Below are 72,089 nucleotides of genomic sequence, written 5' to 3' on the forward strand. Positions count from 1 at the left end.
CAGACAAGTCACCCTGATTAGTAAATCCCACAAAACATTTTGTCGTCCACACACAACAGCATAAACCAACCTAGAAGATTCAGTAAAGTTTTTTTTGTGTCCAACTATTATACCAGTAAAGCTGGTTGTTCTACTAATACCGAGACAACTTCTTAAGCAGAGAAAACAATCTCCCTTCACACCCTATCAATTGTCAAGCCTCTTAGCATTGGGTGTGCTCATAGAAGATAGAGCAGTACATCATGTGGTATCGTAGAAATTGGCTACCTACACTTCCAGTTTCAATTCAATGACAATATACATACGACATAACCTATAAGCACATCAGAGACATGTGCACTTTTGAATATTCAATCCTTCTACAGTACATTTATCATATGGGCATGTACACCACAAATTCGCCAAACAAAAATTGATCAAAGGACCTACTTGTCCATGTTTGGCACATCAACAAAAGTTTTTATTTGAGCTATCGTAATGATTGTGAGGTTCGTTACTATCTCTTAGTAATCCTCACAAATAACCATGCATCAAGTCACAAATACCCCCGCCCCCATCGCTCTGTCGTCGTCCTCCCTCTCCCTCCCCCCGACTGTATAGATTATAGGGAGGAGATGCTAGCAGAGCTTCTTCATATTCGAAAAAACACACTAAAATCAGGAACATAGTGGTTAGCTACCTAACAAATGAACATGTAACAAGGATCTTGTTATCAACAAAAGTCCTGCATACGTGCAAATTATAAGCGAAGGTGCCAACCGACCCCCGAAAATGTTATTCTAAACATGTTGTGTTTCTGCAACGTATGTAACCAAATTAAATGTTAGATTTAGGTCATAGAGAATAAAGTTAAACATCATAAGGAGCTTAAGGTAATAATTCTCACTTACTCAAGTAGTTTACTCAGGTCTCGCTCTTCCTCCTATTAGGGACATTTAGTTTGGTTAGACAACTATAAATTTGCTTCATTTTTTCTGAACTGTATTATACTACAGTGTCCCTAGTTTTAATCTCCTCCCTATAATCTATACAGTCCATACCGAGCACAAATGTGTACCAGATGGGTGGTAAAGTTCAACCCCAGCAGGTTTCTAGAACTAATGATGCAATTAGCTCTGTCCATCTCCCTACAATATTTTTTTGCTATGGTCACAGTGGTTATGTTGTGTACAACTGTACCTTTTCTTGTTGGACTTTAGATGCCCTTTTTCAGAAAACGTTTGATAGCTAGATGTTTCTCCTACATCTATATAAAGCTTTGTATGAATCTTATGGTTTGTTTCCTTGCATAGTTAACTAAATAATGAGGCAGCAGACTGGTAAGTGTCCTCCCAACACAGAGAATACGAAAGAGAAGAAAGGAAGGACCAAAACAAGAGGTCGTTTCCCCGTGCTCAGGAATTTACCGTATACTCTGTCCAGACAGTTTGATTGGTAGTGTAATAGGAAAGCATGGCAATGTGATAAAATGCTATCAGGCATCAGACAAGTGCTAAAGTTCAGGTTGTTGACCTGTACCCCGGTGCAGACAAAAGGGTTATCTTGGTATATTGCTACGTCAAGCATAGTGTCACACCCGGTTTTAGAAGGCAAACCGAATGCGAACCATGTACGTGCCAGGATCAGTTATTCACGTACACAGCAGTTACATAATATGGACATCATCACACAGTGCTCAAAATAGTATTAATAAGGGAAATAGTCGATTACATCATACGTCTGAGACGTCCATATAGTTCTTACAATAAATCAAAGTGCGGAAAAGAAACGTAGATAACCGCGGCCTTCACAGGCAGCCGACTGGGGGTTGCCGCTAACCCACACCTAGAACTCGTCGTAGTCTTGGAACTCCTGGAAGTCTCCTTCCACAGCTTCATCTTCGCCTGAGCAGTGGTTGCAATGCTGACAACCTGGGGGGGGTTTGGTGTGTAGAGCAAGGGTGAGTACACATCAACATACTCAGCAAGTATCCTGTTTGGCTGTAGTGGACTAGCTGTATGTGGGGATAAGTCAAGCAGTTGTTTTTAGTTGGTCAGATTATTATTTACTAGTAGAAAGCCAAGTTTTAGCATTTACCCAAGTTATTAACCCAAACGTACTCCATCCCAACGGAAAGAGTACCACTTACCATTACCATAAGCATGATCATAACCATCAATCTCATAACCACCTGTACCAAAGTATCTCTGATCAAGTACCACTAATCACTGGAGCTCCCTTGGCCGCTCATAACCGCGAGCACGGCTGATATATCAGTTTTCAAACACTCTGCAGAGGTTGTGCACTTTACCCACAAGCCGTGATTCCCATTCTGCCTGGAGATCATGACTCTCCATTGATCACTACCAAGGTGACCCAGCAGGGCATCACTACGTAGCCTTTACAAAGATTCCCCGGGGCTGTAGCCACCCGTTAGGTTTCCTAAATGCACCGCACTCCTCCCCAAGGGGCGAACCCAAACTTGGCAGAGCGAGCCGCATACACCGAGCCCCATTGACGGCACGACGGCTAAGTGAACTACACCCCGGATCCTCTAATTATTCAGCTAAGGGCACCCCATTCCACCCTCATGGTTGCACTGTTTTCCCGGGCGGTCATCCATAGAACAGGTCCTTACGGAGAGGCACTCGAGAAATCGCTCGAGCCCCCTTGATGACCACAAGTACCACATCATAATAAGAGAAGGGAAAAACAGCGTATCATAGATACTCTCATCATGTTCATTGATTAGAGTTAAGCAATAGCATAAAGCTAAACAGTAATAATCCAACCCAAATAGGTAAACAAGGACATGGATAACAAAAGCTAGTCAATCCTTAGGCATAAATGTGTAAAGCGGGAGGTGAATTAAATAATGAGTAGGACATAGATAGGTCAAGGGACACTTGCCTCCACCAAACGACTGCTGCTCAGGGGCTTCTCCTGCGGGTTCCTCGGGCTCTTCAACCGGATCGTTCTCTATGCGAGCGCAAACATACATACATCCACATATTTAATACCAAAGAACAGTACACCATACAATAGAATGCAATAAGTAAACAGACGTTCTACGCAGGCTCGCGAGTACGGTTAAGAGAGAAAGAGGAAAAGACAGTCGAGAAACGATAACGTTACATGATTATAAATTAACCACTCGCTTAATGGAAGGAAATTTAATGTAGACACTATGTTTAGCGTAAAGTAAAGTCATGTTTTCATGTCTAATTATTATAAGCAGGTGGAGATAAATAAAAGGATGGTCGCGCGGCGAGACGCGCGACAAAGCTCTCTAAAACAAATTAAGAAGTTAACGACTCGTCGCGCGACCGAGCACGCAACGAGACACTTCGCCTTAGTTAAGAGGAGACGTTAAGCGTCGCGCGACGAAGCGCACAACGGCATACACCGACTAAACTGAGTCCAAAGTGGAACGTCGCGTGAATACACACGCGGCGTTACACCTTAAACAACCTGAAACAAAATGGATCGTCGTGCGACGAAGCGCACGACGCAACACAAGATAGAATCTGAATTTAGACAAATCCGTCGCACGGCGAAGCGCGCGACGCAACACGTATAATCACCGCGAGCGCGGACGAGCGAAGATACGGTCGGGCGAGGCCGGGACGGGGGAACGGGCGGGCGAGCTGGGGCCAGGGCGGTTGAACCGGCCAGGGGCGGGGGCGGGCGGGCGAGCGGGGCTCGCCGCGCCGCGGGAGGGCGCCGGGCCACCACGGCCGGCCGAGCCGAGGGGCGGGGCCGCGCGCAGGGGCCGGGGACGGGCAGGGGGCGAGGCCGAGCGCCGCCGGGGGCCGAGGTGGGGCCGCGCGAGGGGAGGCCGGGGACGGGCGCCGCCGCGCCGGGGAGGGCCGAGCGGGGGCCGAACGCCGCCGGGGAGGGAGGGGGAAGGGCCGAGCGAGGGGCCGAGCGGGGGCCGAGCGCCGCCGGGGAGGGGTCGAGCGCCGCCGGGGCGAGGGAGGCCGGGCGGGGGCCGCGCCGAGGGGCCGAGCGGGGGCCGCGCCGCCGCGCCGAGGAAGGCCGGGCGGGCGAGGCCGCCGGGGAGGGAGGGGGGAAGGGTCGAGCGCCGCCGGGGAGGGAGACCGGGCGGGCGCCGCCGGAGAGGGAGGCCGGGGACGGGGAGCCGAGCGCCGCCGCGGGAGGGAGGCCGGGCGGGCGAGCAGGGACGGGGTCGGGCGCGGGCAGGGGGAAGAGGGAGGGCGCGCGCGCGGGGAAGAAGAGGAGGGAGAGGGAGAGAGAGAGAAGAGAAGGGGAGGGGAGGGGGGCTCACCTCGGGGTCCAAAATCCGGTGATCGCCGTCTCCAAATCCTAGGGCACCACGGGGAGAGAGAGGTGGAAGAGGGAGAGGAGAGGTTGTTGCGCGGGAGATCCAAATGAGAGAGAGAGAGGGGAGGGGGGCGCATGGGGGGGTTTTGGGCGCCAGGGGCGCGCAGGCCGGGGCGGGCCGGGCCGGTTGGGCTAGGCTGGACTAGGTTGGGCTGGGCCGGGTCACTTCGCGGATCGAAAACCCACGACGAGCGCGACCACTAAACGGAATTAAATCGCGAACCGAAATCCAGAACGGAACGAGACGAACATTCAACATCAGACAAAGAAATGTGCTTCGGCATGATGCAACACCCATGAGACTTAGGTTTTGTTTTATACATGACACGGACACCTGCCGCTATACTGGTTTGAAATTGGGAAGAAAGAGCAAATGGGGAAAGAGAAAAGAGAGTAACGCCCGAATTTGGTGAGAGAAAAGAAGAAAAAATTCTACCCCCAAATTCAGGGCGTTACAAACCTATCCCCCTTAAAAGAATCTCGCCCTCGAGATTCAGGGTTGGCTAGCAAAGAGCTCAGGGTATTTAGCCATCAGATCATCTTCACGCTCCCAAGTTGCTTCCTCCTCAGAGTGATGATCCCATCTGACTTTGCACATTCTGATGGTCTTCCTTCGGGTGACTCGGTCTGCGACCTCAAGGATTTGCACTGGCTTCTCAACGTAGGTCAAGTCCTCCTGGACTTCAAGACCTTCCACTGGCAACTGCTCTTCTGGCACACGCAAGCACTTCTTCAACTGAGACACATGAAAGACATCATGCACAGCTGACAAATTCTCTGGCAGACTGAGCTGATAGGCCACTTCTCCACGTCTTGCAAGAATCTGATACGGACCAATGTAGCGGGGTGCTAGCTTGCCTTTGACTCCGAATCTTCTGACTCCTCTGATCGGTGACACTTTCAGATAGACGAAGTCTCCGACTTCGAAACTCAGCTCTCTTCTTCTTGTGTCTGCATAGCTTCGCTGCCTCGATTGCGCTATCTTCAGATTCTCTCGGACCATCTTGATGTTCTCTTCGGCTTCAAGCAGAATGTCTGGCCCAAACACTTGCTTCTCTCCAGGCTGATCCCATTGCAACGGAGTTCTACAACTCCTTCCATAGAGCGCTTGAAATGGTGACATCTTCAAACTGGCCTGGTAACTGTTGTTATAGGAAAACTCTGCATAAGGTAATCTCTTATCCCATCCGGACTGATCTTGCAACGCACAGGCTCTCAACATATCTTCAAGAATTTGATTGGTCCTTTCGGTCTGGCCATCTGTCTGCGGATGATAAGCTGAACTGAAATTCAGATGCGTGCCCAAAGCTTCATGCAACTGCTGCCAGAAATGAGAGGTGAACTGTGTTCCTCTGTCTGACACTATCTTCTTTGGCACACCATGAAGACAAATGATCCGAGACATATACAATTCTGCCAATACTGCACTGCTGTAGTTGGTCTTGACAGGTATGAAGTGGGCTGACTTGGTCAAGCGGTCCACCACCACCCAAATGGAATCGTAGCCGGCTCGAGTGCGAGGCAATCCGACTATGAAGTCCATACCAATTTCATCCCATTTCCACTGAGGGATCTGCAACGGTTGCAACAATCCAGCAGGTCTCTGGTGCTCTGCCTTAATTCTTCGGCAACTATCGCACATAGCCACATGCTCTGCGATTTCCCTCTTCATTCCGTACCACCAGAATTTCTTCTTCAGATCCTGATACATCTTCTCACTGCCAGGGTGAATCGAATAAGCCGTCTCATGAGCTTCCTTAAGAATCAACTCCCGAATGGACTGGACATTGGGAACACACAAGCGGTCTTTGAACCATATCACGCCTTCTGCGTCTTTTCGAAAATCTTTGCCTCTGCCATCTAGAATCAGTCGCCGAATCTCACTGATTTTCTCATCATTCTTCTGCGCTTCTTTGATTTCGCGCTCCAAGGTAGGTTCCAACTCAACTGTGACTCCTCGCGAATTGTTCAGAAATCGGAGACTCAACCTGTCGAACTCCTTGGCCAACTCATAAGGCATCGGACGAGCAACCATCAGATTGACTTGACTCTTTCTGCTCAAAGCATCTGCCACTACGTTTGCTTTGCCTGGATGGTAATGAATCTCCAACTCATAATCTTTGATCAACTCTAACCATCTTAGTTGCCTCATGTTCAACTCTGACTGAGTGAATATGTACTTCAGACTCTTGTGATCTGTGTAAACATCGCATTTCTGTCCATACAGATAGTGCCTCCATGACTTCAGTGCGTGAACCACTGCTGCCAACTCTAGATCATGGATTAGGTAATTCTTCTCATGAACCTTCAGCTGTCGGGACGAGTAAGCCACAACTCTTCCCTCTTGCATCAACACACATCCCAAACCTGTGTAACAAGCATCACAATACACCGAGAAGGGCTTGTGCACATCAGGCAAGACTAGGACAGGCGCTGTAGTCAGCTTCTCTTTCAGCGCTTCAAAGGCCTCTTGGCATTTCTGGGTCCACTTGAACTCAACTTTGTTGCCTAGCAACGCTGTCATTGGTTTCGCAATCTTCGAAAATCCTTCAATGAATCGCCGATAATATCCGGCCATTCCAATGAAGCTCTTGATTCCTCGGGCATCTGTTGGCGCTTTCCAGTTCAAAATGTCTGCCACTTTCTTCGGATCCACAGCCAATCCTTCTTTGTTGATTACGTGACCCAAGAACAGGACTTCACTGATCCAGAACTCACACTTGCTCAACTTTGCATACAACTGGTGCTCTCGCAATCTCTGCAACACCATCCTCAAATGATCTGCGTGCTCTTCTTCGCTTTGAGAATAAACCAGAATGTCATCAATGAATACCACCACAAACTTATCGAGGTAATCCATAAATACACTGTTCATCAAGTTCATGAAGAATGCGGGCGCATTGGTCAAACCAAAAGACATCACTGTGAACTCATACAACCCATACTTGGAAATGAATGCCGTCTTCGGAATGTCCGAAGGTCGGATCCTGAGCTGATGATAACCTGACCTCAGATCAATCTTGGAGAACACACTGGCTCCTCTCAACTGGTTGAACAGATCTTCAATCCTGGGCAAAGGATACTTGTTCTTGATCGTGACCTCATTCAAAGCTCGATAATCGATGCACATCCTCTTGGTGCCATCTTTCTTCTCCACAAATAGGACAGGGGCGGCCCAAGGCGAGGTGCTTGGCCGAATGTAACCTTTCTCTGACAGCTCATCAATTTGCTTCTTAAGTTCAACCAACTCTGGTCCGGATATTCTGTAAGCTCTCTTGAAGATAGGGGCGGTTCCAGGAAGAAGCTCTATGGCAAACTCAACTTTCCGCTCTGGTGGCATACCCGGTAAGTCCTTTGGAAACACATCTGGGAACTCGGACACAACCTTGATGCTCTCGATCGGGTCTGCTTCACTGCTATCAACAGCCATCTGATAACAACTTCCTTTCTTTGGCTCAGGCGGAACTAACTCGGTCACCACTTCCTCTCCTAGTGGGGACACCAACTTGATGGTCCTTTTATCACAACTGATAACTGCCTGATACTTATCTAGCCAATTCATCCCTAGGATGACATCTATTCCCTGAGTACCCATTACTATAAGGTTGGCGGGAAACGCTATCCCCCTTATTTCCACACTTATATTCAAACAAATGCTATCGACTCGAATTCTACCACCGGCTGAATCGATTTGAATGGGGGTTGACATGGTAGTAATTGGAAGATTATGTGCTTCTACCCATGATGCAGTAATGAAAGAATGTGTTGCTCCAGTATCAAATAACACTTCTGCAATATGGGAGTCGACTGGGAACATACCTACTATCATGCCGGGGGTCTCCTGAACTGCTTCAGCTTCCAAGTGGTTCAGCCTTCCATGATTATAGCGCGGCTGAGAGCGATTGCCTGCTCCAGGCTGAGGCACATTCTGCTTCGCTGGGGCATTGGGGCCTGACTGCTGCTGGGCTGCCTTCTTCGGACATTGCATCACCCAGTGGCCTTGCTCTCCACAGTGGAAACATGCTCTGTTTCCAACCTGAGCTGGTGCTGCTTGACTGTTCTGCTGGTTTGCTGGGGCAGGAAGGCGAGGTGCCTGCTGATTCTGCCTCTGAAACTGACTTCCTGACTGATTGCTCTGACGGTTCTGGTACTGGTGCGGAGGGTACTGCCTTTGGAACTGCTGATGCTGCTGAGGTGGACGCTGGTTCTGCCTGAACTGCTGAGATTGATTGCCTGAGAAACGAGGACGATTGCTGCTTCCAGGCTGGGGTCCACTGATCTTGCGCTTACGATCCTCCATCTCCTTCCTCTTTCTCTCTGTCATGATTGCTCTATCAATCAGGTGCTGGAATGTCGGGAAGGTGTGATTCATCAGTTGGTACTGCAGAGGGTCAACCAGGCCTCTCAGGAAACGGTACTGCCGCTTGGCGTCGGTGTTGACATCTTCAGGAGCATAGCAAGACAACTGCAGAAACTTGTCCCGGTACTCACTGACAGACAATGGCCCTTGCTTGAGGGCCAGGAACTCCTCCTTCTTCACAGTCATCAGACCTGCAGGGACATGGTACTGACGAAAGCTACCTCTAAACTCTTCCCAGGTGATGGCGTCAGGATGGGCATGGGTGGCGAGGTAAGACTCCCACCATGATTGGGCTGCTCCTCTCAACAGACGGGGACCATATAGAACTTTCTCCCTGTCATCGCACTGAGCGGTATGCAACTCCCGCTCCACAGTGCGCAGCCAATCTTCAGCATCCATAGGGTCAGAAGAATGAGCAAACGCTGGCGGATGACCTCTCATGAATTCAGCACGCTTGTCTCTGGGCATCTGAGGCATCTGAGGCTGAGGTGGGGCCTGCTGCTGCTGCTGCTGCTGCTGAATGGCGGCCAAAGTCTGACCAATGGCTTGAACTGCCTGAGTCTGCATCAGAAACATCTGCTCGATGGACATCGGGGGCGGGGGCGGCAGGTGCTGCTGCTGGGGCACCTCATCCTGTTGAGCGGCTCGCTCCTGCTGAGCACGCCTTCCTCCTCTGCACCTGTTCTCTGACATCTGCAGAATGCAACCACACATCAGAACTGATCTGGCAAATCTTGCAGCATAAGAAAAGAGGATAGAATTCTTCAACAGCACTGAACAGATGAGCATCTTCACTGATCTCCAACACAGACCACACAGCTTCTCAGATAAGGAGGAAAGTGGAATAAAAGGTTTCCCAACTATATAACTAACTCCATTAACATAATAGGTAAACCAAAATACAGGGGATACCCACACTCTGGTAACAGTCATTACAAAGATCCAAAGCAAACATAGTTCATCATGACAAACATAGATGCACAGGATATAGCAAAATACCCTGTCTAACTAAGACTAACTAAGACCGAGGCTAACGCTAAGACTGAAGTTTCTATGTATATATTTCGTATTAATTACAAGATCCAACTCTAACGATCTATGGTTCTAGAGTTATCTTGGTCTTGCAGTCGGGATTGCCATAAGACTGGTGTCCACGCTGAGGTGAGCGGTACGGGTGCTGAGTCCCGACGGGAGCGGGGGAACCACCATCCAGGTGACGACGTTCCGCGCGCTCAGCCCGCAGCAGGGCGATCTCAGCACGAGCCCTACTCAGCTCGTCTAATGCATGGTCCAGCTCCGTGTTTAGCACGGCGGCTAGGTTGACTGTGCTGCTCAACCTAGGATTGCCCTCACCGACAGGTGAGACAATCACGCCTCCTGTGCTGCCAGATGGACGGCGGGGGTAATACTTCAGGTCAAGACCGTCAGCTGCCCCACCGAAAACCGAGCAGTAGTGCGAAAGCGCACGCCGTGCAGCATCTTGCATGGCTGCCTCAGCTGAGTCCCGCTCAGAGATAGAATAGTGCTCTGAACAGGCCTCTGCACCCTGGAGACTGTTCTCCGGGCAGCGCACCAAGCAGGTTGCCTCCCAGCGGTCCGGGTAGACCCCGCGACTGTGCTGGTAGACCACACAGCGATACTCGACGGACCAAGTATGTCGGTCAAATGCCCGACGTAGCAGGGTGTCGAGCGCATCGTGGAAGTGACACCCGCGAGCAGCATCGCGAGTGATGGGTCGAGCAACCCATCCTTCCGGCTCAAGGTTAGCAGAGAAGTCGGTGTCGTGGCTCGAGCTGTCGTCGCCATCTCCGTCGTCTGGGTCTCCTCCAGCAGCTACTCCAGAAGCTGGGACGCCCAGTGGTGGTGCAGGGGGCGGCTCCAGAGGAAGCACAGGGGAGCAGCTCCTCACAGACTCTATCTCCTGGTGGAGCGAGAAGGAAGAGCCCTGCTGCTCCTGTCGTCGACGTTCCTGCTCCTCATGCAGGCGGTGGTGTAGTCTCTCCAAGTGGCTGGACTGTCCGGCCACGGGACGACGAAGCGGACGCTCAGCAAGGCGGGAGGGTAAGAAGGGGATGACTGACTTTCGTGCAGTGTGTCTAAGTCGAGCCATCTACAAAAGACATCGCAAGCAAAAGGGGTGAGAACAGAATTAATATGACCAGCAAATAATGAATCATAAGTAAATGAAGGATTAGAATAAAACATGATTTTCAGCAAGGTATACTATATAGTAGAACATAGGTTTGGTCGGTATGACCAACTTTTGAAGGGATATCAAAGTCAAGGCAGAGACAGAGGTCTATAGTCCTTAGAACGACCATTCTACTCTAGGTTAGCGGTCCTACAGTCAGCACGGCTTTGATACCACTTATGTCACACCCGGTTTTAGAAGGCAAACCGAATGCGAACCATGTACGTGCCAGGATCAGTTATTCACATACACAGCAGTTACATAATATGGACATCATCACACAGTGCTCAAAATAGTATTAATAAGGGAAATAGTCGATTACATCATACGTCTGAGACGTCCATATAGTTCTTACAATAAATCAAAGTGCGGAAAAGAAACGTAGATAACCGCGGCCTTCACAGGCAGCCGACTGGGGGTTGCCGCTAACCCACACCTAGAACTCGTCGTAGTCTTGGAACTCCTGGAAGTCTCCTTCCACAGCTTCATCTTCGCCTGAGCAGTGGTTGCAATGCTGACAACCTAGGGGGGGGTTTGGTGTGTAGAGCAAGGGTGAGTACACATCAACATACTCAGCAAGTATCCTGTTTGGCTGTAGTGGACTAGCTGTATGTGGGGATAAGTCAAGCAGTTGCTTTTAGTTGGTCAGATTATTATTTACTAGTAGAAAGCCAAGTTTTAGCATTTACCCAAGTTATTAACCCAAACGTACTCCATCCCAACGGAAAGAGTACCACTTACCATTACCATAAGCATGATCATAACCATCAATCTCATAACCACCTGTACCAAAGTATCTCTGATCAAGTACCACTAATCACTGGAGCTCCCTTGGCCGCTCATAACCGCGAGCACGGCTGATATATCAGTTTTCAAACACTCTGCAGAGGTTGTGCACTTTACCCACAAGCCGTGATTCCCATTCTGCCCGGAGATCATGACTCTCCATTGATCACTACCAAGGTGACCCAGCAGGGCATCACTACGTAGCCTTTACAAAGATTCCCCGGGGCTGTAGCCACCCGTTAGGTTTCCTAAATGCACCGCACTCCTCCCCAAGGGGCGAACCCAAACTTGGCAGAGCGAGCCGCATACACCGAGCCCCATTGACGGCACGACGGCTAAGTGAACTACACCCCGGATCCTCTAATTATTCAGCTAAGGGCACCCCATTCCACCCTCATGGTTGCACTGTTTTCCCGGGCGGTCATCCATAGAATAGGTCCTTACGGAGAGGCACTCGAGAAATCGCTCGAGCCCCCTTGATGACCACAAGTACCACATCATAATAAGAGAAGGGAAAAACAGCGTATCATAGATACTCTCATCATGTTCATTGATTAGAGTTAAGCAATAGCATAAAGCTAAACAGTAATAATCCAACCCAAATAGGTAAACAAGGACATGGATAACAAAAGCTAGTCAATCCTTAGGCATAAATGTGTAAAGCGGGAGGTGAATTAAATAATGAGTAGGACATAGATAGGTCAAGGGACACTTGCCTCCACCAAACGACTGCTGCTCAGGGGCTTCTCCTGCGGGTTCCTCGGGCTCTTCAACCGGATCGTTCTCTATGCGAGCGCAAACATACATACATCCACATATTTAATACCAAAGAACAGTACACTATACAATAGAATGCAATAAGTAAACAGACGTTCTACGCAGGCTCGCGAGTACGGTTAAGAGAGAAAGAGGAAAAGACAGTCGAGAAACGATAACGTTACATGATTATAAATTAACCACTCGCTTAATGGAAGGAAATTTAATGTAGACACTATGTTTAGCGTAAAGTAAAGTCATGTTTTCATGTCTAATTATTATAAGCAGGTGGAGATAAATAAAAGGATGGTCGCGCGGCGAGACGCGCGACAAAGCTCTCTAAAACAAATTAAGAAGTTAACGACTCGTCGCGCGACCGAGCACGCAACGAGACACTTCGCCTTAGTTAAGAGGAGACGTTAAGCGTCGCGCGACGAAGCGCACGACGGCATACGCCGACTAAACTGAGTCCAAAGTGGAACGTCGCGTGAATACACACGCGGCGTTACACCTTAAACAACCTGAAACAAAATGGATCGTCGTGCGATGAAGCGCACGATGCAACACAAGATAGAATCTGAATTTAGACAAATCAGTCGCGCGGCGAAGCGCGCGACGCAACACGCTAATTAACGAATAATCACCGCGAGCGCGGACGAGCGAAGATACGGTCGGGCGAGGCCGAGACGGGGGAACGGGCGGGCGAGCTAGGGCCAGGGCGGTTGAACCGGCCAGGGGCGGGGGCGCGCGGGCGAGCGGGGCTCGCCGCGCCGCGGGAGGGCGCCGGGCCACCACGGCCGGCCGAGCCGAGGGGCGGGGCCGCGCGCAGGGGCCGGGGACGGGCAGGGGGCAAGGCCGAGCGCCGCCGGGGGCCGAGGTGGTGCCGCGCGAGGGGAGGCCGGGGACGGGCGCCGCCGCGCCGGGGAGGGCCGAGCGGGGGCCGAACGCCGCCGGGGAGGGAGGGGGAAGGGCCGAGCGGGGGCCGAGCGCCGCCGGGGAGGGGTCGAGCGCCGCCGGGGCGAGGGAGGCCGGGCGGGGGCCGTGCCGAGGGGCCGAGCGGGGGCCGCGCCGCCGCGCCGAGGAAGGCCGGGCGGGCGAGGCCGCCGGGGAGGGAGGGGGGAAGGGCCGAGCGCCGCCGGGGAGGGAGACCGGGCGGGCGCCGCCGGGGAGGGAGGCCGGGGACGGGGAGCCGAGCGCCGCCGCGGGAGGGAGGCCGGGCGGGCGAGCAGGGACGGGGTCGGGCGCGGGCAGGGGGAAGAGGGAGGGCGCGCGCGCGGGGAAGAAGAGGAGGGAGAGGGAGAGAGAGAGAAGAGAAGGGGAGGGGAGGGGGGCTCACCTCGGGGTCCAAAATCCGGTGATCGCCGTCTCCAAATCTTAGGGCACCACGGGGAGAGAGAGGTGGAAGAGGGAGAGGAGAGGTTGTTGCGCGGGAGATCCAAATGAGAGAGAGAGAGGGGAGGGGGGCGCATGGGGGGGGTTTTGGGCGCCAGGGGCGCGCAGGCCGGGGCGGGCCGGGCCGGTTGGGCTAGGCTGGACTAGGTTGGGCTGGGCCGGGCCACTTCGCGGATCGAAAACCCACGACGAGCGCGACCACTAAACGGAATTAAATCGCGAACCGAAATCCGGAACGGAACGAGACGAACATTCAACATCAGACAAAGAAATGTGCTTCGGCATGATGCAACACCCATGAGACTTAGGTTTTGTTTTATACATGACACGGACACCTGCCGCTATACTGGTTTGAAATTGGGAAGAAAGAGCAAATGGGGAAAGAGAAAAGAGAGTAACGCCCGAATTTGGTGAGAGAAAAGAAGAAAAAATTCTACCCCCAAATTCAGGGCGTTACACATAGAGACATTGATGCTGAGGGTGATGACAATGAGCCTGTTTGTGTAGCTCAAGATGCATTACTTAGGGTGCATAATGCAATTGTTGATGCACTGCAGACATTACATAAGAATCATAAAGACTCTGATAAGAAGAGCACATAGGAAGCTAACATTCTTGTGCCAGCTAGTCAGGCATCAAAATAGGAAAATCTGGTGTTGTCATCAAGCATCTTCGGTCAACATCAAGAGCACTCATTAAAGTGAGCCCAAAAGATCCAAGTGACCCTACACATTCATGTGCTATTAGTTTTGATATTTTTGTTTTGGTAAATTCTCTGGCATCTCATTGTTTGGTAAATCAATTGATGATTCCCTACTAATGGATAATTATTATTAAAGAGTTGTAGGATATTACAAATCTACCAATCACTGCAAATATGTTGAAACCGCATCTCATTATTGCATCGAAGTACCCTCCATCACTGCAAATATGTTGAAACCGCATGGTCTTTCAGTCCGTGTGTACAAGTTACTGATTATAATTTAATTTATATATTACTAATTGTCTTAATATCTTTGTCCTAGGCTTTGAACTTTGCGTTTAAGGACTACTTCAAGAGGTTGTTCAACTTCAAGAAAGCTGGCAACCTGGCCTCTGGTGGTGCTGCTGGCTCCCTCGTAGTCCAGGTGGAACACAAATTCACCTGAACATTTGCACAGTTGATCACAGTGTTATAACTTATAACGATTGATTTCAGCAAAATAAGGGGGCATGTTGATTAAAAAAAATAAGAAGAAAAACATAGATAAAATTTGCATAAAGAGGTACACAAGGAAATGTCGTTATGAAAAAGTTAAACTATATGAAGAAAAGGTAAATATACTCCTAATATCAACAATTCAACATAGAAGGGTTGCCAGCTATGAAGCCTGAACAAAATAGAATAGAAATCAACCTACATAAGTAGTACTTGATAATTCTTTGGAGTCATCCGAATGGGAATTGCAAAAGTATTGGCAGATTCATCTCATTCAGTCTCGCCCCTAGCAGCAAATATGCAGTCTCGCCCCTAGCAGCAAATATGCCACTTCCTGTCATTTCCTTCCACTTGGGAGCTGAGCATGGTTTCATGAAGGGGAAAAGGGAACGGGGAACGACTTGGTGAGCCACAGGTCCCTTCATCTATAGAACTTGACAAAACATAGACAAATCATGAGCCTTGTGATTAACACAGATTCACCGATTGCGTACCAAAGCTGGATTAGTTGTTTAAATAGTGCGATTGACCATGGATGAAAAACTATCTATGCAAAAGTAGGGAGATGTTAGAAAAATCAAAGAGTCAGAGATGGAGGGAGATTGGAGAGTTGAACTTACGTGTAGCAAAGATTGTTGGTCAGTGACTGCAGTGCATCAGCAGTAAATTCGTTCTCATCATAGAGCACATGGTAATGGGTCGGGCGACTTGTTCCCTGACAAGAAATATTTTTGACACTCAATGTCTGATAAGTGTTGTTCTGGAAAAGAATGTGCAACGTACCTGAATGCCAGCATGACTACACAAGTAGAAATCAAACTCGGTAGGATGGAAAATCTTTTGGTCAACCACAGTTCCTGCAACACAAGTGAAGCGCAAAATAAGGCCCAGACAGCAAATGCTTATAGAAGCAGCAGCTTTATGAACCCAATAACAGTGTGACAGAAAAACACTAACCAGGAAGAATGTTTCCACTTTTATCAGTCATATCACGCCTTCCGTGAACCTCAGGGAAAAGCCTTGTGTGATGCCTTTTCTGAACAACCACAAACGTCACTGGGGGTAGATATCCCTCCTCCAAAGAAGCACAAGCCTTCAAATGGAAAGGGACAAAACCATTGACATGGGCATGACAATGCAAACCATATTTCACCGACAAATTCTGATGCTAGAAATCATACCTTTCTGATGGGATCCATTTCATGAAGGAGAACATGGCTGAATTGACCTTCACTTACACCGTCCCTGCATAGGAGTTATAAGTCAACATACTTCACTCAACAGCATACAATAAATGAACCAAAAACAGGAATCTGGAACACATGCCTATAGAATATTATCCTCTCAGGCTTTCTGTTTGTCTTCTTGCGGAAAGAAATCAGTAGTTCCCTGCAATGCCAGTTGAAAGGGAATTAGGCTTACACCTAGTTCCTAAATAATTTTGGTGGTTGAATTGCCCAACACAAATAATTGGACTAACTAGTTTGCTCTAGTGTACAAGTTATACAGGTGCCAAAGGTTCACACTTAGCCAATAAAAAGACCAAGTATTGGGTTCAACAAAAGAGCAAAGGGGCAACCGAAGGCACCTCTGGTCTGGCGCACCGGACTGTCCGGTGCACCACCGGACATGTCCGGTGCACCAGAGGACTCCAACGCAAACTCGTCACCTTCGGGAAATTCCAGAGGCGACTCCGCTATAATTCACCGGACTGTCCGGTGTACACCGGACAGTGTCCGGTGCTCCAAGGAAGAGCGGCCTCAGGAACGCGCCAGCTTCGGGAATGCATTTTCCGCTGCTCCGCTATAATTCATCGGACATGTCCGGTGTACACCGGACTGTCTGGTGTAACTGCGGGGCAACGGCTACTTCTGGCGCCAACAGCTACATGCGGCGCATTAAATGCGCGCCAACGCGCGCAGAGGTCAGGCACGCCCATGCTGGCGCACCGGACACTCTACAGTACATGTCCGGTGCGCCACCGGACATCCAGGCGGGCCCAGAAGACAGAGCTCCAACGGTCGGAACCCAACGGCTTTGGTGACGTGGCTGGGGCACCGGACTGTCCGGTGTGCACCGGACTGTCCGGTGCACCATACGACAGACAGCCTCCACCAAACGGCTAGTTTGGTGGTTGGGGCTATAAATACCCCCAACCACCCCACATTCAAGCCATCCAAGTTTTTACACTTCCAACCACTTACAAGAGCTAGACATTCAATTCTAGACACACTCAAAAGATCAAATCCTCTCCCAAATTCCACACAAAGCTTTAGTGACTAGTGAGAGAGATTTGCTTGTGTTCTTTCGAGCTCTTGCGCTTGGATTGCTTTCTTCTTTCTTGATTCCTTCTTGCGATCAAACTCACTTGTAATTGAGGCAAGAGACACCAATCTTGTGGTGGTCCTTGTAGGAACTTTGTGTTCCAAGTGATTGAGAAGAGAAAGCTCACTCGGTCCGAGGGACCGTTTGAGAGAGGGAAGGGGTTGAAACAGACCCGGCCTTTGTGGCCTCCTCAACGGGGAGTAGGTTTGCGAGAACCGAACCTCGGTAAAACAAATCCGCGTGTCTCACTTCACTATTCGCTTGCGATTTGTTTTGCACCCTCTCTCGCGGACTCTATTATATTTCTAACGCTAACCCGGCTTGTAGTTGTGTTTATATTTGTAAATTTCAGTTTCGCCCTATTCACCCCCCCCTCTAGGCGACTTTCAATTGGTATCAGAGCCCGGTGCTTCATTAGAGCCTAACCGCTCGAAGTAATGTCGGGAGATCACACCAAGAGGGAGATGGAGACCGGCGACAAGCCCACTACGAGTCACGGGAGCACTTCATCGGAAGAGTCCCGCACCAAGAGGAAGGAGAAGAAGAAGGACTCCTCCAAAGGAAAGAAATCTTCTTCACACTCCAAAGGGAAGGAGAAGAAATCCTCTTCTCACCACAAGGAGAAGAAGGAGAAATCTTCTTCCCACAAGCCGCATCGAAGTGGGGACAAGAAGAAGAGGATGAGGAAGGTGGTCTACTACGAGACCGATTCTTCATCAACATCCACCTCCGGCTCTGACGCGGCATCCGTCACTTCTAAGCGCCAAGAGCGCAAGAAGTATAGTAAGATTCCCCTACGCTACCCTCGCATTTCTAAACATACACCTTTACTTTCCGTCCCATTAGGCAAACCACCAACTTTTGATGGTGAAGATTACGCTAGGTGGAGTGATTTAATGCGATTTCATCTAACCTCGCTCCACAAAAGTATATGGGATGTTGTTGAGTTTGGTGCACAGGTACCATCCGTAGGGGATGAAAATTATGATGAGGATGAGGTGGCCCAAATCGAGCACTTCAACTCCCAAGCCACAACCATACCCCTCGCCTCTTTAAGTAAGGAGGAATACAACAAGGTGCAAGGGTTGAAGAATGCAAAGGAGATTTGGGACTTACTCAAGACCGCGCACGAAGGTGATGAACTCACCAAGATCACCAAGCGGGAAACGATCGAGGGGGAGCTCGGTCGCTTCCGTCTTCGCCAAGGGGAGGAGCCACAAGATATGTACAACTGGCTCAAAACCTTGGTGAACCAAGTGCGCAACCTCGGGAGCAAAAAGTGGGACAACAACGAGGTGGTTAAGGTTATTCTAAGATCTCTCATTTTCCTTAACCCCACTCAAGTTCAATTAATTCGTGGTAATCCTAGATACACACTAATGACTCCCGAGGAAGTAATCGGGAATTTTGTGAGCTTTGAATGTATGATTAAAGGCTCAAAGAAGATCAACGAGCTTGATGAACCCTCCACGTCCGAAGCACAACCGGTGGCATTCAAGGCGACGGAGGAGAAGGAGGAGTCTACACCGAGTAGACAACCAATTGACGCCTCCAAGCTCGACAATGAGGAGATGGCTTTAATCATCAAAAGCTTTCGCCAAATCCTCAAGCAACGGAAGGGGAAGGATTACAAATCCCGTTCCAAAAAGGTTTGCTACAAGTATGGTAAGCCCGGTCACTTTATTGCTAAATGTCCGTTGTCAAGTGACAGTGACAGGGATAACGACAAGAAGGGCAAGAGGAGAGAAAAGAAGAGGTACCACAAGAAGAGAGGAGGCGATGCCCACGTGTGCCGCGAGTGGGACTCCGACGAGAGCTCCACCGAGTCCTCCTCCGACGAGGACGCCGCCAACATCGTCGTCACCAAGGGACTCCTCTTCCCCAACGTCGGCCACAAGTGCCTCATGGCAAAGGACGGCAAAAAGAAGAAGGTTAAATCTAAATCCTCCACTAGATATGAGTCTTCTAGTGATGAAAATGCTAGTGATGAGGAGGATAATTTGCGTACCCTTTTTGCCAACCTTAACATGGAACAAAAGGAAAAATTAAATGAATTGATTAGTGCTATTCATGAAAAGGATGATCTCTTGGACTCTCAAGAGGACTTCCTTATTAAGGAAAACAAAAAGCATGTTAAGGTTAAAAATGCTTATGCTCTACAAGTTGAAAAATGTGAAAAATTGTCTAGTGAGCTAAGCACTTGCCATGAGACCATTGACAACCTTAGAAATGAAAATGCTAAATTAGTTGCTAAGGTTGATTCCCATGTTTGTATTGATTCAATTTCCAATCCTAGAGATGATAATGTTGATTTGCTTGCTAGGATTGATGAATTGAATATTTCTCTTGATAGCCTTAGGATTGAAAATGAAAAGTTAATTGCTAAGGCTAAAGATTTTGATGTTTGCAATACTACTATTTCCGACCTTAGAACTAAGAATGATATGTTGCATGCTAAGGTTGTAGAATTAAAATCTTGCAAACCCTCTACATCTACCGTTGAGCACACTTCTATTTGTACTAGATGTAGAGATGTTGATATCAATGCTATTCATGATCACATGGCTTTAATTAAACAACAAAATGATCATATAGCAATATTAGATGCAAAAATTGCCGAGCATAACTTAGAGAATGAAAAGTTTAAATTTGCTAGAAGTATGCTCTACAATGGGAGACGCCCTGGCATCAAGGATGGCATTGGCTTCCAAAGGGGAGACAATGTCAAACTTAGTGCCCCTCCTAAAAATTTGTCTAACTTTGTTAAGGGCAAGGCTCCCATGCCTCAGGATAACGAGGGTTACATTTTGTACCCTACCGGTTATCCCGAGAGCAAAATTAGGAGAACTCATTCTAGGAAGTCTCACTCTGGCCCTAATTATGCTTTTATGTATAAGGGTGAGACATCTAGTTCTAGGCAACCAACCCGTGCTAAGTTGCCTAGAAAGAAAACTCCTAGTGCATCAAATGATCATGACATTTCATTTAAGACTTTTGATGCATCTTATGTGCTTACTAACAAATCTGGCAAGGTAGTTGCCAAGTTTGTTGGGGGCAAACACAAGGGCTCCAAAACTTGTGTTTGGGTACCCAAAGTTCTTGTTTCTAATGCCAAAGGACCCAAAACTGTTTGGGTACCTAAAGTCAAGAACTAAAATTGTTTTGTAGGTTTATGCATCCGGGGGCTCAAGTTGGATACTCGACAGCGGGTGCACAAACCACATGACAGGGGAGAAGAAGATGTTCTCCTCATATGAGAAAAACCAAGATCCCCAACGAGCTATCACATTCGGGGATGGAAATCAAGGTTTGGTCAAAGGATTGGGTAAAATTGCTATATCACCTGACCACACTATTTCCAATGTTTTTCTTATAGATTCTTTAGATTACAATTTGCTTTCTGTATCTCAATTATGTCAAATGGGCTACAACTGTCTCTTTACTGATGTAGGTGTCACTGTCTTTAGAAGAAGTAATGATTCAATAGCATTTAAGGGTGTGTTAGAGGGTTGTCGGGGACCATAATTAGGGGTACCCTCAAGACGCCTAATTCTCAGCTGGTAACCCCCATCAGCATAAAGCTGCAAAGGCCTGATGGGTACGATTAAGTCAGGGATCAGTCCACACGAGTGACTCGATCACGCTTCACCCGAGCCTAGCCTCGGCCAAGGGCAGCCGACCTCGAGAGACTTCCGTCTCGCCCGAGGCCCCCCTTTTTACGGCGGACGCATCACCGGCTCGCCCGAGGCCTTGGCTTCGCTCAGAAGCAACCCTGACTAAATCGCCGCACCGACTGACCAAATTGCAGGAGCATTTAACGCAAAGGTGGCCTGACACCTTTATCCTGACACGCGCCCCCCGGCAGAGCCGAAGTGACCACCGTCACTCCACCGCTCCACTGACCAGTCTGACAGAAGGACAGCGCCGCCTGCGCCACTCCGACTGCGGTGCCACTCGACAGAGTGAATCTGACAGGCAGTCAGGCCTTGCCAAAGGCGCCACGGCGAACTCCGCTCCGCCCGACCCCAGGGCTCGGACTCGGGCTAAGACCCGGAAGACGGCGAACTCCGCTCCGCCCGACCCCAGGGCTCGGACTCGGGCTAAGACCCGGAAGACGGCGAACTCCGCTCCGCCCGACCCCAGGGCTCGGACTCGGGCTAAGACCCGGAAGACGGCGAACTTCGCTCCGCCCGACCCCAGGGCTCGGACTCGGGCTAAGACCCGGAAGACGACGAAACTCCGCCTCGCCCGACCCCAGGGCTCGGACTCCGCCCTGGCCTCGGCCGAACGACCTCCGCCTCGCCCGACCCCATGGCTCGGACTCGGCCTCGGCAACAGAAGACAGACTCAACCTCGGCTTCGGAGGAGCCCCCACGTCACCCTGCCTAGGGCACAGACCCGCCACGTCAACAGGGAGTGCCATCATCGTCCTACCCCGAATCGACTCGGGTCACAGAGAACGAGACCGGCGTCCCATCCGGCCAGCTCCGCCGGATGGGCAATGATGGCGCTCCACAAGCTCTGTGACGACGGCGGCCCCCAGCTCTCTTACGGAAGCAGGGCGACGTCAGCAAGGACTCGACCGCTCCAACAGCTGTCCCTCCGCCAGGCTCCGTCGCACCTCCGACAGCCACGACATCACGCCAGCAAGGTGCCAAGACCTCTCCGGCTGCCACATTGGCATGTACCTAGGGCGCTAGCTCACGCTCCGCTAGACACGTAGCACTCTGCTACACCCCCCATTGTACACCTGGATCCTCTCCTTACGACTATAAAAGGGAGGACCAGGGCCTTCTTAGAGAAGGTTGGCCGCGCGGGACCGAGGACGGGACAGACGCTCCCTTGGGGCCGCTCGCTTCCCTCACCCGCGTGGACGCTTGTAACCCCCCTACTGCAAGCGCACCCGACCTGGGCGCGGGACGAACACGAAGGCCGCGGGACTTCCACCTCTCTCACGCTCGGCTCCGGCCACCTCGCCTCTCCCCCCTTCGCGCTCGCCCACGCGCTCGACCCATCTGGGCTGGGGCACGCAGCACACTCACTCGTCGGCTTAGGGACCCCCCTGTCTCGAAACGCTGACAGTTGGCGCGCCAGGTAGGGGCCTGCTGCGTGCTGACGAACAGCTCCCCGTCAAGCTCCAGATGGGCAGTCTCCAGCAACCTCTCCGGCCCGGGGCGGTGCTTCGTTTCGGGACTCTTGAGTTCATGTCCTTCGACGGCAGCTACGACATGATACTTCTTCCACCGCCGCGCGACAACGACAATGGCGGCCGACAACCCGCCCGCCGGCGGCGGAATCGACGACATCTTCCCCGCGTGGTGGAAGAGCAACATTCGAGCTCGCTCCGTTCTCTCCCCTGCCAACGGAGGAGGAGGCGGGGCCATCAAGGCCAAGCGGGAGGCCGCGCTTCGTTGGCCGTCGAGCGAATCGACGCCCCCGACGCCCCGACGGAAGGCACGCCGGACGTCGACCTCGCGTTCAAGACGAAGGCAAGCGCCGTCCCCCCGCGACACGCTGACCCCGAGCAAGAAGACGACGCCGGCGCGCTCGCGGAAAGCCTGCAGGACGTCGCCCTCGTACCTGAGATGACGGTGCAACCAGTCCCCGATGTGACTACGTCGCTCCTCGTCGACCAAAAGGTATCGACTAACTCCCATCTTACGTCATTTCGACTCGGCCTCAACCCGCCAAACGACCTCGCTTTGGCGGGCGCTCTCATTGAGGTGAGTGCAACCCCACTGGGGTTTCGTATGCGGTCGCCTTGGGACCGACTGACGGACGTCTTGACCTACGGGCCCTCTGGGTCCGAGGAAGATGACGATCCCAGCATCTGTTGGGATTTCTCCGGACTTGGCAACCCCAGTGCCATGCGGGACTTCATGACCGCATGTGACTACTGCCTATCCGACTGTTCCGACGGAAGCCGCAGCCTTGGCGACGAGAGCTGCGGCCCAAGCCGCGAATGTTTCCACATCGAGCTAGGGGATCCCTCCGAAGGCAACCATCTCGGCATGCCGGAGGACGGTGATATTCCTAGGCCGGTGCCTCGCGCCGACATCCCACGAGAGCTAGCTGTGGTCCCCGCTCCGGCGGGGGGTTACGACCCACAACTCGAGCAAGTCCGCGAGGCGCAGGCCAGGCTCAACGAGGGAACAGGAGCGCTTGAGCCGATCCGTCGGGACGTCGGGCAGGCATGGGCGGGCAAACCCCTGGCCGGAGAAATACGTCACCTGCCCCAAGGTCTCCAGCACCGCGTCGCCAACGATGCCAGGGTCAGGCCGCCGCCCGCATCCAGCGGGGTTGGTCAGAACCTGGCAGCCGCAGCGATGCTCCTCCGCGCGATGCCGGAGCCATCAACCACCGAGGGTCGGCGAATCCAGGGAGAGCTCAAGAATCTCCTGGAAGGCGCTACGGCCCGACGGGCCGAGAGCACTGCCTCCCGAAGGCAGGGATATCCCTCGGAACTTCATGTCGCGACTTCCCGATTCATGCGGGAAGCCTCGGTCTACACCGGGCGCACGCGCAACACCGCGCCTGCGGCCCCGGGCCACCTCGGCAACGAGCACCATCGACGCGACCGACGGGCCCACCTCGACGAAAGGGTGCGCCGAGGCTACCACCCCAGGCGTGGGGGGCGCTACGACAGCGGGGAGGATCGGAGTCCCTCGCCCGAACCACCCGGTCCGCAGGCCTTCAGTCGGGCCATCCGACGGGCGCCATTCCCGACCAGGTTCCGACCCCCGACTACTATCACGAAGTACTCGGGGGAAACGAGACCGAAACTGTGGCTCGCGGACTACCGCCTTGCCTGCCAACTGGGTGGGACGGACGACGACAACCTCATCATCCGTAACCTCCCCCTGTTCCTCTCCGACACTGCTCGCGCCTGGTTGGAGCACCTGCCTCCGGGGCAGATCTCCAACTGGGACGACTTGGTCCAAGCCTTCGCTGGCAATTTCCAGGGCACATACGTGCGCCCCGGGAATTCCTGGGACCTTCGAAGCTGCCGGCAACAGACGGGGGAGTCGCTCCGGGACTACATCCGGCGATTCTCGAAGCAGCGCACTAAGCTGCCCAACATCACCGACTCGGATGTCATCGGCGCGTTCCTCGCCGGCACCACTTGTCGCGACCTGGTGAGCAAGCTGGGTCGCAAGACCCCCACCAGGGCGAGCGAGCTGATCGACATCGCCACCAAGTTCGCCTCTGGCCAGGAGGCGGTCGAGGCTATCTTCCGAAAGGACAAGCAGCCCCAGGGCCGCCCATCGGAAGAGGCTCCCGAGGCGTCTGCTCCGCGCGGCGCCAAGAAGAAAGGCAAGAAGAAGTCGCAATCGAAACGCGACGCCGCTGACGCGGACCTTGTCGCCGCCGCCGAGTACAAGAACCCTCGGAAGCCCCCCGGAGGTGCAAACCTCTTCGACAAGATGCTCAAGGAGCCGTGCCCCTACCATCAGGGGCCCGTCAAGCACACCCTCGAGGAGTGCGTTATGCTTCAGCGTCACTTCCACAGGGCCGGGCCACCCGCCGAGGGTGGCAGGGCCCGCGACGACGACAAGAACGAAGATCACCAAGCAGGAGAGTTCCCCGAGGTCCGCGACTGCTTCATGATCTATGGAGGGCATGCGGCGAATGCCTCGGCTCGGCATCGCAAGCAAGAGCACCGGGAGGTCTGCTCGGTGAAGGTGGCGGCGCCAGTCTACCTAGACTGGTCCGACAAGCCCATCACCTTCGACCAGGCCGACCACCCTGACCATGTGCCGAGCCCGGGGAAATACCCGCTCGTCGTCGACCCCGTCGTCGGCAATGTCAGGCTCACCAAGGTCCTGATGGATGGGGGCAGCTGCCTCAACATTATCTACGCCGAGACCCTCAAGCTCTTGCGCGTCGATCTGTCCTCCGTCCGGGCAGGCACTGCGCCCTTCCACGGGATCATCCCTAGGAAGCGCGTCCAGCCCCTCGGGCGACTCGACCTCCCCGTCTGCTTCGGGACGCCCTCTAACTTCCGAAGGGAGACCCTGACGTTCGAGGTGGTCGGGTTCTGAAGAACCTACCACACCGTACTAGGGAGGCCGTGCTACGCGAAGTTCATGGCGGTCCCCAACTACACCTACCTGAAGCTCAAGATGCCGGGCCCCAACGGGGTCATCACCGTCGGCCCCACGTACAAACACGCGTTCGAATGCGACGTGGAGTGCGTGGAGTACGCCGAGGCCCTCGCCGAGTCCGAGGCCCTCATCGCCGACCTGGAGAACCTCTCCAAGGAGGTGCCAGACGTGAAGCGCCATGCCGGCAACTTCGAGCCAGCAGAGACGGTTAAGGCCGTCCCTCTGGACCCCAGTGGCGACACCACCAAGCAGATCCGGATCGGTTCCGGGCTCGACCCCAAATAGGAAGTAGTGCTCGTCGACTTTCTCCGCGCAAACGCCGACGTCTTTGCGTGGAGTCCCTCGGACATGCCCGGCATACTGAGGGATGTCGCCGAGCACTCGCTGGATATTCGGGCCAGAGCCCGACCCGTCAGGCAGCCTCTGCGCCGATTCGACGAGGAGAAGCGCAGAGTGATTGGCGAAGAGATCCACAAGCTAATGGCAGCAGGGTTCATCAAAGAGGTATTCCATCCCGAATGGCTTGCCAACCCTGTGCTTGTGAGGAAGAAAGGGGGGAAATGGCGGATGTGTGTGGACTACACTGGTCTCAACAAAGCATGTCCGAAGGTTCCCTACCCTCTGCCTCGCATCGATCAAATCGTGGATTCCACCGCTGGGTGCGAAACCCTGTCCTTCCTCGATGCCTACTCAGGGTATCACCAGATCCGGATGAAAGAGTCCGACCAGCTCGCGACTTCTTTCATCACGCCGTTCGGCATGTACTGCTACGTCACCATGCCGTTCGGTTTGAGGAATGCGGGCGCAACGTACCAGCGGTGCATGAACCATGTGTTCGGCGAACACATCGGTCGCACAGTCGAGGCCTACGTCGATGACATCGTAGTCAAGACAAGGAAGGCTTCCGACCTCCTCTCCGACCTTGAAGTGACATTCCGATGTCTCAAGGCGAAAGGAGTCAAGCTCAATCCCGAGAAGTGTGTCTTCGGGGTGCCCCGAGGCATGCTCCTGGGGTTCATCGTCTCCGAGCGAGGCATTGAAGCCAACCCGGAGAAGATCGCGGCCATCACCAGCATGGGACCCATCAAGGACTTAAAAGGTGTACAGAGGGTCGTGGGATGCCTCGCGGCCCTGAGCCGCTTCATCTCACGCCTCGGCGAAAGAGGTCTGCCTCTGTACCGCCTCTTAAGGAAGGCCGAGTGTTTCGCTTGGACCCCTGAGGCCGAGGAAGCCCTCGGGAACCTGAAGGCGCTCCTTACAAAGGCGCCTGTCTTGGTGCCCCCGGCGGATGGAGAAGCCCTCTTGGTCTACGTCGCCGCGACCACTCAGGTGGTTAGCGCCGCGATTGTGGTCGAGAGGCAAGAGGAAGGGCATGCATTGCCCGTTCAGAGGCCGGTCTACTTCGTCAGCGAAGTGCTGTCCGAGACCAAGATCCGCTACCCACAAGTTCAAAAGCTGCTGTATGCTGTGATCCTGACAAGGCGGAAGCTGCGACACTACTTCGAGTCTCATCCGGTAACTGTGGTGTCATCCTTCCCCCTGGGGGAGATCATCCAGTGCCGAGAGGCCTCGGGCAGGATCGCAAAGTGGGCGGTGGAAATCATGGGAGAAACGATCTCGTTCGCCCCTCGGAAGGCCATCAAGTCCCAGGTGTTGGCGGACTTCGTGGCCGAATGGGTTGACACCCAGTTGCCGACGGTTCCGATCCAACCGGAGCTCTGGACCATGTTTTTCAACGGGTCGCTGATGAAGACAGGAGCCGGCGCGGGCCTGCTCTTCATCTCGCCCCTCGGAAAGCACTTGCGCTACGTGCTGCGCCTCCATTTCCCGGCGTCCAACAATGTGGCTGAGTACGAAGCTCTGGTCAACGGGTTGCGGATCGCCATCGAGCTAGGGGTCAGACGCCTCGACGCCCGCGGTGATTCGCAGCTCGTCATCGACCAAGTTATGAAGAACTCCCACTGCCGCGACCCGAAGATGGAGGCCTACTGCGACGAGGTTCGGCGCCTGGAAGACAAGTTCTTCGGGCTCGAGCTCAACCACATCGCTCGGCGCTACAACGAAACCGCAGACGAGCTGGCTAAAATAGCCTCGGGGCGAACGACGGTCCCCCCGGACGTCTTCTCCCGGGATCTGCATCAACCCTCTGTCAAGATCGACGACGCGCCCGAGCCCGAGGCACCCTCGGCACAGCCCGAGGTACCCTCGGCCCCCGAGGGCGAGGCACTGAACATCGAGGAAGAGCAGAGCGGGGCCACGCCAGATCGTGATTGGCAGGCCCCGTACCTGCAATATCTCCGTCGAGGCGAGCTACCCCCCGACCAAGTCGAGGCTCGGCGGGTAGCGCGACGCGCCAAGTCGTTCGTCTTGCTGGGCGATGAAGAAGAGCTCTACCATCGCAGCCCCTCGGGCATCCTCCAGCGATGCATCTCCATCGCCGAAGGTCGGGAACTGCTGCAAGAAATACACTCGGGGGCTTGCGGCCATCACGCAGCGCCCCGAGCCATTGTCGGGAATGCTTTCCGGCAAGGCTTCTACTGGCCAACGGCGGTGGGTGACGCCACTAGAATTGTCCGCACCTGCGAAGGGTGCCAATTCTATGCAAAGCAGATCCACCTGCCCGCTCAGGCTCTGCAGACAATACCCATCACCTGGCCCTTCGCTGTATGGGGTCTGGACCTCGTCGGTCCCTTGCAGAAGGCGCCTGGGGGCTACACGCACCTGCTGGTCGCCATCGACAAATTCTCCAAGTGGATCGAGGTCCGACCTCTGAACAGCATCAGGTCCGAGCAGGCGGTGGCGTTCTTCACCAACGTCATCCATCGCTTCGGAGTCCCGAACTCCATCATCACCGACAACGGCACCCAGTTCACCGGCAAAAAATTCTTGGATTTTTGCGAGGATCACCATATCCGGGTGGACTGGGCCGCCGTGGCTCATCCCATGTCGAATGGGCAAGTGGAGCGTGCCAACGGCATGATTCTACAAGGGCTCAAGCCTCGGATCTACAACGACCTCAACAAGTTCGGCAAGCGGTGGATGAAGGAACTCCCCTCGGTGGTCTGGAGCCTAAGGACGACGCCGAGTCGTGCCACGGGTTTCACGCCGTTTTTCCTGGTCTACGGGGCTGAAGCTATCTTGCCCACTGACCTGGAATACGGCTCCCCGAGGACGAGGGCCTACGCCGATCAAAGCAACCAAGCTAGCCGAGAAGAATCGCTGGACCAGCTGGAGGAGGCTCGGGACAGGGCCTTACTACACTCGGCGCGGTACCAGCAGTCCCTGCGACGCTACCACGCCCGAGGGGTCCGGTCCCGAGACCTCCAGGTGGGCGATCTGGTGCTTCGGCTGCGGCAAGACGCCCGAGGGAGGCACAAGCTCACGCCCCCCTGGGAAGGGCCATTCGTCATCGCCAAAGTTCTGAAGCCCGGAACATACAAGCTGGCCAACAATCAAGGCGAGATCTACGGCAACGCTTGGAACATCAAACAGCTACGTCGCTTCTACCCTTAAGATGTTTCCAAGTTGTTCATATACCTCGCACCTATGCAAAGTTTAGTCGTCAAGGAAGGGTCGGCCTAGCCTCGGCAAAGCCCGACCCTCCCTCGGGGGCTAAAAGGGGGGAGACCCCCTCTGCGTCGAATTTTTCCTCGAAAAAGGATCTCTTTTCAGCAGGATTACTTTCGTGCTTCTTGACTACTTCGGAAAGCGGATCCTGGAAACGACGGAGTACACGTAAGCAGCCAAGGCTGACCGAGCCGAGGGACTCCTACGCCTCCGGGATACGGATACCTCACTCATCACCTTCTGCGAGAAGTAACTCGCGCTCGGATAAAGCGACTCCGTGGACCGAACAAGTCTTCACGTTCGGAAGCTCTCCTGCCGAAGCAGTCCTTCAAGCTTTCTCGACTAAGTCGGGGACAGGGCCTCATGGACGGGTGAAAGTACGCGTAAGCGGCAAGGCCGACCGAGCTAAGGGATTCCCACGCCTCTGGGATACGGATACCTCACTCGTCCCTTCCGCGAGAAGCAACTCTCGCTCACACAAACATCCCTGTTACCGACAGAGTCCAGATGCTCGAAACAAGAGGAAAAAAGACGCAGCTTCGCAAGCACGGCGAGGGTGTGTTTTCTGGCCTCGGCGGCCGCAGAAGGCACACGCAACAAGACGATCTGATCCTGCAGGCTCGGGTCTTCACGCTGAAGGGAGCCGTAGCACCCTCGGCATCGACGACGTCTTCAGCAGAGTCCGACCTAGCCTCAGACGGCGACGCGGTCCAGGGATTCCTCCGGGAATCCGGCCCGAGCAGGCGGCTCGGCCGGTTACCCGCATTAACTCCGCGGCGGGACACGCGGCGCCTCTGGCGGGAGAAGCGCGCGACGCTTCGCCTTCGCCGTAATGACCGCGTCAAAAAGAGGTACGCCACGTCGTTCGATTTCGTATCCTTTTCCTTTTTCCTCTTTCTCTATCTCTTGCAACAGGGACCGGGAAAGGGGGATACCCCGAAAAGGATCCTTCTCCGCGAAGGAACCGGGCTCCGAGCCCCCCCTACTGATCAGGGGTTCGAAGACTGGCCCTCCGAAGGGTTCAACAGTCGCCTCAGATCGCGTGGGCCCGACACCCACTACTGGTCAGGGGTTCAAAGGCCAGCCCCCCGAAGGGTTCCATGGCCGCCTCAGGCTACTCGGGCTCCGTGCCCATTACTGATCAGGGGTTCGAAGGCTGGCCCCCGAAGGGTTCACAGTCGCCTCAGACACCGAGCGAGGGATGACCAGGGGTACGTTCGATACATAACCAAGGCTCGGGCTGCGCTCCCGAGGTACCCTAGGACATTTCCGAGACCAGCGGGAACGATCTTGTAACGGAATCCCATCGGAGGGAGGCATCGAGCCCTCGGACCCCGTCGCCAGGGGACCGGGTCCGGCAAGTCACCCGCAGGTACTTTTGGGCGTGCCTCTGGGCCCCTAGCCGACCCCCAACGAACGGGGCACGGACGTCCACTCGGATTACCCACTTGCAGCTCACCGGAGACACCATGTTCGGTGCCCATCGAGGGTAACATGGCGCACTCCCCCCCTCCTCCTTGCGGAAAGGCGACGTAGGGGCGTATGTAAAAAGTCGAGTCTGTCCCTGATCGTCCTCTCGCCCTGTGCAGAGGCTCGGGGGCTGCTCTCGCAAAAACCGGCTCTGGCCAAACCGTTGACAGCGTCAACATACCAGCCCGAGAGCTTGGGCCCCGACCGTGCACCCGGGCTACGGCCAGTTCGCATGAGGGAACGACCAGACCAGCCGAAGCATTACACAAGGTATTAAGACCTCGAAGGAGTGTAACCACTCCTCTGAGGCCTCGGGGGCTACACCCACCGGAACAAAATGCAACCGAGAAAGGCTGGTCCCCTTGCAAAAAAGTGCGACGAAAGCCTCCAAGCGAGTGCTAACACTCCCTTCGAGGCTCGGGGGCTACTGTCGGGGACCATAATTAGGGGTACCCTCAAGACGCCTAATTCTCAGCTGGTAACCCCCATCAGCATAAAGCTGCAAAGGCCTGATGGGTACGATTAAGTCAGGGATCAGTCCACACGAGTGACTCGATCACGCTTCACCCGAGCCTAGCCTCGGCCAAGGGCAGCCGACCTCGAGAGACTTCCGTCTCGCCCGAGGCCCCCCTTTTTACGGCGGACGCATCACCGGCTCGCCCGAGGCCTTGGCTTCGCTCAGAAGCAACCCTGACTAAATCGCCGCACCGACTGACCAAATTGCAGGAGCATTTAACGCAAAGGTGGCCTGACACCTTTATCCTGACACGCGCCCCCCCCGGCAGAGCCGAAGTGACCACCGTCACTCCACCGCTCCACTGACCAGTCTGACAGAAGGACAGCGCCGCCTGCGCCACTCCGACTGCGGTGCCACTCGACAGAGTGAATCTGACAGGCAGTCAGGCCTTGCCAAAGGCGCCACGACGAACTCCGCTCCGCCCGACCCCAGGGCTCGGACTCGGGCTAAGACCCGGAAGACGGCGAACTCCGCTCCGCCCGACCCCAGGGCTCGGACTCGGGCTAAGACCTGGAAGACGGCGAACTCCGCTCCGCCCGACCCCAGGGCTCGGACTCGGGCTAAGACCCGGAAGACGGCGAACTTCGCTCCGCCCGACCCAGGGCTCGGACTCGGGCTAAGACCCGGAAGACGGCGAACTCCGCTCCGCCCGACCCCAGGGCTCGGACTCGGGCTAAGACCCGGAAGACGGCGAACTCCGCTCCGCCCGACCCCAGGGCTCGGACTCGGGCTAAGACCCGGAAGACGACGAAACTCCGCCTCGCCCGACCCAAGGGCTCGGACTCCGCCCTGGCCTCGGCCGAACGACCTCCGCCTCGCCCGACCCCATGGCTCGGACTCGGCCTCGGCAACAGAAGACAGACTCAACCTCGACTTCAGAGGAGCCCCCACGTCACCCTGCCTAGGGCATAGACCCGCCATGTCAACAGGGAGCGCCATCATCGTCCTACCCCGAATCGACTCGGGTCACAGAGAACGAGACCGGCGTCCCATCCGGCCAGCTCCGCCGGATGGGAAATGATGGCGCTCCACAAGCTCTGTGACGACGGCGGCCCCCAGCTCTCTTACGGAAGCAGGGCGACGTCAGCAAGGACTCGACCGCTCCAACAGCTGTCCCTCCGCCAGGCTCCGTCGCACCTCCGACAGCCACGACATCACGCCAGCAAGGTGCCAAGACCTCTCCGGCTGCCACATTGGCATGTACCTAGGGCGCTAGCTCACGCTCCGCTAGACTCGTAGCACTCTGCTACACCCCCCATTGTACACCTGGATCCTCTCCTTACGACTATAAAAGGGAGGACCAGGGCCTTCTTAGAGAAGGTTGGCCGCGCGGGACCGAGGACGGGACAGGCGCTCCCTTGGGGCCGCTCGCTTCCCTCACCCGCGTGGACGCTTGTAACCCCCCTACTGCAAGCGCACCCGACCTGGGCGCGGGACGAACACGAAGGCCGCGGGACTTCCACCTCTCTCACGCTCGGCTCCGGCCACCTCGCCTCTCCCCCCTTCGCGCTCGCCCACGCGCTCGACCCATTTGGGCTGGGGCACGCAGCACACTCACTCGTCGGCTTAGGGACCCCCTGTCTCGAAACACCGACAAGGGTCAGCTATACTTGGTAGATTTTGATAGAGCTGAACTCGACACATGCTTAATTGCTAAGACTAACATGGGTTGGCTCTGGCATCGCCGACTAGCCCACGTTGGGATGAAGAATCTTCATAAGCTTCTAAAGGGAGAGCACATTTTAGGATTAACCAATGTTCATTTTGAGAAAGACAGGGTTTGTAGCGCATGTCAAGCAGGAAAGCAAGTTGGCACTCATCATCCACACAAGAACATCATGACAAGTGACAGGCCACTGGAGCTCCTACACATGGATTTATTCGGCCCGATCGCTTACATAAGCATCGGCGGGAGTAAGTACTGTCTAGTTATTGTGGATGATTATTCTCGCTTCACTTGGGTATTCTTTTTGCAGGAAAAATCTCATACCCAAGAGACCTTAAAGGGATTCTTGAGACGGGCTCAAAACGAGTTCGGTTTAAGGATCAAGAAAATTAGAAGCGACAACGGGACGGAGTTCAAGAACTCACAAATAGAAGGCTTCCTTGAGGAGGAGGGCATCAAGCATGAGTTCTCTTCTCCCTACACCCCACAACAAAATGGTGTAGTGGAGAGGAAGAATCGAACTCTATTGGACATGGCAAGAACCATGCTTGATGAGTACAAGACACCGGATCGGTTTTGGGCCGAGGCGGTTAACACCGCTTGCTACGCCATCAACCGGTTATATCTGCACCGAATCCTCAAGAAGACATCATACGAACTCCTCACCGGTAAAAAACCCAACATTTCATATTTTAGAGTCTTTGGTAGCAAATGCTTTATTCTTATTAAAAGAGGTAGAAAATCTAAATTTGCTCCTAAGACTGTAGAAGGCTTTTTACTAGGATATGACTCAAACACAAGGGCATATAGAGTCTTTAACAAGTCCTCAGGACTCGTTGAAGTTTCTTGTGACGTTGTGTTTGATGAAACTAATGGCTCTCAAGTAGAGCAAGTTGATCTTGATGAGATAGGTGAAGAACAGGCTCCGTGCATCGCGCTAAGAAACATGTCCATTGGGGATGTGTGTCCTAAGGAAGCCGAAGAGCCTCCACATGCATAAGATCAACCATCCTCCTCCAAGCAAGCATCTCCACCAACCCAAAATGAGGACGAGGCTCAAGTTGATGAAGAAGAAGATGAGCCTCCTCAAGATGACGGCAATGATCAAGGGGGAGATGCAAACAATCAAGATAAGGAGGATGAAGAACCAAGGCCGCCACACCCAAGAGTCCATCAAGCAATCCAACGAGATCACCCTATCGACACCATCCTTGGCGACATTCATAAGGGGGTAACCACTCGATCTCGTGTGGCACATTTTTGTGAGCATTACTCTTTTGTTTCCTCTATTGAGCCACACAGGGTAGAGGAAGCACTCCAAGATTCGGATTGGGTGATGGCAATGCAAGAGGAGCTCAACAACTTCACTAGGAATGAGGTATGGCATTTAGTTCCACGTCCTAATCAAAATGTTGTAGGAACCAAGTGGGTCTTCCGCAACAAGCAAGACGAGCATGGTGTGGTGACAAGGAACAAAGCTCGACTCGTGGCCAAGGGGTATTCACAAGTCGAAGGTTTGGATTTTGGTGAAACCTATGCACCCGTAGCTAGGCTTGAGTCCATTCGCATATTATTAGCCTATGCTACTTACCATGGCTTCAAGCTTTATCAAATGGACGTGAAGAGTGCCTTCCTCAATGGACCAATCAAGGAGGAGGTCTATGTTGAGCAACCTCCCGGCTTTGAAGATAGTGAGTATCCTAATCATGTCTATAGGCTCTCTAAGGCGCTTTATGGGCTCAAGCAAGCCCCAAGAGCATGGTATGAATGCCTTAGAGATTTCCTTATTGCAAATGGCTTCAAAGTCGGCAAGGCCGATCCTACTTTATTCACTAAAACTCTTGACAATGATTTGTTTGTATGCCAAATTTATGTTGATGATATTATATTTGGGTCTACTAACGAATCTACATGTGAAGAATTTAGTAGGATCATGACACAAAAATTCGAGATGTCTATGATGGGGGAGTTGAAGTATTTTCTAGGATTCCAAGTCAAGCAACTCCAAGAGGCCACCTTCATTAGCCAAACGAAGTACACTCAAGTCATTCTAACCAAGTTTGGAATGAAGGATGCCAAGCCCATCAAGACACCCATGGGAACTAATGGGCATCTCGACCTCGACATGGGAGGTAAATCCGTCGATCAAAAGGTATATCGGTCGATGATTGGTTCATTGCTTTATTTATGTGCATCTCGACCGGACATTATGCTTTCTGTTTGCATGTGTGCAAGATTCCAATCCGACCCTAAGGAATCCCACCTTACGGCCGTAAAAAGAATCTTGAGATATTTGGCTTATACTCCTAAGTTTGGGCTTTGGTACCCTCGGGGATCCACTTTTGATTTGATTGGTTATTCGGATGCCGATTGGGCGGGGTGTAAGATTAATAGAAAGAGCACATCGGGGACTTGCCAGTTCTTAGGAAGATCCTTGGTGTCTTGGGCTTCAAAGAAGCAAAATTCGGTCGCTCTTTCTACCGCCGAAGCCGAGTATATTGCCGCAGGTCATTGTTGCGCACAATTGCTTTGGATGAGGCAAACCCTGCGGGGCTATGGTTACAAATTAACCAAAGTTCCTCTTTTATGTGATAATGAGAGTGCAATCCGCATGGCGGATAATCCCGTTAAACATAGCCGCACTAAGCATATAGCCATTCGGTATCATTTTCTTAGGGATCACCAACAAAAGGGGGATATCGAGATTGCATACATTAATACCAAAGATCAATTAGCCGATATCTTTACCAAGCCACTAGATGAACAAACTTTTACCAAACTTAGGCATGAGCTCAATATTCTTGATTCTAGGAATTTCTTTTGCTAAACTTGCACACATAGCTCATAAATATACCTTTGATCATGTCTCTTTTATATATGCTATGACTAATGTGTTTTCAAGTGTATTTCAAACCAAGTCATGGGTATATTGAAAGGGAATTGGAATCTTCGGCGAAGACAAAGGCTTCCACTCCACTCCACAAACTCATCCTTCGCCGTCACTCTGAGCATCTCTCCAACTTTGGTATAATCTTCACTCATTTATTTTATGACCAAAGGAGGAGAAAGTACTTCTAAGGGCCCATATTTCGTTCTAAGTATCCGTTTTTGGCGATTCATGCATGCCAAAGGGGGAGAAAGTATTGGCCCAAAGCAAAAGGACCGCACCACCACCCTAATTTTAAAATGATTTTCAAATTGATAAATTTCAAATTAGTATCTCTTTGTGTTCTAAAGGGGGAGAAAGTAGTACTTTCAAAATTAATATCTCAAAACCCTCTTGAACACTAAGAGGAGGATCTCATTTAGGGGGAGTTTTGTTTTAGTCAAAGAAAAAGCATTTGAAACAGGGGGAGAAAATTTCAAATCTTGAAAATGCTTCACAAAATCTTATTCATTTACCTTTGACTATTTGCAAAAGAACTTTGAAAAGGATTTACAAAAGAATTTGCAAAAACAAAACATGTGGTGCAAGCGTGGTCCAAAATGTTAAAAATGAAGAAACAATCCACGCCTATCTTGTAAGTATTTATATTGGCTCAACTCCAAGCAATCTTTGCACTTACATTATGCAAACTAGTTCAATTATGCACTTCTATATTTGCTTTGGTTTGTGTTGGCATCAATCACCAAAAAGGGGGAGATTGAAAGGGAATTAGGCTTACACCTAGTTCCTAAATAATTTTGGTGGTTGAATTGCCCAACACAAATAATTGGACTAACTAGTTTGCTCTAGTGTACAAGTTATACAGGTGCCAAAGGTTCACACTTAGCCAATAAAAAGACCAAGTATTGGGTTCAACAAAAGAGCAAAGGGGCAACCGAAGGCACCTCTAGTCTGGCGCACCGGACTGTCCGGTGCACCACCGGACATGTCCGGTGCACCACCGGACATGTCCGTTGCACCAGAGGACTCCAACTCAAACTCGTCACCTTCGGGAAATTCCAGAGGCGACTCTGCTATAATTCACCGGACTGTCCGGTGTACACCGAACAGTGTCCGGTGCTCCAAGGAAGAGTTGCCTCAGGAACGCGCCAGCTTCGGGAATGCATTTTCCGCTGCTCCGCTATAATTCACCGGACATGTCCGGTGTACACCGGACTGTCCGGTGTAACTGCGGGGCAACGGCTACTTCTGACGCCAACGGCTACCTGCGGCGCATTAAATGCGCACCAGCGCGCGTAGAGGTCAGGCACGCCCATGCTGGCGCACCGGACACTCTACATTACATGTCCGGTGCGCCACCGGACATCCAGGCGGGCCCAGAAGACAGAGCTCCAACGGTCGGAACCCAACGGCTTTGGTGACGTGGCTGGGGCACCGGACTGTCCGGTGTGCACCGGAATGTCCGGTGCACCATGCGACAGACAGCCTCCACCAAACGGCTAGTTTGGTGGTTGGGGCTATAAATACCCCCAACCACCCCACATTCAAGCCATCCAAGTTTTTACACTTCCAACCACTTACAAGAGCTAGGCATTCAATTCTAGACACACTCAAAAGATCAAATCCTCTCCCAAATTCCACACAAAGCTTTAGTGACTAGTGAGAGAGATTTGCTTGTGTTCTTTCGAGCTCTTGCGCTTGGATTGCTTTCTTCTTTCTTGATTCCTTCTTGCGATCAAACTCACTTGTAATTGAGGCAAGAGACACCAATCTTGTGGTGGTCCTTGTAGGAACTTTGTGTTCCAAGTGATTGAGAAGAGAAAGCTCACTCGGTCCGAGGGACCGTTTGAGAGAGGGAAGAGGTTGAAAAAGACTCGGCCTTTGTGGCCTCCTCAACGGGGAGTAGGTTTGCGAGAACCGAACCTCGGTAAAACAAATCCGCGTGTCTCACTTCACTATTCGCTTGCGATTTGTTTTGCACCCTCTCTCGCGGACTCTATTATATTTCTAACGCTAACCCGGCTTGTAGTTGTGTTTATATTTGTAAATTTCAGTTTCACCCTATTCACCCCCCCCTCTAGGCGACTTTCACCAGTTACCCAGATGAACCATTCGACAACTTTCAATAGGTCAACTCAAATCAATAAAAAAACCTTACCTGATCATGCCACCATTAACGTTGTACCCCATCTGTGGATCTTTACTAATAGTAAATAAATCTTCTATTATCTCTTGGTGTGGTTGAGCAGAAACCAGACCTCTGTACTTGGTGATTTCAGGCCAGTCCATTGATGCCACCACCTGCACAATTTGAATGTTTGAAGTTAGCAACATGATAACTTATTTTTGCATAGTTTAGATTGCACCAAATTACGAGCATGAATATCACATTATAAGAAGATCATACAACTGAATTATGATTGATTAAGATGAAACTAACAGTAGCAATGGATGATGCAGAGTCCTCTCCTGGTGGGGGGTGTGTGACATATACGCCAAAGATGATTGTTGGGACTTTAGAGACAAAGGGTATACCATTATGTGCAAAGGCTCGCTCAAGAACCGTGTTACGCCCACCAACCTGCTCGACGAAAGGAATCGTTACATTCCTGCAGGAAAGAACCAAAATAAAAAAACATAATGTAAAAAATATAGGTATTGAGAGACCTTGACATTGATTTTGAGTGCAACATTTTCCAAGTATTGCTTGTTTGGCCTGCTAGCATGCTTTGGCAAGCAACACTGAGATACAATTCCAATGTCAGTCTCATAGACTCTTTTAATTTTACCTGCAAAAGTAGGAGTAATTTATATACCAAAAATTCTAATAAATTGTAAGGTGTGTATGACCCAGAACAAGAAGAAAGTATGCATACCATAAGAACCACTAACTTCAGGAAGAATTACAATTCAAAGCTGGAGCTGATTTCCCACTGCTTGTTGGGCAAGCATTTGGGTGGCTCTCTTGTGTACATCTCTCAAAGCATTCTCTATATGGTTAGGAGCAGCAGACCGGACTTCAATAAATGGGCGTGGATTGACAACCTACAGAGATGATTAGAAGTAAAAACTACAGTATATATAGTGAACTATCTGGAATAACTTGATAACACATACAAATAGTAAAAAACTTACCATTCCAGTGGCGATGTCGCGGATGTTGTCTGGATCCTTGGAGACCAGCACCAGGCCGGCCGGCGGTGCCCCGTGCGCCCGTGAGCCTAGCCTGCCACCGGCGCCCGGCGTCGTCCCCGAGGTGGCATTCTGCGGTGGGGCAGCGATGGGAAGATTTGGGAGGCACGAAGCCGCGGTGGCGGGGCGGTACTGCGAGGAGAGCAAGTCGAGCAGGTATAGGAGCGGCCACAGAGTACTGGGTTTCTGAATATGGTCTGATTTCTGAATATACTGACATTGATCTCTAAAAGGCTTAATATTCATTAGTTTTGTTCTCTGCTAGCATCAAACATGAACAGAGAGACTGTAGAGGCACCACGCTAGCACATATAGGTCGAGGTGGAGCAGGAGAGGACAAGAAAGGAGCATAACATACCTTTGAGCTGTAGGTCGAGGTGGTCGACGCTCCACAACAACCTTGCTACAACATGGAGGGTGCAACACAAACAAAAGGACATGAGTCAAAACTATAGTACAGAAACAACCATGCCATCAAATTGCAACTTTTAACCACCCCCATGTCAAGCAAACATCATTTACATTTTACAACTTTCTAACAAAACATAATATAATATTACTATTTGTGCAACTGTTGCCCATATATCTGGAATTAGAAGAAGGGGAAAAGGTGCAAACAACATCCAAGCTAAAACTAAAATTTGAGCTAGAAAAGAGTTCATGTTATTGCATAAGTAAATTCTGAAAAAAGAAAATCAGATTTCTGGAAGCATGAGCTCGATATCAATTTGATGAAGAAAAGGCATGCCTCGCACTGGGAGCAGGCGGGGCATTTCGGCTCGAAATCAACAGGGAAGCCCAAGGAACCTAGAATCTAATCTTCCTAGCCTAATTGGGATTTGAGGCCCACCACACAACGCAACTACCTTAGCACCAGCCACGACAATCAGATAATATATCTGATGTTTCCCCGCTGATTCCATTAGTCATTATTATTGTTCTAGGCGCAAGGCAAAAGGTCAAAAGCCATCACACTACGAACATAGAAGAAAATAGCAAAGATATACCTGATGACGTCAGAATGCCACCCTATTCAAACTGAACATCGGTTCATCAACCAGCATAAAATAACACATACCATGTGGCTACTCTACGACAAAATGCACTAAAAATCAGGGACTCTCTAGCTCCAACCCACTCCACCCGGCCACCCCAAAGAAGACATGAAACAAAAGGTATAGTTGCAAACTTAGATATTTAGTTAGACTGAAACCTAAGAAGCCGCATGATTCAAATGAAACCAAGTTGCTGACTCATATATTACTCTGGCAAATAGAACAAAATATGAACTTGAAAAAACTGTCTTCTAAAGAAACGTATTTTAGATAAACCTTTCCTCTCTAGATAATATTCTATATCAACAAGTTACCTTAGTGAAGAACATCCATGTCAGAGATAAAGCTCTAATACTTCAGTTAGCATACTAAACATTAGATCTATATAGTTCCATGCTCACTTGTTGCTTCTCCCCCATCTAAGAACCTTAATAAAAGGACCCTCAAGAAATATGTGAAACCATTGCTTCCCTGTCTATAATTGGCTTTGCCTGCAGTAGTTAAGAATGAGAACAATCTTTAGTTCTTGTATAACATGATTGAAGATGGTTGCATGTGATCTAAAAATGATATCAATGACAAGTAAAAAACCATACATAATTGAGATGTTAAAAGAATTCTGTTTTTTATAAAGAAACCTAAATATTTTTTATCACAAGTAATGTTGCAAGTGACCTCGAGTCAGCTTGGATTGCTGAATATTCCTCAGATTCATCAACCAAAATTAGGATCTGCATTTTGCTTTCAAGCGTCAATAAAAAAGGATGCACGAATTTGCATTACAGATCATACATCGATGAGTTGAACTAACCAAGCTATTTTAAGTCTGAGATCGGTAAATTGAAAAGCATGCATGAATCAGCATTGCAAGAGAAGACAAAAGAATTGTTTAGGTTCAAACAGCAGAAAGTAAGTCTGGTAATAACCAAATATATTTTTACGAAGGTTCTGGGATTCATTTTGGGGAAAAAATTGGACCCAACCGAATTGAATGAATTTCAGGAAATTTCAGTTGAATTTCAGACTCAACCGGTGATTCTTTGGAATTTCAAGCACAAAATTCATACGTGTATGGATCACATTCTCACATGGTAGCATATGCAGCATTGGTTATGTTCCTGCATTCTAGATTTCAATAATTAAATCAAGAATTTATGTCCATTTCATAGGAATTTGGTTCTGCTATTTTAAATGAACAATATATGCTTCTGCAAAAAATCTTCATGTTCTCCATGAATCAAAGGGTTGCATGCAGTCTCTTATTATAAGGATGAGCTTATAGTGTTTTGCCACATATTTATATTCTTTTGTTGTCATGAGGAATTTATGTTGTCATGGATTCCTCATTCCTAACCACACTTTCTTCTAAAAATACGCAGGACATATCACTTCTCCATGGTCTGGGGATTAAATTTGTTCTTGTTCCATGAACACATATTCAAATTGATAAGCTGTTGTCAGAAAGATGTCAGTTCTGTGCAACACCCTCATGGGGCAGCTTCACAATTCATCCTTAAGCAAGCACTCTATTTGCACTTGCTTGTGCTCATAAAAATCTACCAGATTTTAAAACAAACCAGTATATAGGATGGCTACTAATCATATAAAACCTATTATAAGAAAGTTAGAGAATCATTTAGCTGCTGTGGCATACTGGCATATAGTTGTCTTAGACATTTGGCCCTCAGAGCTCCAGGAAGTATATTTAATATGCTTGCAGACTATCATGGCTATAGTTTGAATTTTTGGTGAAGTACATTAGCCAAAATCTGAAGCTTTGTTAGGCCTCCAGTTGCTTTTGGTTACACACAGAGTTATTTTTTACACTGTCCTGTTTTTTTGCTTTGCTAACATCTGTTGGTTTGATGATTCTTAATGCATCTCTATATCTCTTACTTCCCTGTAAAGCATGTGTTTAGCTTATTAAATTTTGTGTAGGGAATAAGGCCAAGTATGTTGGTCAGTACAGAATTACTGATGAAGATGCAAGAAAGGCTGCAATGGATGTAGGTGGTAGAATACGATTGACAATAGAAGCTAAACTTTCTCCTGGTCCTCCAATGTTAAATCTTCGTAGGCATGGTGTTATTGGACGCTGGCATGGTCTTGTGGATAGCATTGCAAGTGGCAATTTCCTTGGTGCATTATCTAACTACTGATGTGATCCAGTTAGAACCAAGAGTTGACAATTGACCAGACCGATTTTGGGCTGTATAAGGCTCAGAGCGAGTTAGGTAAAAAATATGGCAACTAATCCTACTAAAACCGATTCAAGCATCACAAAACAAAGATCCAAAATGGAACCGTGGCGACAGAGCATACATGTTTTCTCAGCCATAAATGATTTGCCAACTTACAGGAATTAAATGTATGACTTTCATACAATACGTATGAATTATGTTCCTTCATTACATTAATTCAATATTCATAATGTATTGCTAATAGGAGTTTTACAGCTTCCACAGGGGTACTTGGATGCTTTTCTCTTATGTCACAGTTCAAGATTTCCACGAATCATTTACTGTTCATTTACTCTATTTTCTTACTGATAATCTCACAGCGTTGGTAGATCAAACATGCAGAGTATATATGAAAAGTAAATGAACATTCACAGATAGTTGGCATTTGAATGAGGTTTAGCAGAGATCAGAAACAGGGAAAAGAAAAAGGAAGCAGACCTTACGGAGGGTACTCGAGCTATCCTCTTTGAAGATATGCAAATTTATCCAGGAGAATGTCCACCCCGACCACTATATTGCACTCCGCGCACGGGAACACAGCGAGGCGGGCAGAGATTTTCCAGATTGGTCGCGGCTTGGTGGGCGGGGTGTCGGGCGTCGGGCGTGGACTTTGTGGGGCGGGTGCGAGGCACGCACAGAGAGCCGGCAAAGAGGAGGCGTAGCGGGCGCGGGGTATGCGGCTGCCGGTGCGGAAGCCATTGCCGGCTTGAGGACGGGCGTGGGGTTTGCGGCAGTCGGGCGCGGGGTTTGCGGGGCGTGGGGATTAGGATTTGAGCGCGTACCAAACATCTCTACCGGCTTTCGCGCTTGCGACGGCGGATTGAGCTCGGGGCCGGGCATGGGGTATTGAGCTTGGGGCTTCGCGCGAGCGGGAGTATGCGGCGGAGGATGCGGCGGAGTCGGAGCGCGCGGGGCGGCGGTTGCGCTCCGCTCGCCCGTTAGCCTGCTCGTTAGTACAAATGTATTTCGCCATGAATCGACATCTTTTATCATTTATGAATACACTTAGTGTGTGATACAATATTTTATTTGGGTTGAGACCAAAATATTTATCTTGGGAAATTGTAGCGCCACACTACATAGTATTTGACCATGACTTGCATATACGATGCTATTTAATTTAATTTAAGGACTTAATTAGACATGACTTTTTATGGATGAATGCTAACTAAGTTCAAGCTTTAAGTTTTCAGGGATGAAGGACGGACATCAGGCATAGTTGAATTGTTTGTCCAAATTAATCGGAAGAAATGATGATTGATGAATGTGACCAAGCATATTTTAATTAGCTAAGTCTGCTCCAAACTTTATAACATTTTGGTTGCTTTGGCCATGGCGTCGTAGCAGCTGGCATTAGCAACCACATAAAGAGCATTAATCTTTTTCTTTACTTTGTTTTGTTTTGTTTTACTTTATATTATTATTTAGATTGGTTTAATTTAACACGACCTGGTCCATGGGAACTAACGGACTAGAGCGGGCCGGCTAATCGATTCATGGTCACGCTAATCGGAGATATTTAGCTCATGACTATTTTAAACATTTATTTATTTACTCATGACTATTTTAAACATTCATGGTCGCGCTAACGGACTAGAGTAGAGCTGGCTAATCAATTTTACTCATGACTATTTCAAACATTTATTTATTTTTTATTTACTTATTTCATATCCTCCAGGTCACGCTAATCATAGATATTTAGCCCGCATAGCATAGATTTTAAGGATGTCAAAATCCGTGTCAACTGTCAACACCGACACACAAGCAAGCTTGCATTGGTATATAGAAAATAATGTTTGTCTATATTTTTTCATTTTTCCTGCAGTCCATAATGCTACATGATTTAGGGTCGTCCCTCAAAGTAGTTGGGTTTAGGGTTATTTTAACAAGGACAACTATTATTCTTTAGCTCAACATTAAACTATATTTTTTTGTTTCATATTTTTTATAGAAATCGTGCTAAGATGAATCATTGTGAAATGGAGGAGAAGTTGAACCATAAACTAGCCCTTAGGAAGGAAATAAAAAGAAATAAGAAAATACATCCAACTAGTCCTTAGAGGCTATAAGTTATGTGTTATGAGCGATGTTTCAGTAAACTAGCCCTTATAGTCATGAGCGATGTTCGAGTTGAATATATTTTTTATTTCCTGCTCTAAGGACTAGTTTGTGGCTAAGGGATATCGCCACACCAACTTGCCCTCTCGTCACTATCACCAGTGACGTGGTCAAGCCCATGACAATTTGCCTTCTTGTCACTATAGTCATCTATCGCTTGCGCTGAGGTAAATGTGAATCATGAACTAGCTAGCTCTTAGGAAGGCAATGAATAGGTACATTCAACTAGTTCTTATGCCTACGAGTGACGTTCCTGTAAACTTGCCCTTATGGCTATGAGTGATGTTTAAGTAAACTTGACCTTAGGGCTATAAGTGATGTTTTAGTTGGATGTAACTTTTTATTGCCTACTTTATATACAAGGTATGTTGGCACAACGTCAAGGTGAAGCAACACTTCAAGAAAAAAGGAAGCAACTACTCCCTTTGAATATGATTTAATAAAGTCTCTCAGCTTTGAATTTAATATAATGATACTTATAATTAACGTTTTTTTGCAAATCACAGTTTATGAAGACGATGGAAGGAACTACTCCATTTGGAAAAGGTCAAAGCAATTCAAACACTACTATTTTTGTTCTTTTGTATATATACACATATTACTATTTGTGTTTGTGTCTTTAAAAAGAACTACATGCTTATGCATTTGTACGTACACATATTAGATAATCTACATATATATTGAATATCCAACAATATCAATTTATAAATATATAGAATAAAAGTTACTTTTGCACTAGTTCTTGACTTGAACCGGTAAAAGTCCCTCTTAGTACAGGTTCGAGCCACAAACTGGTACTAAAGATGAACATTTTAGTGCTGGTTCGAGGCAAGAACTGATACTAAATGTCCCTCTTTAAGTGTTGCATCGGTTTGTGCAACGAGGACTAAATATCGACGTCTTTAGTTCCGGTTGAGAATCTGGTACTACCAACCTATACTGATGGCACTTTCGCTTATAGTGAGCGTGAGCTGCGTATGTGCAACATGTTTGTTGTCTTGTGTTGTGCAGGGTGTTGAGCATTGAGACGACGGTCAAACTGCAATATGGAATATGGTCAAGTGAGTTTATGTTGATTGACTGACAACGATGAAGAACATGTATGGACCAAGGGACCCCTAAGAAACATCTGTATCTGTAGCCACTGAGGAACGTCTTGTGACCTGAGTTCATCTACTTGCTCGGGGTTGGTTCAAGTGTTATGACCCCTAAGGAATGTATCTAGCCATTGGATTAATTTGGCAGATGCATCATGTACTGTTTGGTTCACATATTTGTAACATGAACCATATCGATAACGTTAAACCATGTTCTTTTAAGTTCAACCGTAATCAGATACCACACTAAAAACCGATATCGTCCTATTCAAACTTATTACCTCTCGTAACTAAATGTGAATCATTACTGTTATCATTTACATTACATTTTGCGAACCAAACGGCACCCAAGTTCTAAAATTTTGGAGAATTGGCAAAACTACAATTTGGTCGCATGATAAATTTAAATTGGCTCTCATTCACTTCATGTTATTGCATCATCGTTTATAGTTCATACATAGGCTTCACAGGTGACAAATTAAAACGTGTTACAGCTTGCTAGTTGCATTCATTAAACCATCTGTAGTTGAAGAAAAAAAGATTACATGACAGCCGCAATTGTTGTTGCTGTTCGGACTACTGCAACTGCAATCCATAGAGAAAATACTATAGAAGCCGCAATAGTAGCCAGATTAAAACCACATGAAGCCACAGAAAAAAGGATTATTTCCATAGTGCTTGCATATGCACTGAACCATCTGTAGTTGAAGCCATGGTAGGTGACACAACCTGCCAAGTTCAGTCAGGGTCATGGCTACTTGGAAGTAGTAGACCCATGCAGACGAGGCTATGGCCATCTAACTTCGGGCATCCTCCAATGAGCGGTGGCGAACCCCAGAGGCAAGGTGGCGGTTCCACGAGTGACGGCCCTGTTTTTATACGACTTTGTATACATATTTCATGACAACGTCAATAGGTGTTTATGGCATATATTTCAATTCATGGCTTCCCTTCCATATATTGTCTATTTTTCTATTCACATTTTACGCATATGTTTATTGATTTTATGCATTATTTCAGCACCTAACCTAGTGCGTATATTAGGTTCCTACCATTTACGCCATATGTATAGATATCTACAACACACTCGTTTACACAAGGTGGAACAACAAAATATCAATGAAGAAGATCATGACCCTACACTTGAAGAAAATGTTGACATCAACATAAATGGTAATGATGTGACTAGCCATGAGCCAATATTTGATTCATCTCATATAGAAAATGATAGCTTTGATGAACAGTCATATCCTACTGAGGATATCTATGACCCAAGGAATTGGGGTAATCTTGATAACAAGTCGAGGGATATATTGGTAGAGAAGGGGTCTATAAGAGAACAAAATATTGCATTTCCTTTGGATGTTAATGGTAGACATTTTTCATATACTCATTACTCTAGAAAGATGAGAAATGGAGAAGTTCATGATAGAAAGTGATTGGTTTATTCAAAACATGTTGATAGAGTGTTTTGTTTTTGTTGTAAGCTTTTTAATTCATAACAATGCAAGAGTTCATTGGGGCATGATGGATTTGGATATTGGAGGCATACTAGTGAGAGGTTGAAAGAACATGAAGCTAGTATGGAGCATATTACAAGTATGAACTCATGGAATGAATTGAGAGTGAGGCTTCGCAAGAATGAAACAATTGACAAAGAATTTCAACACCAAATTGCAAAGGAAAAAGAGCGTATCAGGCAAGTTTTATTAAGAATAATTGTTGTTGTGAAATTTCTTGGTAAGCGTACTTTAGCTTTCAGAGGATCAAGTGGGCAACTCTACAATGATCAAAATGGTAATTTCCAAGGTAAATTTATGTTATGTACTTATTTGGTTTTTTAGATATATATGTGGAGTGTTTAATAGTCATTATTAGAAAGGGCCTCCATTATAAGTCTAGCCCTGGGTCTCTAAAATGTCAGGACCGGCACTAGCTACGCTGACCCCTGGCCTTCATAGCCTGTGTAATACTCAAAAGTGCAATAATGAGAATAGAGATAATCTCAGTAATTTGTGTCCTCTACTTATCATCACATGTGATCAACCCTAGTTATAAGTGGATAATTAACACAAAGAACACAAAGATAACCTGTGCATCATGCTGGAGTTTATTTGATTGTGCATTTGTGGATGATAAAAATAAAAGCATCAATAGCAATGTAATAATGTGCCCATGACATCCAAACCCTAAATTGAAAACAAAACCATGAAAATGGAGAAGGAAAGGAATAAATATTGTACAATGCAAAATAAATATATAAATAAATAAATTCCTCTCATTTTTGGGTATGATAAAATTGCACTTATAATTTGTGGATAAATTTGACGCAAGGGTGGAATTTAAATTTGAAATGGAAGTATGAATTTGGAAAGGAAGAAAAGAGATTAGGAAATAAAAAGGAAAAGGATTAAAACCTGCCTGGGCCTCGGATTTCCCCTTTTCGGCCCACTATTCATTCACACCCGCGCGGCCCACTACCTTGCGTGCGCTTCAGCTGTGAACGGCGCCGACATGCGGGCCCACCCTGTCAGTCACCTTCACACGCGCTCCTGATTTCCCTCTCGCCGCCCGGTGGGGCCCTGTGGTGTAACACCCACTTTGTAATTTGCTAGAAATAATACCAATAGGGAAACAATTTCTCTTCATGTGAGTTTGATCTTTATGCATCATCTTATGTGAACATCATGCCCAAAAACAATTAATAAAAAATATATATACTACCAAATTATGCATCATGCTCGATTTTATTGTGTGTGCATTACTTGTGACAATGTAAAAATATTATAAAAATGAATATGTTAAATCCAAAGTGGAATTTAAAACCCTGAAGAAATGTGGGGGGGAGGAAAAGGAGTACAAAAAAATAAAATAAAATATATGCAAGACAAATAATATAAATAAAAGTAAGACCATTATGTTCAAATTATACTTTCAATCTAAGAAGAATTCACCAAAAGATTTAAGTGTGAAATTTGAATTCAAATGAGATGGGAAAAATATAAATCAGAAAAAGGAAAAGTAAAAGATTAATGGAAGCCTGCGCTTGGGCCATTTTTCCTGGCCGGCCCACTTTCTCCACGCGCCAGCCCACCACCCACAGATCCTTTCCCCCTGTTCGGCCCACGCTACCTCCTTTTCCTTTTTACCAGTGACACTTACACACGGGTCCTACTTGTCAGCCTCAGGCCACTCATGTCGTTTGCGCAAGCACACTCGCTGCCTGTGGACCCCGCGCGTCTGGGGCGTCCCTATCCTCTGGTCTGTTCCGCAACCGAAGGCGCGGAGCTCGCCCGCGTTGACTGGATCCACCGGATGGATGTGCTCCCGGGCGCGATCCTTGCTGCTCGCCCCGGCTCGGACTTGGGCGCCGCCTGGGTATAAATTTGGGGGCGTTCATCCCCAAACAATGGTGCGCAGAGAAGAATCAAGAGGAGAGGGAGAAAACGGGATGTCGAACGCGCCGTCGCCATCGATTCAAGGACCTATGGCCTTTCGGAGCATGAAGATAGATCTATGGGCTTCGCCCGGGTCTCTGGATCGCGTCGGTGCCGATTGCGGGACAGGAGGGGGACCGGAGCGCGCCCAATTTGTCGCCGCCATCGCGCATTCGCGGTTCGTCGTGGACCGACCGAAACGACGCTGGGTTCTGGGTAAGGACCTGCTCCTCTGGTTCGCCTTCATCTCAATTTCATTCTGCACCTAGCGTATCGAGGTTTGGCGCACTGGAGCTTGGGATTGACCTCCTCCGGCGATGGCGCGGCCGTGGGAAGGCTCGAGCGCCGCCATCGTGGATTGCGTCGCGGGAAGAAGGGACGCGGGCCATCTATCTTGGGATGGAGGGATAGGATTGCATGTGAATAACGCTTCGGCTTGGGGATTCTGCACCGTCCGATTCTAGATGGATGCATAGGAATAGATCTCGGATGTTTTAAATCTTGGTCGTCGATTAAGGATCCGATGGCCACGGGTCCATACCGGTTCGTTTAGATTGGGGCTGATCTGGGCCATAGGGCTTAAATCCAATGGCTGAAACTTACCCATACCCCTTCGCCGTCCCAACTTACAAAAGAGTCCCTGGGTTTTATTGATATAAACCCGCCGTCCTGCGCGGAGGTGGCTGAGTCTCAGACACTTTTGCGCTCTTGCCCCTGTAGTTTATGATATTTATGCGCCCAGTCTAGAGAATTAGAAAATCCAGTAAAAGTAATTAGAAAATGATTTTTAATGAGAAAATAAATGCTAGAAACTTGAATAATTCATAGAAAATTCATATTCAGTCCAAATTGATCCATTCCAGTTCCTATAATTTTGTAATATTATTGTTTATCATTTTGTGTCACTGTTTTGACATGAAAGCCATATTAAATTTGATATCCTAATTAATCTTGTACAAAACACCTAGAATCTTTGGAAACCCATAAATTAAAATCTATAACTCCAAAATTAATGATTCCTGTTCCTTTGATCTTATTATAATATGTAGAATATTCTTATATAGTTTGTTCTTATGTTTGGTGTGATGTTAATTTTGCCTATACCATGCTTGTTTGTATTGCTACGACTAGCGCGAGGTTACGAGCCACCTGAAGATCATCCTGGTACCTGGAATCTCAAGTCCCAGGCAAGTTGTGCCCTTGTCCACTTTGTACCCAATAATGTTCTTTATAATCATTTACCATGCATAGGTTTAATTTTGATGGGACCCAATAGGTCACCCTAGTTTGTTTATCCTGAATACCTTGTTTACCCCTGAATCACTTGGGTAGTTCTACTACTGCTTTATATGGTTTTGGGTTAATATTTCATTATATCTATGTTCCAATTATGTTGTTATTTTATTTATGTTCATGACAAGATCATTAAATGTTAATTGGAACATAGAGCTTAACTTGAGAAACACGTGCCACCACAAGGGTTTATGGACGCCCTTGGCTGACTAATTAGGAAAGCTAGTGGAGGACTACCTTACCCGAAAGGGGCAAGGGCAGTAGGGGAGTGGTCAGTGTAGGGAGGCCCTCGGGAGGATTTTGCTGCGATGGCGGTCCTGCAAGGGATTCCTGCATTGGAGCTTCCTATAAACTGTAGCGGGTTTTCTGAAGCTAGTGGAACTTTGTAAAGGCCTCGTAGTGTTACCCTGCCTCGCCTCCTCGGTAGAGGTGTATGGGAAGTCGCGATCCCTTGGCAGATGGGTAACATGACTTGTGGGTAAAGGGTACCACCTCTGCAGAGTGTAAAACTGGTATACTAGCCGAGCTCACGGTCATGAGCAGCTCAGGACTCTCTGATGATTAAATTATGGAACTTAAATTCAATTTGTCATATGCATTGCATTGCAGGTGATGTTGTTACTGTGTTCTACTACTTAATTGGGTTGGTATTTACTTATACCTAGTAACTGTTAATAAAATTTTGACAAACTTTAAAAGCAATGCTCAGCTCTAACCATCCTCTTTGGTAAGCCTTACACTTCACGTGAGCTCCCACCTTTGGCGAGTTCATGCACATTATTCCCCACAACTTGTTGAGCGATGAACGTATGTGAGCTCACTCTTGCTGTCTCACACCCCCCCCCCCCCCACAGGTCAAGAGCAGGTACCACAGGATGAGGCGCGTGGAGGATGCTGCGATGAGTTCGTGAGAGATCTAGGCCGTCGTCTCCCAGTCAACTTTGGTTTGCTGGACCGTTGTCTCCTTATAATGTAATTATTTATTTATTTTGTATAGAACTCCTGTTATATAGTAAAGATGTGACATTCGATCCTATGCCATGAATCATCATATGTGTGAGACTTGGTCCCAGCACACCTGGTGTTTATGTTCGCGCCTGGGTCTTGGTGCCCCTAAAACCCGGGTGTGACAGAAGTGGTATCAGAGGAATGTTGACTAGGAGGATGAAACCTAGATAGAACTGGACAACCATTACCTACTTACCTTTGCTACTCTGATTCTTTTCTAAACTTCTCTTAATCTTTTCTCATCTATTTCCGCTTTACTCTGATTATTCTTACCTTTTCTTTCTAAAGACAAATGTGGATTTCACACTTTGAAATCCGGTGCCTAAAGTGACTTTTAAGAATAGGAGACCTAATCTTAGGAACAAAAAAAAAACTATTTTTATAGATATCTATGAACTTGAATGTTTGTTCTTATGATACTTGTTTGATTTGGATCTTTGATTGAGTGTGATGAGTTGTGGAATAATATCCACAATCGCATCTGCATATACACATAGGTATAAAAATATATTTATAAAATAACTAGACAACCTAGATTGTCCCCATTGGAACATATCTAGCTTAAGAGATTGACCTTATCCTAAAAGATCTCATTCTAACCAATTCATCTTATCTTAAAAGATTCTCCCTTATCTTAATAGATCCATCTCATCTTAAAAGATACTCATCCTATCTTGAAAAGATTGTATCTCATCCTAATAGATCTAACTGATCTCAAAAGATTCTATCTTATCTTTATGGATCCATCTTATCCTAATAAGCATACTTATCCACCCTAGTTTAAACAACCATGATCTAATGCAAATTAATTAGATCTTATCTAGTTAAACTAGTCATACCAATCTAACCCAGATCCCATCTAACCTAATATGATCTAATCTAAAGTGAGTTACGTAAATAGGTTAGTTAATACTGGTGAAATAGATTAGACCCAATAAACATGTTTTGGGCCTAAGTTAGTGCCTTAGATCAACTCAGCCATACACTCCCAATAGGTTACATAATCCATCTATGCTAACCTATCGATAAACAAGATTTTGTCCTACCCATATACCCTAGCTATCTTAACTATAGTTAGCTCCCTAGCTCGGATGGAGACACCAAGACCAAAAGAAACGAGGAGATCAACTTCGACAAGGAAGGAGAGAAATCAAACTCAACCTTCGGATGCATTACCACCTAGCACCGAGTTCTTCCTCACCATAAACTTTCTTACCCTGGCTATTCTTACCCAAACCTATCCATCTCTTATATCCTACGTAATAAGTGGCTGGATACCTATGCTCTACAAATCACCCACTATTGACTATAAAAAAAATATGTGACCCTGGATTTTTGAACCAATTATAGACTAAAAGCCGAATTACAAACCAATCCTTTTGTATCCCTTTTTCTTACAAATCTCGAGGACGAGATTATTTTTAAGGGGGGTAGGATTTGTAACACCCACTTTGTAATTTGCTAGAAATAATACCAATAGGGAAACAATTTCTCTTCATGTGAGTTTGATCTTTATGCATCATCTTATGTGAACATCATGCCCAAAAACAATTAATAAAAAAATATATATACTACCAAATTATGCATCATGCTCGATTTTATTGTGTGTGCATTACTTGTGACAATGTAAAAATATTATAAAAATGAATATGTTAAATCCAAAGTGGAATTTAAAACCCTGAAGAAATGTGGGGGGGAGGAAAAGGAGTACAAAAAATAAAATAAAATATATGCAAGACAAATAATATAAATAAAAGTAAGACCATTATGTTCAAATTATACTTTCAATCTAAGAAGAATTCACCAAAAGATTTAAGTGTGAAATTTGAATTCAAATGAGATGGGAAAAATATAAATCAGAAAAAGGAAAAGTAAAAGATTAATGGAAGCCTGCGCTTGGGCCATTTTTCCTGGCCGGCCCACTTTCTCCACGCGCCAGCCCACCACCCACAGATCCTTTCCCCCTGTTCGGCCCACGCTACCTCCTTTTCCTTTTTACCAGTGACACTTACACACGGGTCCTACTTGTCAGCCTCAGGCCACTCCTGTCGTTTGCGCAAGCACACTCGCTGCCTGTGGACCCCGCGCGTCTGGGGCGTCCCTATCCTCTGGTCTGTTCCGCAACCGAAGGCGCGGAGCTCGCCCGCGTTGACTGGATCCACCGGATGGATGTGCTCCCGGGCGCGATCCTCGCTGCTCGCCCCGGCTCGGACTTGGGCGCCGCCTGGGTATAAATTTGGGGGCGTTCATCCCCAAACAATGGTGCGCAGAGAAGAATCAAGAGGAGAGGGAGAAAACGGGATGCCGAACGCGCCGTCGCCATCGATTCAAGGACCTATGGCCGTTCGGAGCATGAAGATAGATCTATGGGCTTCGCCCGGGTCTCTGGATCGCGTCAGTGCCGATTGCGGGACAGGAGGGGGACCAGAGCGCGCCCAATTTGTCGCCGCCATCGCGCATTCGCGGTTCGTCGTGGACCGACCGAAACGACACCAGGTTCTGGGTAAGGACCTGCTCCTCTGGTTCGCCTTCATCTCAATTTCATTCTGCACCTAGTGTATCGAGGTTTGGCGCACTGGAGCTTGGGATTGACCTCCTCCGGCGATGGCGCGGCCGTGGGAAGGCTCGGGCGCCGCCATCGTGGATTGCGTCGCGGGAAGAAGGGACGCGGGCCATCTATCTTGGGATGGAGGGATAGGATTGCACGTGAATAACGCTTCGGCCTGGGGATTCTGCACCGTCCGATTCTAGATGGATGCATAGGAATAGATCTCGGATGTTTTAAATCTTGGTCGTCGATTAAGGATCCGATGGCCACGGGTCCATACCGGTTCGTTTAGATTGGGGCTGATCTGGGCCATAGGGCTTAAATCCAACGGCTGAAACTTACCCATACCCCTTCGTCGTCCCAACTTACAAAAGAGTCCCTGGGTTTTATTGATATAAACCCGCCGTCCTGCGCGGAGGTGGCTGAGTCTCAGACACTTTTGCGCTCTTGCCCCTGTAGTTTATGATATTTATGCGCCCAGTCTAGAGAATTAGAAAATCCAGTAAAAGTAATTAGAAAATGATTTTTAATGAGAAAATAAATGCTAGAAACTTGAATAATTCATAGAAAATTCATATTCAGTCCAAATTGATCCATTCCAGTTCCTATAATTTTGTAATATTATTGTTTATCATTTTGTGTCACTGTTTTGACATGAAAGCCATATTAAATTTGATATCCTAATTAATCTTGTACAAAACACCTAGAATCTTTGGAAACCCATAAATTAAAATCTATAACTCCAAAATTAATGATTCCTGTTCCTTTGATCTTATTATAATATGTAGAATATTCTTATATAGTTTGTTCTTATGTTTGGTGTGATGTTAATTTTGCCTATACCATGCTTGTTTGTATTGCTACGACTAGCGCGAGGTTACGAGCCACCTGAAGATCATCCTGGTACCTGGAATCTCAAGTCCCAGGCAAGTTGTGCCCTTGTCCACTTTGTACCCAATAATGTTCTTTATAATCATTTACCATGCATAGGTTTAATTTTGATGGGACCCAATAGGTCACCCTAGTTTGTTTATCCTGAATACCTTGTTTACCCCTGAATCACTTGGGTAGTTCTGCTACTGCTTTATATGGTTTTGGGTTAATATTTCATTATATCTATGTTCCAATTATGTTGTTATTTTATTTATGTTCATGACAAGATCATTAAATGTTAATTGGAACATAGAGCTTAACTTGAGAAACACGTGCCACCACAAGGGTTTATGGACGCCCTTGGCTGACTAATTAGGAAAGCTAGTGGAGGACTACCTTACCCGAAAGGGGCAAGGGCAGTAGGGGAGTGGTCAGTGTAGGGAGGCCCTCGGGAGGATTTTGCTGCGATGGCGGTCCTGCAAGGGATTCCTGCATTGGAGCTTCCTATAAACTGTAGCGGGTTTTCTGAAGCTAGTGGAACTTTGTAAAGGCCTCGTAGTGTTACCCTGCCTCGCCTCCTCGGTAGAGGTGTATGGGAAGTCGCGATCCCTTGGCAGATGGGTAACATGACTTGTGGGTAAAGGGTACCACCTCTGCAGAGTGTAAAACTGGTATACTAGCCGAGCTCACGGTCATGAGCAGCTCAGGACTCTCTGATGATTAAATTATGGAACTTAAACTCAATTTGTCATATGCATTGCATTGCAGGTGAGGTTGTTACTCTTGTTCTACTACTTAATTGGGTTGGTATTTACTTATACTTAGTAATTGCTAATAAAATTTTGACCAACTTTAAAAGCAATGCTCAGCTCTAACCATCCTCTTTGGTAAGCCTTACACTTCACATGAACTCCCACCTTTGGCGAGTTCATTCACATTATTCCCCACAACTTGTTGAGCGATGAACGTATGTGAGCTCACTCTTGCTGTCTCACACCCCCCCCACAGGTCAAGAGCAGGTACCACAGGATGAGGCGCGTGGAGGATGCTGCGATGAGTTCGTGAGAGATCTAGGCCGTCGTCTCCCAGTCAACTTTGGTTTGCTGGACCGTTGTCTCCTTATAATGTAATTATTTATTTATTTTGTATAGAACTCCTGTTATATAGTAAAGATGTGACATTCGATCCTGTGCCATGAATCATCATATGTGTGAGACTTGGTCCCAGCACACCTGGTGTTTATGTTCGCGCCTGGGTCTTGGTGCCCCTAAAACCCGGGTGTGACATGTGGTCAGGGTTATCCTCTCCGTTGCACGCGCGCTCGAATCCGTGGAACCCGGAGCTCCCTGCGTCGATCGTGGGGGACGTTGCGGGCACCTGGGACCAATTCTCCAAGGCTATAAGACGTAGAACTGGGACCGGTTTCCTCTATGCCCCGTAGCCCAGCCTCATTGCCGTGGAACCGTGGGGGGGGGTCGAGTCACGACAGTTGCGCCGCCAGTGAAAACCGTCTGCGCTGGTGTTCCGTCCTCTGCGCGTGGTCGTGTGGGTTTCGCCAGCGCTCGTGAAGTCCGTCCGTGCCCCCGAATCAAGCCGTGTGTCCCGAATCGAAGTGAATTCCTCACCGGAGTGCGAATCAGGGGCGGAGCTTCCCCTTCCCGTGGACAACTCGCCGGCGCCGGTAATCCTTGGTACATATTCCTTACCCGTGTTCACTTCCGTTAGAGCAACAAGTAGGGCCATTGAATCGGGGTAGGGCTCAACCATGCCGGGGATTAGCTCCGCCGGTGATAACTTGTCGCCGTCCCCTGCTTTGGGATGATTGGGCATGGGGAGGAAGAAGACAGCCGGTGATCCATGGCGTGGGAGATGGACGGTGGGGATTGGTCGGTGTTGGGCCGTTGGATCCTGGTTGGGCGCTTGAGATTAGTGCTGGCGCAGTGATGAATTTCTTTAAATCGGAACCGTTGGTTTGGGAACAGACGGGTAGATTTGGCTCTGCGTTCCAACCCACGGATTGGCTATGGGCCGTAGGATCCCGATCCAAGGTCTCGCGTTGCAGACTGATCACTTAAGTGCACGTACCTAATCTGGACCGTTCGGGTCTGATCCGATGGCCCATCATGGCCGATACCCCTTCACTTTGCCAGTTCGCAGAAGAGACCCTAGAAAACTTAAGAATCAACCCGCAGTCACTCGAGTTACCCTCTGTGTCTCGGGAATTTTTATTGTTTAGTCCCTGCGCTTTCTGGTATTTGAGGCCCAATCCAGAGAGAGCTGAAAATAGGGAATTAATATTAGAAATCGATTTTTAATACAAAAATAAATCTAGAAACTTGTTTAATTCATAGAAAATGCATATGAACTCCAAATTGATCCATTCCAGTTCCAAAATTTTTATAATATTATTGTCTAACCATTAGTGCCTCTGTTTTGGCATGTAAGGCTCATTTAAATTTATCTAATACTTAATCTTGTATTAAATACATAAAAGCTACAAAAATTCATAACTTGAAATCTATAACTCCAATTTTAGTGATTCCAGTTCCTATGATCTCATTTTAATATCTAGTTTATTATTGTATGTCCTATTTGCATGTTTGATGTGATGTTAATTTATGCTATGTTATGTATGTATTGTGTTGATGCGAGTAGACGAGCAGGCCACTGTGGAATCTGAGGTTCAACAAGTAGAGATAGCTGAGCAGGAGCTCGTTGAAGGCAAGTTGTGCCCTTGATCACTTCTTTTACCCATTCATGTTCTTATTAATCATAATGATCTGCATAGGTTAATTTTGCTGGGACCCAATAGGTTACCCTAGATTTGACTATCTTTATACCTTGTTTCACCACTGGTTTTACTACTAAATTTTTGGGTAGTACATGCTATTGCTTTATGTGGATTTGGGTATAAAGATATTTATGACTCATGATTACACTTTCTATTATCTGTTCATTATTTTATGTTCATGATAAGATCATTATGTTAATGGGAACATGGAGAACCACCCGGGAAAACAGTGCTACCACAAGGGTTTAATGGGACGCCCTTGGCTGATTAACTAGGAAAGCTAGTGGACGGCTACCTTACCCGAAAGGGGCAAGGGCAGTAGGGGAGTGGTCAGTGTAGGGAGGTCCTTGGGTTGATTTTGCTGCGATGGCGGTCAGGCAAGAACCCTGCACTGGAGCTTCCTATAAACTGTAGCGGGTAGTCTGAAGCTAGTGGAACTTTGTAAAGGCCTCGTAGTGGTACCCTGCCTCGCTTCCTCGGTAGAGGTGTATGGAGTCTGATCAACTCCGTGGCAAATGGGTAACACGACTTGTGGGTAAAGATGCGCAACCTCTACAGAGTGTAAAACTGGTATACTAGCCGTGCTCACGGTCATGAGCGGCTCGGACACTCACATGATTAAATTATGGAACTTAAACTCAATTTGGCATATGCATTGCATCGCAGGTGAAGTTGATACTTTTGTTCTACTATTTAATTGGGTTGGTATTTACTTACACATAGTAACTGCTAATAAAATTTTGACCAACTTATAAAAGCAATGCTCAGCTTCAGCCTTTATTTCATTGATCAGCCTTACACTTCATGAACTCCCACCTTTGGTGAGTTCATGCCACATTATTCCCCACAACTTGTTGAGCGATGAACGTATGTGAGCTCACTCTTGCTGTCTCACACCCCCCCACAGGAGAAGAGCAGGTGGTTCAGGAGGAGCCACAAGGCGAGGAGTATGATCTGATCTAGGTGGCGTTTCTCAGTTGACATTGGCGCCGACGATCCTTAGTTCGTTTTATATTCATTATTTTATTTTGTAATAAGTCTTCCGCTATGTAATAAACACTCTGATGTTTTATGACATTTATCTCTACACACTCTGTTATTATATATGTTGTCTTCTTTGGCGCATGTATGAGATGCACCTGGCTTTGTTCCTTAAAGCCGGGTGTGACAGAAGTGGTATCAGAGGAAATGTTGACTGTAGGACGAAACCTAGATAGAGATGGACAGACCATTTCTACTTACCTTACTCTGACTCATTTTATACTCATCTCATCTTGATCTTGTCTCACCTTTTGCTACTCTACTCTGATTAATCTTATCTTTTCTACTCTAAAGACAAGATGGATTTCACACCTTGGAATCCCTACCCTTATGACATTTTTAAGAGATAGGAGACCTAAGACAAAAAAATTAAAATTATTTTCTCTATTAAAAATGTTGGTTGATTGTTCTGATGATCAATGCCTGATTTGCTTCTTTGATTGACTGAAATAGTATAGACGGGCATCTTAGCATGTACCACCATAAGGTAATGTATTAACTTTAGTGGATAACACACTAATCTACTTAGCTAATAAATCCCCCGCAGTAACATTCCTCGTAATTACTCGCCTTATCTACAACTCTTCCTTTCCTACCCTATGTTTCTAACCCAGATGGGCTACCTCTATACTGTTAGAAGAGAGCAGTATAGACTTGATCCTTGGTATGTCATGGTTAAGAAAGGCAAAGGCAGTATATACACTATGCTAAGGGAACCGTAGAACTCACCAGTTCCAAAGGAGAAAGATTTGAAGTTGAGATTGCAGTAACTACTACCACCAGAGTAGCGGCATTCTTAGTAGATGAGGAGTTTGTTGGTGACAACATCCGTGTGGTTAGAGATTTTCCGGATGTCTTTCCAGAGGAGTTACCAGGGATGCCACCATATAGAGAAGTTGAGTTTGTCATAGATCTCTTACCTGGAACTACCTCTATTTCTAAACGACTATACAGGATGTCCATAGAAGAGTTAAAGGAACTAAAGAAGCAGTTGACAGTGTTGCAAGAGGCGGGGTATATTCGTCCGAGTTCCTCACCTTGGGGAGCACCGGTGTTATTCGTACAGAAGAAGGATGGATCGCAACGAATGTGCGTGGACTATAGATCACTTAATGATGTCACGGTGAAGAACAAGTACCCATTACCCCGTATTGAGGATTTATTTAATCAGATGAGAGGTGCTAGAGTATTCTCGAAGATCGATCCCTGATCGGGTTACCATCAAATGAAGTTTAGGCCATCGGATATTTCCAAGATGGATTTCTCGACCTGATATGGTTTATATGAGTTAACCGTTATGTCATTTGGACTAACTAATGCACCAGTCTATTTTATGGATCTGAAGAATAAGGTGTTCATGATTTGGATAGATTCGTCATGGTTTTCATCGATGATACTCTTATTGGTTCCAAGAGTGATAGCAATCATGAGTAGTGAATATCTCTATACCCAAAACCATACAAAGAGAGATAGTGATCATGAGAAATATCTGAGATTGGTGCTACAGAAGCGACGAGATAATCAACTTTACGCCAAGTACAGCAAATGCGAGTTTTGGATTAGCGAAGTGCCCTTTCTTGGACATATCATCTCTAATGGAGGGATATTAGTGGATCCTGCTAAAGTTAAGGATATAGTGGTTTGGAGCATACCCACTACAGTTACGAAGATTCGGAGTTTCTTAGGACTAGCAGGATATTATCGGGGATTTATTGAAGGATTTTCTAAGATTGCTAAGCCCATGACCAAGCTTTTAGAGAAGGAAGAGAGTTCAAGTAGGACGAGAAATGCCAAGAAAGCTTGGACCAATTAAAGAAAAGATTGATGTCACCACTAGTGTTGGTTATGCCAGATCTACAGAAGGGATTTGACATTTATTGTGATGCATGTGGCCAAGGCTTAGGATGTGTGCTCATGCAAGAAGGACATGTGATTGCCTACGCATCTCGTCAATTGTGGAAACAGGAGTTGAACTACCCCACTCATGACTTGGAACTAGCAGCCGTTGTGCATGCACTTAAGATTTGGAGACACTACATCATGGGAACTAAGTGCCAAGTATACACGGATCATAAGAGTTTGAAGTATATATTCACTCAGAAGGATCTCAACCTTAGGCAACGCTGTTGGATGGAGCTTATTAAGGACTATAATTTGGAAATTCACTATCATCCGGGCAAAGCGAATTTGGTTGCAGATGCCTTGAGTCGAAAGGAGCATGTTCATTCAGTTGTTGTTGCCCAGCTACCCGATGAGATTGTTGAGGACTTCAAGAGACTTAACCTGGGGATAGTTGCTCACACTGAAGGAGTTACTATTGATGTGGAACTTACCCTGGAGCAAGAAATCCGCAAAGGACAGATTGATGATGCTAGGATACAAGAGATCAAGGATCTGATAACAGAGGGTAGAGGCCCGAAATTCATAGAGGATGAGCAGGGCACCATATGGTTCAAGAATCGGATCTGTGTTCCCGATATTGATAGTCTTCGGGAAACCATATTGAAGGAGGCACATGACTCAGTTTATTCTATCCACCCTGGGAGTACGAAGATGTATCAGGATTTGAAGCAGAAATATTGGTGGTATGGATTGAAGAGAGATGTGGCTACACATGTGGCTATGTGCGAGGTGTGTCAAAGAGTTAAGGCTGAACACCAGAGGCCAGCCGGACTACTGCATCCACTGAAGATACCTGAGTGGAAATGGGAAGAAATTGGCATGGACTTCATTGTTGGATTACCCCGCACGTCTGCTGGATATGATTCATATGGGTGATTGTGGACAGGCTAACTAAAGTAGCCCACTTTATTCCAGTGAAGACCACGTATTCAGGAGCCAAGTTGGCAGAGTTGTACATGGCACGGATTGTATGCCTACATGGTGTGCCAAAGAAGATTGTGTCAGACCGGGGATCACAGTTTACCTCTCGGTATTGGAAGAAGTTGCACGAATCATTGGATACGAGATTGAATTTTAGTTCGGCTTACCATCCCCAGACTGATGGGCAGACTGAAAGGACTAACCAAGTGCTGGAAGATATGTTAAGAGCTTGTGCCCTCAAACATGGTGGAAGTTGGGATAAGACTCTACCATATGCTGAGTTCTCATATAATAATAGTTACCAGGCTAGTCTGAAGATGTCACCTCTTGAAGCTTTATATGGGAGAAAATGCAGAACTCCTCTATATTGGGATCAGACTGGAGGAAGACAGTTCTTTGGACCTGAACTTATTCAAGAGGCAGAAGAACAAGTCCGTATGATTCGAGAGTATTTGAGGGTAGCTCAGACCAGACAAAAGAGCTATGCTGATAATAGAGGGAGACCACTAGAATTTGAGGATGGAGGTTATGTGTACCTCAAGGTTTCACCACTTCGTGGAATGAGGAGATTCAAAGTCAAAGGAAAGCTGTCCCCTTGCTTTATTGGACCCTTCTTAATCTTAAAGCGAGTGGGAGAGGTTGCATACCAATTGGAGTTACCGGATCATCTTGCCGATGTTCATGATGTATTTCACGTATCTCAGCTGAAGAAATGTCTCAGGGTACCTGAGGAGCAGCTACCACTAGAGGACCTTAGTGTTCAAGATGACCTGACTTATGCAGAGTACCCTATCAAGATTCTGGACACTTTGACTCGAGTTACCAGAAATAAGGTGATAAAGATGTGCAAAGTACAATGGAGTCACCACGGTGAAGATGAAGCAACTTGGGAAAGAGAAGAAGAGCTTCGTATAGATTTTTCCCCATCTTTTCCCTAGATCTTCTTAAATCTCGAGGACGAGATTATTTTTAAGGGGGGTAGGATTTGTAATACTCAAAAGTGCAATAATGAGAATAGAGATAATCTCAGTAATTTGTGTCCTCTACTTATCATCACATGTGATCAACCCTAGTTATAAGTGGATAATTAACACAAAGAACACAAAGATAACATGTGCATCATGCTGGAGTTTATTTGATTGTGCATTTGTGGATGATAAAAATAAAAGCATCAATAGCAATGTAATAATGTGCCCATGACATCCAAACCCTAAATTGAAAACAAAACCATGAAAATGGAGAAGGAAAGGAATAAATATTGTACAATGCAAAATAAATATATAAATAAATAAATTCCTCTCATTTTTGGGTATGATAAAATTGCACTTATAATTTGTGGATAAATTTGACGCAAGGGTGGAATTTAAATTTGAAATGGAAGTATGAATTTGGAAAGGAAGAAAAGAGATTAGGAAATAAAAAGGAAAAGGATTAAAACCTGCCTGGGCCTCGGATTTCCCCTTTTCGGCCCACTATTCATTCACATCCGCGCGACCCACTACCTTGCGTGCGCTTCAGCTGTGAACGGCGCCGACATGCGGGCCCTCCCTGTCAGTCACCTTCACACGCGCTCCTGATTTCCCTCTCGCCGCCCGGTGGGGCCCTGTGGTCAGGGTTATCCTCTCCGTTGCACGCGCGCTCGAATCAGTGGAACCCGGAGCTCCCTGCGTCGATCGTGGGGGACGTTGCGGGCACCTGGGACCGATTCTCCGAGGCTATAAGACGTAGAACTGGGATCGGTTTCCTCTATGCCCCGTAGTCCAGCCTCATTGCCGTGGAACCGTGGGGGGGTCGAGTCACGACAGTCGCGCTGCCAGTGAAAACCGTCTGCGCCGGTGTTCCGTCCTCGGCGCGTGGTCGTGTGGGTTTCGCCAGCGCTCGTGAAGTCCGTCCGTGCCCCCGAATCAAGCCGTGAGTCCCGAATCGAAGTGAATTCCTCACCGGAGTGCGAATCAGGGGCGGAGCTTCCCCTTCCCGTGGACAGCTCGTCGGCGCCGGTAATCCCTGGTACAGATTCCTTACCCGTGTTCACTTCCGTTAGAGCAACAAGTAGGGCCATTGAATCGGGGTAGGGCTCAACCATGCCGGGGATTAGCTCCGCCGGTGATAACTTGTCGCCGTCCCCTGCTTTGGGGATGATTGGGCGTGGGGAGGAAGAAGACAGCCGGTGATCCATGGCGTGGGAGATGGACGGTGGGGATTGGTCGGTGCTGGGCCGTTGGATCCTGGTTGGGCGCTTGAGATTAGTGCTGGTGCGGTGATGAATTTCTTTAAATCGGAACCGTTGGTTTGGGAACAGACGGGTAGATTTGGCTCTGCGTTCCAACCCACGGATTGGCTATGGGCCGTAGGATCCCGATCCAAGGTCTCGCGTTGCAGACTGATCACTTAAGTGCACGTACCTAATCTGGACCGTTCGGGTCTGATCCGATAGCCCATCATGGCCGATACCCCTTCACTTTGCCAGTTCGCAGAAGAGACCCTAGAAAACTTAAGAATCAACCCGCAGTCACTCGAGTTACCCTCTGTGTCTCGGGAATTTTTATTGTTTAGTCCCTGCGCTTTCTGGTATTTGAGGCCCAATCCAGAGAGAGCTGAAAATAGGGAATTAATATTAGAAATCGATTTTTAATACAAAAATAAATCTAGAAACTTGTTTAATTCATAGAAAATGCATATGAACTCCAAATTGATCCATTCCAGTTCCAAAATTTTTATAATATTATTGTCTAACCATTAGTGCCTCTGTTTTGGCATGTAAGGCTCATTTAAATTTATCTAATACTTAATCTTGTATTAAATACATAAAAGCTACAGAAATTCATAACTTGAAATCTATAACTCCAATTTTAGTGATTCCAGTTCCTATGATCTCATTTTAATATCTAGTTTATTATTGTATGTCCTATTTGCATGTTTGATGTGATGTTAATTTATGCTATGTTATGTATGTATTGTGTTGATGCGAGTAGACGAGCAGGCCACTGTGGAATCTGAGGTTCAACAAGTAGAGATAGCTGAGCAGGAGCTCGTTGAAGGCAAGTTGTGCCCTTGATCACTTCTTTTACCCATTCATGTTCTTATTAATCATAATGATCTGCATAGGTTAATTTTGCTGGGACCCAATAGGTTACCCTAGATTTGACTATCTTTATACCTTGTTTCACCACTGGTTTTACTACTAAATTTTTGGGTAGTACATGCTATTGCTTTATGTGGATTTGGGTATAAAGATATTTATGACTCATGATTACACTTTCTATTATCTGTTCATTATTTTATGTTCATGATAAGATCATTATGTTAATGGGAACATGGAGAACCACCCGGGAAAACAGTGCTACCACAAGGGTTTAATGGGACGCCCTTGGCTGATTAACTAGGAAAGCTAGTGGACGGCTACCTTGCCCGAAAGGGGCAAGGGCAGTAGGGGAGTGGTCAGTGTAGGGAGGTCCTTGGGTTGATTTTGCTGCGATGGCGGTCAGGCAAGAACCCTGCACTGGAGCTTCCTATAAACTGTAGCGGGTAGTCTGAAGCTAGTGGAACTTTGTAAAGGCCTCGTAGTGGTACCCTGCCTCGCTTCCTCGGTAGAGGTGTATGGAGTCTGATCAACTCCGTGGCAAATGGGTAACACGACTTGTGGGTAAAGATGCGCAACCTCTGCAGAGTGTAAAACTGGTATACTAGCCGTGCTCACGGTCATGAGCGGCTCGGACACTCACATGATTAAATTATGGAACTTAAACTCAATTTGGCATATGCATTGCATCGCAGGTGAAGTTGATACTTTTGTTCTACTATTTAATTGGGTTGGTATTTACTTACACATAGTAACTGCTAATAAAATTTTGACCAACTTATAAAAGCAATGCTCAGCTTCAGCCTTTATTTCATTGATCAGCCTTACACTTCATGAACTCCCACCTTTGGTGAGTTCATGCCACATTATTCCCCACAACTTGTTGAGCGATGAACGTATGTGAGCTCACTCTTGCTGTCTCACACCCCCCCCCCCCACAGGAGAAGAGCAGGTGGTTCAGGAGGAGCCACAAGGCGAGGAGTATGATCTGATCTAGGTGGCGTTTCTCAGTTGACATTGGCGCCGACGATCCTTAGTTCGTTTTATATTCATTATTTTATTTTGTAATAAGTCTTCCGCTATGTAATAAACACTCTGATGTTTTATGACATTTATCTCTACACACTCTGTTATTATATATGTTGTCTTCTTTGGCGCATGTATGAGATGCACCTGGCTTTGTTCCTTAAAGCCGGGTGTGACAGCCTGGGGCTCGGCGCAGCCTGTCGTGTAATGCCCTGTGAGAGGTCTGCGTACTAAGGCCTAGCCCGATAGGCCATAAGTGCGTCGTAGGCTAAGGGATTCATCGGCCATTAATGCGCTGTGGTTCGAGGGCTTCATAGGTCACGAGTGCTATGCGACCCGAGGTGCTCATAGGTCTTGAGTGGGAAGCGGACCGGCGCTGTGCTGTGGCTTGGTGCCGGGCATGGTTAAGTGCGGTCGGCTACTTATGGCGAGTCAGTCTGGGGCCGAGTGTGGGATCCACTCGAGTGGTTCCCTTCCACACGCCCAGCCTCCCTTGTTAGATTCCGCCAGGCTCAACCCTGGCTTGGTGCCACGAGGTTCTACCGGAGATGGCTCCTTTCAGGGTTGACGTATGTGCCTCTCCCAACTGACTAATGGGCCCCAGCAATCAAGGGCTCCTTTCCTCAGTGCATTCCCTGACTAGCGGGTCCCGAGGACTAGGGGTCATTCCCCAACAAAGGGAGGGAGTAAGAGCACAATCGCAGCAACAACACGCACACAAGCAAAGAAGAGAGCGCAAGAACAAAACAACGAAGTGACAGCTCAGAAATACGCTTAAATCTGTCTCAAACACTAGAACAGCGTGGTCACGAAGTCTCGGAGTTGCAGTGTGCTCTTAGAATGCTTGGTGACTTGGTAGAAGCGCCTAGGGGCCTCTTTTATAGACCCAAGGGGTAAGGAGTCGTTGCTCCTTCCTTTGGAAACTAAAGATTGCCTTCTGTCCATGGGTGCAATGGACAGTTCGGTGCACACCGAACACTCTGGTATGCAACGATCATAGGATCGATTGATTGGTCACCTTCCTTTTCAGGTGGGTAGCAGACTATCCAATGACCCCTCTCAACCGTTGGCGTGTTGATGTGGCCAGCGTCGATCGCGCTGCCTACCGTTGCTGTCGCTAGAGAGTCGTTGGCTGCCTAGCCCACCGGATAGTCCGGTGAATTTTAGCGAGCGAGCCCGAGCAAAAACCCGAGAGCGGCCAGTTGACCAGGCTAGCACTGGACATGTCCAGTACACACTGGATTGTGCAGTGAAGCCCAGCCTGGCCCAAGTTTGGCTCATTTTGACTCTCTTTGTGATGATTCCTAGCAGTTATACAAACATAGTTAGCAACAAAAACAATTGACTAAGAGCTAGAATCATACCTTTATCACTTCATTTCAAAATGGGTTGTAATATGGTCAAGCTAAGTCCAAATGCCAATTTACTTGCACAAAGAAGTTAGTAGCCAAACAAAGGTGCAAGAAACTAAGTGCAACTTATCCAAATATTTAAACCTCCTGTTTTTGTAGTTTTACCCAAGGTTGCACTTTTTGGTCTTCCAATCCAATACATTTGGACTTCACATCTTCAATTTGCTTGATTTAAACCTGTGCTCATGCTCATATGAAGAATGTTAATTCAAGGTGGTGTGTTGAGCATTTAATCACCAAAACAACTAGAAATGGCCCAAGGGCACATTTCCCTTTCACCTAGGATCATTGAATTCACCTACCGTCAGGCAACGTGTTAATGGCCATATGTTGTTCCCGCTACCCACAGCTGTACAAGGATTAGCTCAAGTGTTAATGCACTACCATGCTAGAGTAGGTCATCATCTGGCTAAGCACTTCTTCTTTAGGGCACCAGTACTCCTAGTCAAGAATGCAGAGGGCTCTTGGTGGTTCTACATTGACTAATGTACGCTAAATGACAAGACATCCAAGGACAAGTTCTCCATCCATATGGTTGATGAACTCCTTGGTGAGCTCTATGATGCTAAGTACTTCACCTAGGTGGATTATAGTCTAGTAATAACCATGTGTGAATGCATCCTAAAGACATAGAGAAGATAGCATTTCATACACACCATGGACACTTCGAGTTCCTCATCACGTTCTTTAGCCTCTCCAATGCACTCGCCATATTCGAGGCACTCATGAACACTGTCCTTTATCCCTACATCTGCTGGTTTGTGCTCATTTACTTTGATGATATTTTAATCTATAGTTCAACATGGTCGAGCACTATCGTATGTTTGTCTTGTCAATGAGGCCCTCCAAACACATGGCCTCCACATGAAGCAGTCAAAGTGCTCCTATGGGTGTCATTAGTCGCATACCTCAAAAATGTCATCTCCACAAATGGGTCACCATGGACAATGACAATGTGGATATTGTCACATCCTAGCTAGAGGCCCTCTCACCCTGGGGTTTGTGTAGCTTCCTGGGGCTGGCTGGTTACTATCGAATGTTCACATTAGACTTTGATACAATTGCTTTCCCTTTGACACAGTTGTTGCGCAATGACGCCCTTGCTAAGACACCTAATATTGGAGGAGTTTGTGACATTCAAGTGTGCCCTCTCCATGGGGCTAGTTCTATAGATGCTAGACTTACTTCGATATATTATCATCAACTACGATGCTATGGGTGCAGGTTTTAGTGTCGTCCTCCATGAGGAAACTAGTCCCCTGGCCTTCTTTAGTTGACCCTTTGTCACTCATCATCATAAGCTACAACAAATGAGTGTAAACTCATCAACCTGGTTTAGGTTGTGCGACCTTGGTAGTCATACCTCTAGGGTTACCGCTTTCTTGTTCACACTGACAACTATAACCTCAAGTTTCTCTTGGTCCAGTGAATATCAACTATTCTACAACATTAGTAGATCAACAGGGTGTCAACTATTCCTCAACACAACGATAGACACCATCTCGTGTTGTGACACCAACACCTCCGTGGACTACACATGGTTGCCCGCCCTCTCTAGGCCCTTCTTGCACCTACTTGACAAGATCTATGCTACGACTGCTAACAATTAGGATGTTGGTTGCCTTCACTAGATGCTCCAAGATGCTACTCTTGGGGCACCATGGTAGACCATCGATGACTTCTTGTTTCATAGTAAGTGTGTCCTCATGCTGTTGTGTCCTAACTTGTGTTCACAGGTGCTTGTATTGGCCCATACCATCAGCCATGAGGGGATACAAAAGACACTTCAGCAATTTCACATAGATTTCTACATCCTTGGCATTTGGGCACTCATAAGATTACATTGATACATGTGTCACATGTTAATGCAACAAGACACTGATTGGTCTCCTTCAACCACTCGACGTGTCGTCCTAGGTGCTGGCTGACATCTCCTTAGACTTTATGGAGGGCCTCCATAAGGTCCATATAAGATTACATTGATACATGTGTCACATGTCAATGCAACAAGAGACTGACTGGTCTCCTTCAACCACTCGACGTGTCGTCCTAGGTGCAGGCTGACATCTCCTTAGACTTTATGGAGGGCCTCCATAAGGTCCATAGAAAGCATATCATTCCCATCATTGTTGGCAAATTCCAAGTACACACATTTCATCTCCCTCATCCACCCATTCATAGTTTCCTTGGTTGCCCATGCTATCTTCAATGGTGTTGTTTGTCTATATGACTTCTTGATAGGAACGGGGGTGCCCGATCTTCCGTCAGGTGAAGGTAACTATCGATTTGGTGGAGATGTCATACAGACGATCCAGCTTCCAATCAACAAGACTAGAACCCCGCAATCGCAGCACCACTTCTCTTGTGGTTATCAACCGTGCGCTGCTCGATTGACCTCGCCACAAAGGCTAATCCTTGCCTGCGAATCGAAGACACAAGCAAGAACGAGAAAGAACACAATCTGAAAAATTGTGGATGGATGATTAAGCTCTCGAGTTGGGGTCTCACAAACCGATCTACGGTGAACTGTTCTTGACAGATCTAACTTAAGAAAAAACCCGCCTCTAACAAGAATATGGCGGCTATTAACAAAGACTCTAGGGTTATGCAAAATCCTGGACGCGCCCCTAATGGGCTCAACGAAGATACACGGCCCAAAAGGCCAAAAGACGGCGTCGTAGCGCCGGAATAGATTCTGGACGAATTTGGACCTGAAACCGGTGCCATTGGAAGCTCCTCGAAATTATCTTTCCATCCATATAAAGAACGTCCAAATCCGACTCCGTATGCGACTTGGGCGCCCATTTTATTACGGTTTGTTCCTAGAATCCGAAACTGAAATGAAGTTGAATCGGTTTGGGCCTCCATCTTGATCCAGACGTCCTAGCTGGTCCTCCTCGCCTCCAAGGACTTTTATACACCTATGCTGGTCCCCTCCTTTATTCCTAAGTATAATTAAATCATTAGGTAGCATACTAGCTACTCTCAAATGCACAAGAATAATTACTTAGGAACGAGATCACCTGTAAATTCAATTGTCGAGCGCATACGCGAGTAATTGGGGAGTCAACTTGAGGAGTGTTGTTTGTATCCATGGGAGTGATGTCCTCATCACTTCCCCACCTCCATTATCAGCAACCATGACCTAGTCTTCACTAGTCACATGTGATGTGACTTCTTCAATATGATCGGTGTCAAGCTCTACTTTAGCATGGCATTTCACAAACAAACGACTAGTCAGATGTCGTCAGCATGGTGATCACCATGTACCTATGTTGCACCATGGGCGCCATTTGCATGTTTTAGTTCACTAGTTTCTTTGGACAAAGTATTTCTATAATACTTCATTCCACTTGACACTCCGCACCATGCCCTTCTAACTGGTGTACAACCGACCCTCGCTGCCAATACTTCCACACGTCACATGGGTAGCTCAAATGGAGGTCTTGGATGCCCTCCTTTAGGACCATGACGCCTTCCTCATGGAGGTTCTTAAGCATCTTCTCTAGGCCTAGCATGCAGCAAGCCCTACTACGATAGATGCCATCGTGAGCTTTAGTTTGTGACGGGCGATTGGGTGTGGCTTCGTCTCCTCCACTAGCTGACACACTTGTTGGAGTCCTATCCCAAGGGTGAGCTTAGGCCATGCTATAGTGGCCCTTTTAGGTGCTAGAGTGTGTTGAGCAGGTGGCTTGTTGCCTTCAGTTCCAATGGGCGCTTGTCTCCATGATGTATTCATCGTAGGGCTTCTCAAGCCATTCTATGGGACCCCCATGATTGGTAACATAGGGAATCCTACTGTGGTTATGTAAGTTGTATGAATAGGAGATCGATGACTGGGGTGTCTATCCTAGCTGCAATCAGGAGCTGTGGTTGTGCTTAGAAAGTAGGCGAGCGAGGAAGAGACTGGGAGATGGTCCTTAAGACCAAGCAAGATAATCATTTTGTTTGATTAGATTGATACATATCTTCTTTGTATATAGAGAGGCTTACTTGATCCCTAATAAAACTATCCTTATTTTTATAGAAACCCCATAATCAAAAACCAATCATGCTCCTAATCAAGAACCAATCACGAACCTATTTTATGGAAACAATGCAAAACATCTAAGGATGTGTATTCTTTTCTCTTTGGTTCCAAATTGTCCGCATCGCGATCAAGATAGGTGACACCATCCATAACGCGTACCATCACATGAAAATGACATGTACAGAAATGTATAATATTGTACCATCCTAGCGTTGTTGGTCGTCATCCTGTCCTGCATAAAGGAGTGAATTCAGGAGGCTGTACGCAATGCAAAAGGCATGGAGTACTGAACCAGCAGCAGCCTAGCATTGCAGGACGTCCTGCATGAATTGTGTATAGAGAAGTGAATTTAGCAGGCTGTGTACAGAATGTGAATGGCATGGGGAGAACTGAACCAGCAGCAGCCTAGCAATGCAGGTCGTCCTGCATGAATAATATCGTGCACAAAGAAGTGAATTCAGCAGTCTGCATGTACAGAATTCAGCTGATTGGTTCCTTGCACCCGTGCAGACACGCTGAGGCGAAGCTGGCTAACCGGATACGGTCGTTTCAACCGTACGAGAGGATGCAGACAATTGGTGTCCAAATGACTTGTTTTGCATCCACTCGTGCAGCACACGCGTTCCAGGTGCAGGCAACCAAACATACGCTTCGACGAAGTCAACGCATCCAGTGGTTCAGGACGAAGCAACAGAGGCAACCAATCATATGGAATGTGAATGGGATGGACAACTGAACCAGCAGCCTAGCATTGCTGGTGGTCCTGCATGAATGCACCAATATATATGCCCTAAACTGTCGAACCTGCGTAAAATTACGTACATAAAAAGCAAGTACGTGTTGCGTAAAATTATATTCTGACAACCTACAAACAGATGCGCGTACATATTCCTCACATCGAACGAAAAGAATTGCCCAGATGAATTCAAGATCGTGACGTTAATAGTATAACAGGTTAGGTGAGAAGTGCAGCAATATATAATTAACTGGTGTGGTTGGTGCTCGATGCATGCCTTGTAAATGGATTAGGCAAAGACGAAGGGTGTTAATTTTATGGGGTTTTGTTAGTGATTTCTTATGTTGTGATGAGTGCAGTTGTTTCAGATTGCAATGAGTATGCAGATTTGGACTTCTTTGACGGGACTATGCTAGATTGGTTAGATCATTACCACATAAACGTTTTTTTTATTCAACCTCTTTGGTTAACGGAGGCGGCCGGCCACATCAAGGAACCGTCCCTCGTAAAAGGCTTCTATATTAATCGTCGATTCTCAAATATGGTTATTTTGGGATAACACTGTACTATGGATTATACTGTTTGACACTGTTTGTAAGAGTTAAGTTTGAAAAAATATGAGATAGGGGAGCTGTTGGAGATGATGGTCTAATATCCCAAATATGGATGTTAAATTCTCATGTTTTGCAATTCAAAATTTCATTTTTTTTCTTTGAATGGTCACAATTTTTTTCTTTGAACCAGCTG

At 47.9% G+C, this 72,089-nt stretch overlaps 1 pseudogene; it reads right to left on the bottom strand.

Annotated features, from left to right (window-relative positions):
- Window positions 1–15,614: 15,614 nt before the first annotated feature.
- Window positions 15,615–38,705, bottom strand: LOC103649480 (protein argonaute MEL1-like; annotated as a pseudogene).
- Window positions 38,706–72,089: the final 33,384 nt, after the last annotated feature.

This window comes from Zea mays, chromosome 2, assembly GCF_902167145.1.
Source record: "Zea mays cultivar B73 chromosome 2, Zm-B73-REFERENCE-NAM-5.0, whole genome shotgun sequence".
NCBI classification, from domain to species: Eukaryota; Viridiplantae; Streptophyta; class Magnoliopsida; order Poales; family Poaceae; genus Zea; species Zea mays.